Here is a 72,089-nt window from a genome sequence, read left to right as displayed (position 1 = left end):
AATGAGAAAACAAATCCAAAGTATTTGAGTTTCACATTTCTCCTGCCTGTTGCCCATTAATTCTGGTGGGTTCTCATGGCAACTCAAATTCGCTCTAAAATCCCATTTTTCCTATTATTTCATCCATGTCTGCTACATGGCAAGACACTTAAGGGAAGAGATTATGGCTTATTCATCTTTCCATCCATGGTGGTTTTAATTCAGTGCACAGTAGAGCTTTCATGAATATTTATTGAATAATAAGCCTCCCTTTCCTCCCAGGCTGCCAAATTCAGTTTATTATACTGTCAGTCCCTCGGATTTCCAAACCCAGTATAATTCGTGCCTTCTAAATGCAACTACCCTCAAACTACACAAATTCTGAATGACTTTCAAAGATGCCTTCTCTGTTTGTAGCATAGTTTACTAGTTGGAGAATTTTCTGTTCCCTGACATTAACACATCCACTTCTGGCTCTGTTTGAGTCTCTTCCCTTTCTGATTCCCCTCAAACTCCTCTGCCAGAGGGTGTGCACTAAAGACGTGCAGTAGTTGTAACATGTTCTAACTCTTTACATCTCTAGTCTTCTGTGGTGCGGGCCTGGGTCTGCTCCTTGGGGAGAAACGCGAGGACTCTCCTGCTCTTCCTTTTTTGCATTGAAAGTGTATAGTTTGGGGAATGGGATAATTAGTGTCTTAGACCTTAATGCTGACTTTGAACTCTTTTTCTAAATCATCTTCCATTAGTTCAGTATCACTAGACATCACACAGGTTCTGGCAATGTGTGCTCATTTTCCAAAAGAATTGTTTTTGTGAATTTGTTCACTTGTTCAAAGTCAAATTCATCAGGCATGAAAATGTTCCAGATCATATGTGTATGTTTGCCCCTGAGGTTGTGCTATTGACTGAACTATTGCTCAGAAGATGCTATCAGTACATACCAGTCACCATATCAGGAGAATAGCTACTGCAGCCAAAGTCTTCATTCTTAGTGATCTTGTCCTTTTGTGATTCACACATTTCTTGAAATACACACACACACACACACGCACACACACACACACACGCACACACACACACACACACGCACACACACACACACACACACACACACACACACACTTTGTCTCAGTACATCAAACTGTATGTCTTTTCATGATACTTCACCATGGTGTAAACTGTAAACTACATATCACATCTCCCTATATGTCATCTCCTTCAGTTCAAGTCCCATGTGTTCATAATTTCTAGTATTTTCTTGACAGGAAATTCACTATTTTCATCAGATGCCTCGCTTCTCCACAACTTCTCTGCTTTCTTTCTTTTCTTACCACCTCCCTGCTTCCCAACATCTCTCCCTCCTTCCTTGTTTCTTTTCCCCCTTTTCCATCTCCCTCTTTTGCCTTTTTCAGATCTGCAAATAGTTACAATATATCTGCTATACCACAGCTCATGACATCCTTCATATCATCAATCTACTGCACAGAGTTTTCTTACATTTTGCAAATACATCATCTCATACTTGAAAACATAGTGACTAGTTGAGAAATAACACTACTTTTTTTCAAAATTGTTAAACAGCATAAACAGTGTATGCAAATGTCATTATTGCTTTAAATAATTTTATAGCATGCAAATTATCTTTTGAACAAATTAGCCTCTTCATATGTTCATATAATGTTTTAGATTTTCTAATCTGTTTTAAAATATATTAATTGAATCTTTGAAACTATCATAAATCTTAGTTTGAACATTTTAATGTCCCCCTTTCCACTTCTGCCAGATCTGTCTCCCCGTTTGTACCCACCCAATTATTTGCCCTTGTGTTTTTGAAATGTATGAAGTTTAACTGTACTGTCAAGATGCTCTTTAAATGCTTTTTCCATCATGGATATGGTTTGGATGATGAGATGATCACAGTGAGAACTGGCAGTAATTAAGAGATCATTTAGTTATGATTGTTTCATCACACACGAGGATCCACGAGAACAGTATTTTTTCATTTCTTTTGGAATTTCTGAATAAAACCTAAAATGTTTACAGGCAAGCAATATTTTAGTAGAAAAAAGATGAAAAGTAAGATTACTAAAATGATATCATCATGCACACACACACACACACACACACACACACACACACACACACACACTTTGTCTAAGTACATCATACTGCATGACTTTTCAACATACTTTGCCATGGTATAAACTGTGTCCTACATATGACATTTCCCTAAATGCCATCTCTTTCTCTTCAAGTTCCATGTGTTCAAAGTTTTTTTGTTTTTTCTTGTCTATGTTATGTTATTTGCTGTGTTGTATTGCTTGGCTTCTTCACATTTGTGAAAGAATTCTTTTGCCTGAATTATTCTGGGTCCAATCATTCATCTACTCATTGAAAATATTACCAAGCTCCAAGAATATTCAATCCACCATTTACTGATAATAATGTTGGTCAACTTAAGTTGGCCATAGTTGAATTATCTAAACCACTGGGTTCAACAAATGTGAAGATTCAGAGATATCTTGTCAACCAGAGAGCTGGTTTACAAAGCACACTTAACTAAAAAATTACTCTACATCCATATGCATTGTGTAGATGATTGAAAGAGTGTATTAGTGAGTATGCTGCTAAGAATAAAATTGACACAGGATTTTGGGATGTGAGCTGATGGGTTTGAACTTTGTAGGAGACAGTAAATGAATGCCCTGTTGAACAGAGTAAAACTCTGTGGGCATGAGAAAGCCAACTGTGTCAGACATACTGATCAGAAGGAAATCCATACACAAGAAGTGAGACAGTAGCATTGTGGTTGGAAGAGAGAGGGAGGGATTGGAATATTTAGAAGAGTTTAGAGGTGTAAAAGTGTGTTTCAGGGTTGATTCATTCAAGATCTTGTGGGTCATAGTAATAGAACAAGGATTTCTCTCTTCAAAGAATGATGTAAGAAATGGGCATATAGTTTTGAGAAGAGTAACATACTCTGTCTGATCAGTCAGGAAAAGTTGGACATGGACAAATTATCAGGAAGACTTAGACACAACATGATGATGACTTGGACTAAGATGATCCATATGTAGATGTAACAAGGTATAACATGAGGGCCTGCTTCTTGGGGTTTCTGTCCTGCCTGGTTCTTGCAGCCAGTAGCCCCAAAGAAAATCACACAGAGGTCTTCATAAGTTATAAACTGATTGGCCCATTAGCTCAGGCTTTGTATTAGCTCTTTTAACTTATATTAACCCATTATTCTAGTATATGTTATCCACATGGCTCAGTACCTTTTTCATCAGGGCAGGTCACATCCTGCTTCTTCAGTGATCTGGGCAGGATTGTGGAAGAATGGGCTTCCTCCTTCCAAGAATTCTCCTATTCTCATCACCTTGCCTCTACTTCCTGTCTGGTTGACCTACCTATACCTCCTGCCTGGCCAATCAGTATTTATTTAAAACATGATTGACAAAAAACATACAATTCTCCTGCACCAACAAAGAGTCTATTTCTTATAACACACTTTGAGTGCCACTTACTAAAACTGTCTGTGGTTCAAACATAAAATTATAAATTTTAAAGATGTCTATAAAAGCTTGAGAAATTTAAAGAATGAGATGGAAAATTTTTTAACTAGTATGTTTAACAGAAAGGGTAGGGATATCAAGAGTATTGTGAGCTTAATTACGTGCATATTAAGTAATATGATGTGCCAAAGTCTGATGGGAGTGAGTTCAAAAAGAAATTGGAGAAAGAAAAGCCATAGCAGCAAGTATCAATTTTAAAAATGACATTAACGGATTCTCTTCTAGATCCTATGATTCCTTACTCACAGGTTTTGTCCATGTTTACAGCATTAGACATGAATTCTCTCCTATACAAAAGAGTCCAAGTCCAATCAAGAGAACATATAGTTGCTTCTATAAATAGGCTTGCTACAATGATACAAATTGTCACATCTTGTCTGCTGAGTTAGTTTTGTAATATACAGGGTCAGAACTGGAAAAAAGTCAACAATGCCCTTTATTTGCCTGTAGCCTTCATAGCACTATTAGCACTCTGAGATGTAGCCAGTAGGAGCATTTCCTGGGCCCTTCCAGTTTGATTTCTCTGTGTCCTGAAACAAACATTTGTTGTATCTTTAGAAATATGATCTTCCCTCTTGTTTTGTTGGCAGTCAAGAGCTATGCAACATCGTGTGTAGTTGAGTGTGCCCCTGAGGTATTTCCTACCAATAACTTGTAGGAAAAAAATCCCTCCCTGGCCCCGAGAGTATCATTTAATAATGTGTGTATTCTAGAAGCAGCAGTGCTCACTAATGTGTGAAACTTCTCTTCAAATTCCTTTTAAAGCACTACATTTTAAATTAACTTGCAAATGACTGGATTTTTTAATAAAGTTCCTTCATAGAGCCTTAGTTTTTGTTAACCTGTCCCCCACCAGTCCTTTCCTCCACCCTTCTGTCTCCATCCCCACTTTTAAATTTTTGTTCCTTCTTCTTTTATAGTTTTGATTGTGAGCCTAGCCTTTAATGGCTGAGCCATCTCTCTAGCCCCCTTTATTCTTTTATATTATACGTCTTCTACTATCTCCTCTTACCATATTTTTACTTGAATCACAAGATTATAAATTCCAGATAGCTTCTTTATGCACACTTCATTTTGGTCAAGTCTTCCCCTGGACCTTGATTTCTCATTTCCATAAGTCTATTGCCTACTTGAGCCCCTCCTTCACTTTAAACTCAACTATATTCTACAGTCTCTGCTTTATAAATACACATATTTTTATTACCCATCTGTCATTGATGGACAACGTGGCCCTAGGCTGGAACTGAAGTCACACATCATCCATCTCTGTGGGTGGATGCAGGAATGACTATGGTCCCAGCGCAAGGAGCTTTGTGAACGTTGCAGAATTTGAGGTTCCCATTTTCCATCAATGGTCATGTATATGAGAGCATTTCAGGAGGCAGAATGACTGATGTAAAGATGAACATGACGAGTAGAGCCTTCCTGAAATAGAATGTGAACTTTCTGCACACAATTAATTTCTAAAAAATAATGATTTTATGAATGATTTACACTCATTTTTATCCAGGGGATGTTCTAAAACATGTCGTTATCTGCTTCTGGATGGTAAGATATTTTTTCTCTCTATCTAGTTTTATCTCAGTTCATTATTATTTGCTTACATTTAATAAAACTAAACACAATTGAATAGTGTATTCTATCCCAATACTGTTATTATTCAGTGACAGTAATTTGTTCTTATAATTTCAAATTACATTCTATTGACACGGACTTACTCAAAATACTGTTTGCACAAGCAGAGTATTGTAACTTCAGGCCATGTTCCCTACAATTCAATAGAAAATTTGCATGTTTTATTTCACAAAAGCAAAATATGTATTTTTGGGACAGGATTTCCCTGGGCAACTTGGGTTGTCCTATAACTTACTCTGTAGAGGCTGGCTTTGAACTCAGAGGCTGCATCTGACTCCCAGGAGCTGGGATTAAAGTCATGTGCCACCACTACATGGCAGGATGCAGAATATTTTTAAATGCAAGTGTGACAATTTTAATCACAAGTGAATATGCCATGGGACTTTTTCCTCCTTTAAAGACATTATTGCTTTGTATTTTGCATTATTTAACACACAAAAATAACAATTCAAATTAGTTCAGTCAACAAGTGCTTTTAACTCGGCAATACGGGGGAAGTTTGATATGTAACCTTCCTTCTACCACATGAAAATACAGAACAGAATATGTAACCAATGCAACAGAGTGAGCTCTTCTTGCCTGACACCCATGATGGGACACCTACCTTTTTGCAGTTTCTGCTAACCCAGGACTATGTGTGATAAACTACTATTTTTTTTCTTTCTCATGGTTTATTATTTTTTTTTATATTTAAAAATTTCCATCTCCTTCCCTCCTCCTCCCCCTCCCTCCGCTCCTCCTCCCCCTTCCCGCCCCTCCTTCTCCCCCTTCCCTCCCCTTAAAAATGAAATGGAGGTATTGAAGAAAACACAATCTGAGGGACGACTGGAAATGGAAACTCTGAGTAAACGAACAGAAACTTCAGAGACAAGTATTTCCAACCGAATACAAGAGATGGGAGAAAGAATCTCGGACTCTGAAGATACTATAGAGGAAATAAACTCACAGATTAAAGATCTAAACAAATCTACTATTTTTTATAAATCCCTACAAAGCATTTTGTGTTGAAGGCAAAACAGACTCAAATACTCCTAGGATTTGAATCACCAAAAAATTTTCAGTCTGAAAATATTCTACTTTGTGATTTCTATACACTTATAGATTTATTTAAGAACTTACTCTCTTCAACTATCTGTGTTGTGGGGTGTAAAAATTAAGCTCTGCTCAAAATATATTAAAACTCAGTGGGATGTAACTAAGCTTCACATAACTCAGGGGAGTGAGTGGTGAGGAAGGAGTGAGAGCTGACTGTGCACTAAGTTTGGAAGTGGAATGCCTGAGCCAGTGAGGGAGGGTTTGTAGGAAATTCCATCACATAAGCATAATTCTGTTAGGACATCAGCCAAGTTCACTGGGTACATTGCATACAGTTAGTTCCAATACTTTATGTTCAGTATCAATTATTAATTAGCCTGTTTTGGCCCTATCTGGTTTTATTTTAGTAAACATTTACCAGAAGAAATAGTACTGGGATATGTAATCATGTCTAGGGAAGTCCACACTAATCCATGTGATTCTAGTTGACAGATATAAACTGGGAAACTCTCTGGAGATTTCAACCTTCCGGAATACTATTAAAAAAAATCCATGTTTCATATTGATGCAGTGTTCTGTAACTCTTCCTATTCTATATTAACCAAACCCAAATTCCACGACACCTTAGAGCAATTCAAGCTTGCAAAAATATCACCAAGGGATTATTTTTACTAGAAACACTCCATTTCTTGAATTCCTGGTCTCATTTCTCAGTCTCTTTTGAGGTACAGTATATCTTACTCTACTTCAGGCCAATTGCACACGACACCTCCCATCCATGACTTCACAATGTACTCTTGTTTTCTTACCCTTACCATACCACCATCACTATTGCGACTGCTGCTGTGGCCATTGGTGCACTTACACACACTCACAAACACGTACTTACAAACTCACACATAGATATGCACACACACACACACACACACACACCACAGATACTACATATACTACACATACCATGTGTTGAGCACACAAAAGGCATTCGCCATATTCATGCCACACACACACACACACACACACACACACCATATTCCCAAGCATCCCCCATGTATACATATTACTAACAGCTCATTTCATTGATATTTCAACATGGCCAATGTATCTTTATTTGGAGGAAAAAAACATGAAAGTGTGAAAGAAATTTGCTAAGAAGGGTGCAGAAGAAATGGGATGAGAGAGGACAATGTCGGGTGAAAAACGATAAAAGTACACGCTATGTCTGTGTGAATGGTCAAAGAGTAAAGAAATCAAAAAGGAATCAAAATCCACAGAGAAACAAAAAGAAAGAAACCCTTCCTGACCTCACGAATCTCTCTCATAGATTTTATTGTCTGCTCTTTTTTTCACTATACAGGAAATAGCATTTTAATCATTCATTTGCATTTCTTCCTTGTTTTCCTTGACTTGCAGTTAAAGTGGATTAAGAAAATGTCTAATTTGTGTTTCATGTTGAGCACTAGGGGAAGTCACAATAAAACAGTGATTTCGAAACATAATGTAGGATATGGGCAGGTCTAAAATTCTCTCTCATCTTCTCTTCTGCATCTCTGTCTGTCTGTCCATCTGTCTGTCTGCCTGCCTGCCTCTCTCTCCTTCTCTCCCTCCGTCTGTCCCTCCCTCTAAGGTCAAACAAAATCAAGCTTGGGCCCAATGACTTCATCAGCAGTCATTTTCCCTCTTTTTTATGTTAAAGTTTTCTTGTAAGCTTCAAGAATGACGATTATTAAATTACAGGCCTTCAATTCAATACAGCCTTTGCTCTGTCCTGAAAATGAATCTTAATCTGTGAGTCACATTCTCCTATTCCTTTCAGCCCATTAATCATTACATCATTCTATCATGTAATTACGTGTGCTGTCTTTATTTAGTTACTGGAAGGGGCATCACATAAAGTTAGTGAATTTCTCTTGGAAACGCTAATGTGGATAGCATCCATTTTAATGCAATTTATTGGCTATTTTTCTGTGTTATATGATTATAACCAAAGAAAACCAATGCAGTGACTATTTTAATCCATCACACGAAATAAACATCACCTTGATTGGCTTATTCACACAGCAGCTCTGGTTTGCCACTCACAATAATTTCAGATACGGTTTTATGTATGTACACATGTATGTACATATGTATGTATGTATGTATTTATCTTTCATGGTGTTTAGGATTAAATTGTGAGTCTTTTACTTTAGAATTAAATTTTAAATACAATTTATACAGTGATCATATTGCTACATTGAGAAATTGTTGTTTGTAAAAACTAATCTGAGTTTATAAACATTTTTCCATCAAACGTAAAATAGATGTATTGTAACTTGACATTCATAAAATCCATATAATCACCTTTGACTTGAGTTATGATTTGATAATACTCTGAGTGTATTTACTGCTTTAATTCAGGCTAACTTTTATAAAGTAGATAGTATCGACCTCTTCTGAAGTGATAGTCCTGTAGGTTTTAACCTGTTAATTACTGCATCTCCCTTGTTACTTGTCTTGGTTCTATTTCGATTTTTTTTAAAACCTCTATTTATATTTATTTTAATACTAATAAATAAAAGATAATTAGAAATAGAAATTTACTATCTTTGCCTGTAGTCATGTTAGTTAGCTTTTCTAGATGTACAGAGATATATTTCAGATGATTAGTTATTCTTCAAACCTTTAAAAGACTGACAGAATATAGCATTTAAAATATTTAAGAACTTAGGACTTTTCTCGATAATGAGACACATCTGCTCCTGGCAGCACCAATTTACTTCAGAGAGGTTGATGGGACTTGAAGAAACTCATTATGAAATTTGCCTTCAATGTGACAAGGATAGCCATTGAGCAAGAAACTGTTCTTGCCTGGACTGCTTGATTAGGTATGTTGTATAAACTGGACATGAAAGACCAACAGAAAAATGACCGCTGAAGTTGCCTAAGGAAAGTTAGACAGTCCTTCAGAGTTCCTGCTTCATGAAAGAGTCTGCCAGACATTCTTCAGGACAAAGAAGAAAAAGACTGACAAACTGCCAATATAGGTGGAACTATCTTTGAAATTTCCTGCTTCATTGGAAAGTTGGCAGGTATTATGAACCTGTAGGCTGAAGATGGATGCCCCAATGGTACAGAAAACTTTGGGTGACTGTCCAGGAAGTAAGATGTCTCTGTCAATTCTAGAGTTTTGGAAACTGTTTACAATGTACTTCCTATTTACTTAGGTAATATTATACCCTTCTGGAGTCTTTGATGAAGTTGAAGAAAGACTGTTTTATAAGTATAAAAAATAGATTAGATATACTTTAGACTCAGAAAAATAAGATAGATGATAGATTATTTTCCTTAATTTGCCAAACATAAAAAAAGTAAATATTGTAACTATAATTCTTGCTTGATAACTGTTTTGTTGTATGTAATCTTACTATGTTAAAGTTAAAACCTTTCTTTTGAATTAGACAGAAAGGGGAGGTGATGTGAGATTCCCTTCTGTATGCTGTGAATATTTTTTATTACCATTAGCTAATAAAAAAATCCGCTTTGACCTGTGTCAGGAAAGAACAGGTGAGAAAACTAAACTGCATGCTGAGATAAAAGGGCGGAGTCAGGAAATGCTATGTAGCCTCTGAAGGAAACAGATGCCAATTGGAACCTTGCTGGTAAACCACGAGCCTCATGGTAACAAATAGATTAATAGAAATGGGTTAGTTTAAAATGCAATAGATAAATAAATAAAATAAGAAGCCAAGCGGTGTTGGAATCGTTACAATTTCTGTGTGATTATCTGGGTATTCAGGAAACAAACAAGCAGTCTCTACCTACAAACACTGTAACTGGTTCTTTGATTTAGCTCTAAATGATCAAATTATACAGATGATAATATTTTCTAATTCAAATATTTATCATAAGAGTTAAACTGCCTCATTGTAAAAGGCCAAATTCAGTTCTGTATAATGTTATTGGTTTCTCTTTGATTGAAGTGTCCATTTCACAAGTATCTCAAAGAACACACTCTTGGCCACTGATTCTTCAGGAAAGAAGATAGGCTGCGAGCATTGTCTTTGTAGAGTAGAGGTTCATCTTTTTTGTTTTAGAACTCTCTGATTAAATTGGTTAATCAAAAGGAGCCTGATTTATCTACTTTGAGATAAGATAGTTTTCTTCAGAATACTAAGAATATGTCACAACCATAATTTTTTGTTTTTTCCAATTTTCTTTGCAAATTATCCTCCATATGAAACTTAATAATTCACAAGCTAGCACTGCCACTGTTCGTGAATTATGCTACTCAGTTAATTGGACTTCTTCAGAGGAATATTAATCTCCTTTCTCATGCCTGTTGTTTTGGACTGGAAATTTTATATATCTGTGTGACACAAAGCAATATCCCGGACAATCAGAAGATTAGCATTCTGGGAATGAAGGCATCTGCACACACTCATTAGAGCCAGTGAAATTTCAGTAGCTAAGTTTGTCTATTGCCTTGATAGTCCTTTTATGTAGCTGACAATCTCCTGCATAGTGCTACATTTTCCTCATAATGGTTTTATAGTTGAAAAAAGATATTCATTCCAGATAATGACATCTTTATAGGGAATAAATACCTCGTTTGGTATGACACAGAGGTTCCCCCTTGTTTAAGAAGCAGGGCTCAAGTGTAAAATTCTGTTCTGAAGCTTAGATTGAAGCCCTGTGGTCTCACTGGAAGTATTACTAAAATCACAAAACAAGTTGTTTCATCGGTCATCTTGTGTTGAGTCTAACTAGTTCTCTTTTCAGAAGGTGAGTTATTGTGATACCCTACATCGTTTAATTTAAATGTCTCTTGCTCTTAGGAACAGCTAAATTAGTTTTAATCCTTTTATTTTCTTGTTATCATAAAATAAATGCTCAAGTGTGACAGGCATTTCTTATAATAAGATGTCCTAGATGTAGGCAAGTTTATGCTAACAAACTATATGAGAAAACTTGATATTCTTTTTCCCCATGGAAAAATTAAGAAAGTAAATCACCTGGTGCTATGTTTTCACTCTAAGAGAGAAAAGTCGAGTAAAGGTCACAGAAAACAACACTTCCTGGGAAAGAGAGTCAGTGGATGCTGAAGGCAAGTCCAACCACTTATCTGAGTCTGTGACTCGCCATAATCACTCTGGCTCCAAGCAGAATACATGTAGTGCTAACCACATTGAGACTTTAGCTCAGATGAGGAACAGAGTGTGAACCTCAGAAATTCTCTCCAAACCAACCACCCAGGTCCTATCCATCCCTCATTTTCTACCCTTCCCTCTCTCCTCCTACCTTTCTTTGCCAACCCCCTGCAGTGGTGTCAGATCTCAGACCTTTACCATGCTGAAGTAATCAGAGATTTCACTAGAATTTTCCAGATTGGAGTGGGTGTCCTATAGCAACTAGTAAATAAGACCAAGAGAACAAAGCTGATTAGTTTACCAACAAGGACTATGGGTACCTAAACTCCCGGGCAGAATACCGCATAAGGTAGTATGATTAACTGGATTTCATCGCCTTAGGTACCTAGGCTAAGCACAGTTAAGGATGTCTCATGCAGGGGTTATGCTATGAACCCTTTTATTTATGAGCATAATCCGAGAGGGTCCATGGTTAGAAATTGAGAAAAATAAGAATAAAAGCAGTAATTTTCTCATTTTATATTCTTTCTGTAGGCATTTTTGGTAGATTTGTTATTTTGTAATTGTTATGAATATAAGGAATATCCAGACTGTAATCTAATGTTTGTTCTTATTCCAATAAGAACTACCTAATAGATCACCTTCAAGATACAGTATTGATTATTTTTTATTGGTAACACAGATCCTTTTTATTTTCTTTGTGTGTGTGTGTGTGTGTGTGTGTGTGTGTGTGTGGTGTTAGGGAAGAACTCAATTTGCTAGAACAATGTTTCACTGAACATCTGTTGGAATATGGTTTTCTACCCAATTTTGATTATATTCTGAGAAACAGATTTTGCAGGTTAAAAATACATGCAATATGACTTTTGAGAAATACTAATACATTTCTTCCCGAAAATGTGATTTTGACTCTTGAATGCCAATAGCAGCGAGTGTCTGGTATTTATTATTGCTTGCCAGCATTAATAGAACTTCTGATTGATTACTTATCTCAGTATTCACTTGAGTCTCTTACTATGGATCATGATGAATTTCCCTATTTGATGTCCTAGTACTTCATATAATTTGATTCTATTTCCTTTTTTATACTTTTACGTTCTTTCCATATTTCTTAGTTACTCATATTTTTATTATTGTCTGAAAGACATGCAATAATTTTCTCACAGGTTTATGTGTGACATATACATATAGTCCCACACACTTTCTCTTATCACCCATTTGAAAATATTTTTAATAATGCTGCTCCCTTTATATTTTCATTATATTTAACTTATTCGATCTTTTAAAATCCTTTCCCCATATTTTAACCCTTTCCTTCAGTAGTTTTTCTAAGTTTGCTAGACATTTGTATTTTGGGTAAGGAAATAAATTCTTTTTCTTTTAGGAAATAAAAACATTGCTTCAAACATGTATGGCAAAAAAAAAAGTCTGGCGTGCAGAACATCTTCAGGAAAAAGGGATTGATTTGAAAGTGAAGAATACTGTAGCCCACAAGAATCCTCTGATTGTCCAAACCTTACGGAATCCTCCTGTGTCTGGGCAACTGACCAAACTGATGCTCTAGGGATTCAGTAACATCTATGAACCAGGCAGAAATGATAATCAAGTCAGCCTGGCTTTGTGGCTACATTGAGATATGATGCTCAAGTTACGAACAGATATATTGTTGCTTGAGAAGGTGTGGTATCAAAATTGTATGCTCTCAGTATTTGGGAGGAAGAGGCAGGAGAATCCATCACCTGGTCAGCATCACCCTGGTCTACTTACAAGTTTCAGGTTCAGAGAACTACAGAGGCAAACTCTGTCAAAATAACCATAACAACAAACAAACAAACAAACAACAACAGGAAAGGAAAGAAACGTGTTTTCTCAAGGAATTAGTTAGATGTCCTATTTATATCAACTTCATGAAAGACAGACTGCTTTATTCCAAGCAGATAGATGACAGAGAGACACACAGAGAGGCAGGATAATGCACAAACCACTCAGAGTGGGATGCTTCAGCTATTTCTCACTCTACAATCCCCTAACCTCCACGATGACAAACACAGTCATCACATCTGCGAATGTCCTGTTTATTTCAGAAATTGAGACCCACTTTTGACAGTATATTGTATTTTCATCTAATATCTTCGCGACTGGAAATATTACTCCACTCATTGTCCTTTTATCCATTTGATCAGCCCTGAATTGTGTAGGCTCTATTGTTTTCCCTTATTAATGTCATAAAAGGATTAAAAGTTATTGAATTCTCCTTACTTTCTTCAAATAAAGTCCAACTGCTCGTGATATTTTATTAATAAAGTTAGATTTTCTTTGTAGATTACACTTTCATTTTATAGTGATATTTGCTTTGCTTTTTCATATAATATCAAATAATTATGTTTCGTGAAATAAAGTGATCTGTCATTCACTAATTTAACTGGTTTATATTGCAACTCTGAATGTGTTGGAATTTTATATATTCATAGGTTTGTTTTTAACTCAGTTTGTTTTCATGTATGGAATCATAGTTCTCCGTCTCTTTCATTGTCCTTTCCTCTCTCATTCTTTTTTTTCTATTTTAATTCTTTCCCGCTTGTATCTTGGTACTACAGCTGGAATGCAAGACCTCATGCTAGAGAAGCCCTCTACCACTGAGCTATATTCTAGACGAATGTTTTCTCTGGTGCTGAGAGAAGGGGCCCCTTGTGCACACTGAGCAAACACTTCTCCAGTGCTGTCCCGGCCCTCCACTTCCCTACATGTTTGTCAAAAGAGCTACTTTTACAAGGTGAGGCTTTTCTCTGTACTTATTCTACTATCGTTAAAATGCCATATTTGATCATCATTGCTATTACTTTCCACCATTTCAATTTTGAACTTATATTCTCCAACTTGAAATAATTAATAAAATTTAAACTGATGTTCAATTTAATTTTAAGTTAAGAGAATTTATGATTTCACCCTACTGATTATGAATTCATAATACCGCCATTCTTTACGTATGCAAATATTATTTCATCTTCTTAAGTTTGTGGGAAATTTGGAATGCTTCTTGTTGAGTTTATATCATATTTACCACTAAAAATTGTCTTTCAATAAAATTTCTTTATTGGCTTCACAGCTTAATTTTCTTGGTAAGAATTAGGGCACTTTTACTCTTCTTAAAAATCCTCTTAGAATTTTCATACATCTCTCTGTGTGCATGTATTTGTATATCTAACAATAATTATCAAAGGAAAAGAATCTATCAATGTGTGAAAATGGCCAGGGTCAGGGAAGGAGAGACAACCTGCGAGGAGAAGGAAAAGAGAAAATAAACTGGGATCAAAGGAGGGAAAGGAAGGGGTAGGTGATCAAATAATACTTTATTAAAATGTAATAATAAAGAATGAAAACATTACTTCAAAAAGTTACCTTAGTAAGATTTTTCAAAAAATTCTTAAATATTCTTGATAATGATTGTAAATAAATTATTTCTTACTTCATTTTCAATACTTTTAAAGTCATTATCATTCCTCATTTTTTATTTGTAAGTTATTTATGCTAAAATTTTAATAAATTAAACAATTTAAGGTTATAGTACATGCAAACAAAACTAATGTTACTTCTCCTCTCTGATTCTGTCATATTGCTTATCCGCTTTGACTAGAAACAAACATCTTTATCAGTTCTCTGGTATTAGAGCAAATGACTCCACAGTTTTATCTCTAGGTACCTGGTCATGGAGTTATATCATATTACCTTTAGTATTTTAAAATAAATGTACCCCTATGCCTAACTCATTGAAAGATTTTTGTGATCTAAAATGTCAAAATTTATCAAATGTCCTTCGTATATCTCTGGATATAATTGGTATAGATTTATGAGCCTTCTTGAATCCCATGGTTTTAAATCTTATTTTTGTTTTCAATATTAGTCCATCTCTGTGTTAAATATGTTTGGGAATATTTTATTGAAGACTCTTTAATCTGAGTTCGTTAGAAATATTGACTCATAATTGTCTGCTTCTTCTAATATCCTATCTAATCATTTTGGGATCTGAATAATGTTAGTTTGTAAAATGAATTTGGAAATATTTACCTCATGTGTAATTTTCTGAAGCTCCAGAATGACTCTCTGTAAGTCTCCAAGTTGTTGACAGAATTCAGCAGAGAGACATCAGACCCTGTGCTTTGATTTGATATAAGACTTCGTGGCTGATGTTAAATGGTGTGTAGAGGTTGTTAGCTTGTGAAGACACTTTCTCCACATGGAGTGCAAAGTTGGTCTTGAGCTTGAGATATTCCACATCCACATCCTGACCACTGGGATTGCAAGTGTGTAACTTATTCAGTTTTTCTTCCTAATTTGTAAATTGTTTTGTGATGTTAGTCTCAGATGGTTACAGGTTTACAGAAATTAGTTCTTTTTATCTAACTTACTCATTTTATTGACCTGAAGGTTTATAATATTAACTTGTGATATTTGAATTTTGATATACTCTTTCTTACTTCATCTATGATTTTATTTATTTGAGTTTTACTTCTTTTGTTGGTCTGATTAAATGTTGTCTGATTTCATCTCTTAAAAAGAAACTCTTAGCTTATAAATCACATAAATACAAATAAAACCAAATGATATGAACAGATTGTATTTATTATCTATCTATCTATCTATCTATCTATCTATCTATCTGTCTGTCTGTCTATCATCTGTCTGTCTGTCTGTTTATCTATCTATTATATGCCATTATATATGTGTGTGTATGTGTGTGTGTGTGTATATGTGTGTAAAATAATAGTAATTTTTAAAAGAAGGACCTGATTTTTAGAGGGAGTAAGGGGATGTACAGGAGGAATTTGAAGGAAGAGACAGATATGGTCATCCTCATATGGCCTGCACTACGCCATACTCACTGTCATGATGATAATGGACTGAACCTCTGAAAGTTAGGTGAGCCATCCCAATTAAATGTTTTCTTTACAAGAAACATAGTGTCTCTTCACAGCAATAAAAACCCTAAGACAAAAGTTAGTACCAGGTACAACCTTAGGGGCAGTTGAAGGTTCAGTAATGAAGGGGCCATACAAAGAAGCTGAGGCAGGACACCATGCAGAGAGCCTTTGAGAGGCTATTGGTGAAAGTGTAGCTCAGTTGTAGCAGGAAGACCCTAGTATTTTGGAGACCCCAGTACAATGGGGTGACCACCAAAAACAGTAGTAGCAGTGAACTCGAGCCACCTGGAGTCTGGAAGACAAGCACTGTGTGCTACAGAGGGTGGAGCTATAGAAGTGACCAAGCACCCTGGGGGAATCCAGAAGATTTTGAGTTGACCCCAGACATTGGACAATTGAAATTTTGCTTGGTTTTGATTTGATTGTGACTGTGCCCTGATTCTTTCCTCATGAAGTAAGAACAGACGTAATTTACCTGAATCCACAGTTGGGAGATTTTGAATTTTAAAGGACTTTGTGCATTTTTAAAAATAAGTAGTTATTTTAAAGAGCCTGAAATTTTAAAGACTGAACTTGTAAAGACTTTGGGACATTTAAAATTATTCATCATTTTAATGTGACATTTTGGGAAGGAATAAGAGAGAGGAAGGGATGTTACTTAATAGTGATATGCTTGGGTGTCAAGTTGGCATGGACTCAGTTGTACTGGCTGGTTTTGTGTGTCAACTTGATACAAGCTAGAGTCATCAGAGGAAGGAGACTCAGTTGGCATTTTCTCATTAAGCAATTAATGGGGGATCCCATTGTGTGTGGTGTCAGCACACACAATCTGTGGGTCCTGGATTCTTTTAGAAGGAGGGCTGAACAAGCTTTGGGATGCAGATCAATAAGCAGCTCCCCTCCATGGCCTTTGCTTATACTCCTGCTTCCCAGATGCTGCCCTGTTTGAGTTCCTGCCCTGACTTCCTTCAGTGATGAACAGCAGTGCTGAAGTGTAAACCAAATAAACCTTCTCCTCCACAACTTGCTCTTTGCTTGGTGTTTCATTGCAGAAATAGAGACCCGAACTAAGACAATAGTGAATGTGAGGTCAGCTAAACTGTGTTGTAAGATTCTACCTGTCAGCAAGTAGGGGAGAGACCAGACTGCCAGCTGGACTTCTATCATTGTCACCCACTGAATTTTGTTCCCCTGAGAACCCACTTTGCTACCAATCCCATGTATGCCATCATCCTCCATGTGGCCAGCCCCCTTGTGCAAATCTGGCAGACTCCATAGGGACAGGCCTCCAGGTTGAACTGCCTCAATCTTCAGACTTTAAGCCCCGGAACACATTATGTGCCCCCTCCCTCTCCCATCTTAGCACCAGCAAGGGAGTTAGGCCCTGCCCCCAATTCAGATCAAAGGCAATCCAGGTGGAATTGCACTGCTCCAGTGCAGCCCCATGGTCCAGCAAGCAGGTGAAAGACCTACCTGCTACTTGCATTGCTGCCACCCACTGGATTCTGTTCCCCCAAGAATCACTCTACCACCCAGACCCACCCACTTCATCATTCTTCCTGCAGTTAGACATTTCACACAACTCCAGCAGACTTCATGGGCCCATGAGTCCAGGTTGGAGATAGACACTCAAATCCCCACAAACCTCAGCTGAGACAAGCTATTATACATGAAGAATTGCCAGACACCCGAACCCTTGGCCATTTAGCCCAGAAGACATTAAAGGATACAGAAAACAAAGGAACAAAACACCCATCCAACAAAGACTCAACATCCAGACCTATAATCATCCTAAATCCAGATGCCTAAACACCAGTGTAGTAAAACATTCAGCAACGGAGAGGGTAATATGGTATCATTAGAAACAGCAATCTTACAAGACATGAACTTTCCAATGCAGCCAAAGCACAAGGAAATAATCACAAAAATAACTTTATGAAGATGATGAAAGCACTTAAAGAGAAAATTAAAAATTTTCTTAAAGAAATTAAACTGACGACAACAAAAAATTGGAAGAAATCAATAAATCTCTTAAAGAATACCAACAAAGTTAAGAAAAAATATAAAACAAATGAAGGAAATAGTAAAAGATTAAAATAGAAGCAATAAAGAAAACACAAACTGAGGGACCCTAGCAATGAAAAAAACTTGGGTAAGCAAACAAGAACTATAGATGTGAGCAGCAACAACAGAATACAAGAGGCATAAGAGAGAATCTCAAGTGTTGAAGATATAATGGAGGAAATAGATTCATCAAAAGAAAACATTAAATCTAAAAGAATGTTAACAGAAAGCATCCAGGAAATTTGAGATACCATCTAAAGATCAAACCTAAGAATAATAGGATAGAAGGAGGAGAAGAAAGACAGCTCAAAGGCAAAGAAAACGTATTCAACAAAATCATAGAAAAAAAAGATGTCCCAAAGAAAGACATGCCTTTAAAGGTCCAGAAAGCTATAAAAAACAAAATAGAACGGATCAAAAGAACAAAACAAAACCCAACTTGCCACATAACAATCAAAACACTAAACATACAGAATAAAGAAAGAATATTAAGAACAGCAAAGGAAGGCCAAATAATGTATAAAGGTAGACCTATCAGAATTACACCTGACTTCTCAATGGAGACAATGAAAGGCAGAAGGTCGCGGTCAAGCGTTATGAAGACATTAAAAGGCCATGGATGGCAGCCCAGACTATCATATTCAGCAAAATTTTCAATCACCATAGACAGAGAAAACAAGATATTTCATGAAAAATAAAACAAGTTTAACAAACTTGTTATCCACAAACCTAGGCCTACAGAAAGTACTAGAAGGAAAATTCCAGTCCAGGGAATGTAGCTGCACCCATGAAAACACATAGATAATCTTACACCAACAAAACCCCAAACAAGACATCATACACACCCACATACACACACACACACACACACACACACACACACACACACACATACACACACACAAACACCACCACCACCACCATTACTAACAAATAATAACAGAAATTAAATCTGGATTAAAGGCCTGCACCACCACCACCCTGTTTAATTTCTATTTTTCAGTCTTAACACAATTTGATATGCCATGCTTTTTTGACAGCTTTGGAAGGCTTACCTCTTTCTGAATAGAAACAAAGAAGGACTGGATTTGGGCAGGGGGTGGGGCAAGAGGGGGTTCATGGGGAAGGAATGGGAAGAAAGGAGGGAGGGGAAGCTGCAACTGGGTTAGAAAACAAATGAATAAAGTGAATTAATAATAATAATAAGTGAAACCTTAAGATAATAATGAACTTGAGGCCAGCTAAAGTGTGTAAGAAGACCTCACGTGCACACAATTGTGTACGGGTCATGTTACTCTAAAACAATTACAATAGGCCAAGTGCTTTATACACTTACTATATTCTAATTTATCATATTTTAAATTGTTCTTCAAATCTGTAGACCAAAATCATCCCTGGACCAAATGGGAGCTCACCACCACGGCCTTCCATGGTCCTACCCCCAGTATGTCCACCACAGATCATGCTGCCTACAGAAATCTGTCAAGTACAATGAAATCACGAAGGTTATGAGCAGGAATTGGCTGGCCCACTAAAGAATATCCTTTGCAACTCTGAGAACCAGGCTGACTCCTGTGATTTTTACGCTGAGTCTGGCATTGCTCTCAATGACAAGTTTGCCAAGCTCATTTTCTGGTATGGATACAAATATAGCTACAGCAACAGGGGGATAGATCTCATACCCTGCACAGCCTCCAAGGAGTAAGAAGTCCTGGGCCACTCACCCCAGCAAGAATACGAGAGGAAGAGAGGCCCTCAGCTTCTGAGAAGTCCCTGTCCCAGCTGAGTCTCCAATGCTGAGCATCTCCCTCACAGTTTGTATTCCAGATCCCCAGAAGAAAAAGAGAGGCCTAGGTTTGAATACTTGAATACTTAGTCAACAGGTAGTGGTACTATTTGAAAAGATTAGTAAAGTATTTGTAATTATGAGCCTTACTCTCTGGAATGACAACAATAGAGTTCACTGTATAACCCAAATAAATATTGTTAAACGTGTTCATGGTATGCAGACAGGAACCTATATCTTCCTTGTTTACTGTGTCTATATATCGCGTAACCAACTAGGTCAAGTGTTTTACCTAACCATAAAGATATGCTAATGTTCACAGAATGAAGAAATGGCTTAATGACATGTTTTAGGCTTCTCTTTTTTAATATCTTCTGGTCGTAGTTGCTACATTCACTTTTTCTTTGGGAGAGATAAACAAACATCCATTCACCCCAGATAAGGTGCTTACTTTAGAAGACCAAAGTGGGAATTCCACCCAAGCGAAGTTGGTATACAAATATTGGATTTACCGAGAAGAGCATGGAAGAGGGAGTAATAGAAACTTGGGTGCCCTGAACCAGCTGTGTTTCTGTGAAGTCCCATCCATTCACGGATGACATGGTGGCTTGAACAAGAATGGTCCCAAGAGGTTTATGTATTTGAATACTTATAGTCAACACTGTTTAAAACAATGAGAAAAACATTAGTAGATGTGGGTTTTGGGGATAAAATGTGTCACTGGCAGTAGGGTTTGATGTTTCAAACGCCCCTGTCAGGTACAATGTTTTCTCTCTATTTGCTTGAGGGATCAGAATATCTCTCTCTCTCAGCTGCTTTTCCAGCAACCTGCCTGCTGCCTTGCTCTTTGCCATGATGGTTATGAACTAAGCTTCTGAATCTGTAAGGAAGACCCCAATTAAATACTTTCTTTCATGAGAGCTGTCTTAGCCATAGAAAACATAGAAACAGCAAGAGAACAGTGGCTAAAACAAAAAAAAAAAATTATACCAGGGAGCAGGCTGTTGCTGTGACAGACCTGACTATGGTGCTTGTGGCAGGATATGGACTTTGTGACTTTGGACTTAAAAATGTTTGAGCACTTTTAGTGGAATTTAATAGGCCATTAGAGTAGGAGCTTGAAAGACAGTAGAACAGAGTGATGGAAATTACGATGACCCTTGTTAAGAGGTTTCAGAGTAGAAGAACGTTAGTAAGTAGCTTAGAGAAAATTCTTGTGATAATTTGGCAAACAATGGGACTTCCTTTTGCCCTTGTCCTAAAAATCTGCATGAGGCTAAATCGAGCTTTGTATTAATGGCGTTGACCCAGGAGAGCCCTAGACGGCTTAGTCTGCACTGTGTCCTGTGATTATTTGTAATGACTCCTATGCTTTTCTATAATGAAACGAAGCAAGCTTGACAAAAAGAAGCGAAAAATGTGTAATTCGAGGAGATAAAAACCACCTGGAAATGTAACGTTAGAATTAAGTTCTGTGCTCAGAGAGACAAAAAGTTTGAAGAGAAGCCGGATGATAATGGAACCAAGGAGTAGTGCCCTCGTGGCAAGACCCGCCCAGCTAAACTTCCAACTTGTGAAAAGGAAAAAGGACTCAAAGGAGAGATTAAGCAGTGAAGGAAACCATGAACAACAGAAAATTGGTGCAAATGTAATGTAAAGAGGGGATCAAGTTCTAGCCCCACCAGGCAGCAAAATTTGGTGGTTTGGACAATGTGCTTCTGGCTTTAGAGTCACGAATACAAGCAAAGGGGTTGTGAAATCTCCCTCTGTGGCTAAGGAAAGCCATTGAGGTTAGCCATGTCTAAAAGTTGTTCGTGCACAGAATCTCGGAGAAGCCATTGAGTATGTCTGGATTGGGTTTGGAGACTCCCAAGGTGTGGGAGATGACATGGACATAGGATACCTGCCAAGAAATCTGCAGACTAGATGTGGAATGAGTCCAAGAGAGAGAAGTATGTTACAGCCAACAAAGCTGAAAGGAGTTAGAAACCTGGAGAGCACTTTGACATCAGACATGGAGGTGCACAATTTAGAATTTGCCCAGCCGTGTTTAACCCTTCTTTTGCTCTAGTATTTCCTCATTATGCTCCCTTACATGCTTTTTTTGAGTGATGATGTATATTCTCTCCATTATATATTGGAAGTTTGTGATCTGACTTTTGATTTTGTTCTTAATGAAGGATTTATGGCACAGGTGACCCTAAAGGTCCCACTGTGGGTGGGTGAGGCCATAGCAGGTGGGAGACAGACAGATATGTCATGCAGAGAGAACTTGGGTATGGAGAGTTTATTTGTTAGGTATTGGGAGGATAAGGGAGGGTGGAGGGTATGGAGGAGAGAGAGAAAGAGAGATAGAAGGACAGAGAGCGAGAGGAAAGAGGAGGGGAAAGGTGGGAGGCTGAGGCTGCCTCTTGGGAAGAATGGACAGAGAGAAAGAAAAAGGGAAGAGAAGTGATATCAGCATTCCTGGGGGAGTGGAGGGGAGATTGGGAGTCAGCAGAGCTTGTCTCTTAAAGGGACAGGGTATCCAGGTGACAGGGCAGGCCAGCGTAATTAATATTATAACATTCCTATCTTTTTCTTATAATAAGAAGGTGAGGAGGTTAGGCACTGTAGGTTAAAGGAATGAGAGTGTCAAGTTCCAAGACTACTTCTTGCTGATTTATGGCTGTTGATGTCTTGGGGTACCTAAGAAAGCTGGGATGCTGGTCACATCCTGGGGTACTGGTTGCTTCACTCCTGTTCATGATTTGTGGTGTGGAACTGTCTGGCATCTCTTAGACCTGGTGAGGTGTTAGCAGAGCAGAGGACAAAGTTAAGTTTAGGAAGAAAAAAAAATTCTTTAGGTCCTTGTAACTGAGGAGGAGGATGTCGGGACCAAGGAATTGAGAGAGGGGTGTATCTGACCAGCTTACAGTGAATCCTTCAATGAGGCTCCCTGAAACTCACAAGAATTTTTTGAGTTTGTAAAAACCTAAGTTTTAGACATATGCATTGTATAACAGACAGTTGTAGTGGTTGTCCTGTGCCAGAGCTAGAGTAATAGTTCATCAGCAATTATTGATAATGTTAAGACTATGGTTGGCAGCATAGTGAGAGAGAAATTTGATAACTTGCATTTGTCCACAGACCTTTATAACTTGAAGGTACACACCTTAACAACTTCCATTTATATACCTTAAAACACCTTCTTCGTTTGAGCTTTGTATCTTAACACACCTTTTATTACAATATGGTAAGACGTTATGCTAAAATTTGTTATGAGAGGTTTTCCTTTTTAAACTGGAAAAACCTCCCAGCCATTCAAATAATATCAAAGATCTTTGAGAAGGATAAAATTTTTACTTGAGTTATTTATTTTAAAAAGGACAGAGAACTTACTCGATTGGCTAACTAGAGCCACCCCTTAGGGTCCTCTATGGTCATCGAGGGCAGGAGCTTTCCGGGCTGCAGTTGCCTATTGCTGTTAGCATAGGACCTGCCTGGCTTTAGAAGATGCTGAGGGTTAGGAGTCTGTAGAAAGACAAACCTTGCATTGAGCAGCAAGGCAGTCGATTCTACTTCTCCTTCATCCACTAGAGCACTGTAGCAGTTTGGATAAAAGGCAGTTTCACCCAGTGGTTAACGTTTTTACTTTAAGAAAATTGCAGATGGACATTGTTCTGTGCCCATCTGTCTTCTGTCTTCTTTGGAGAAAATGGGGTGGTACTGCTAGGAGCTAACCTGTCTCTCTGTTACAAAAGGCCTTTTAATAATTCAATATTTAAATGTCATATATCCCAGATCTCTAAGCACTTGAGGGCTGTTTATCAGCTAAATCTAGTTATGACCACTGTATAGGATTTGCCTGGAGAGATAGGTCCAAGCTTGACTATACTGGTTTTGTAACTTAACAGGTGAGATTTATACTTGAAGGACAAAGAAGAAAAACTGTTTGCAATAGAAGCTTAACAGTAAAACCGAAAATAGTGAAGAATAGCTTACAGGAAAGGCTGTAGGTTAGCTTTTTGTTAATCTGAAATAGATCTTTATAACCTTAATTTTTTATCATTATATAGAAAGAAGCATTGAATCACATATACTGTGTATTGTAACAGATTTAAAAGTACCTACCAATTTAAAATATTTGAGACATTGCTTTTTTAGTCTGGTCTGAGATATCAGGACTGCTTAAAACATTTAACAGTAAGTATGTATACACATACACAATTGAATTTAAGTTGCGCATAAGGTTAAATATAAAAAGAGTGAGAGAAAGCTGACTTTTTAAATCTCTGACTGACACTTTGTAACAATACAGACATGCTCAGGTCTTTAGAGCAAGGAAAACATTTGAAAATTAATGCTTCCAAGGAAATGGGAAAGTAAAGTCGTTGTAGGTAGGGGAGAAATGCACTGCAGAAGTGGGTCTCTGTGTGCAATGGATGGATGCCTCAGCGGCCCCTGCTAAGGTAGACTGTCATACAAACACACCATTTGTAACAGAGCATAAAAGTAATTTTTACAAGCATAGCTATTGGCTTGAAGCAGGTCATGTGGGGAAACTTCCTCCACTGCCGTTTGACTAGGGGTGGCTCCTCCCTTTCTTAAGCTCAAACAAAATGGCACTTTTTGTGTCTTTGCCTACTTGCGTTAACTCTACATTAAACCATCCCCTGGTAGATGTTAGAAATCTATATGGTCTTTTTAGCCTGTCTCCCACAGATGAGGCCAAAAATAAATAAATAAATGACTGGATCAGGCCATTATCTGTTCATCTACAAGATAATGGTGGCCGAGAAAGGCCAGTTGTGTGAGAGCTAAGGCTGAGTGAGAACTATGTCCAAAGAAAGAAGGATGGAAGAGAAACAGAGTCCGCCCACAGACGGGTGGGCGGCACCCGTGAGACACAGTTTAGCATGGCTGTGATTACATCCAGGAATGAAAAACAAACAAACATAGAGAAGGGAGAAGAATGTAGGTTACATTTCCAACTATCGACGATGGCCAGAATGTTAGCTAAGGATAGGCAGGTATGTGGCTTGATATCTGAGGAGCGAGGTGCAGTTTCCATGAACGAGGAAAGAAGGTCCAAGAGACTGAGTTCCAGTGTCCCAGAAGTTCAGTATGGATGCAGCTCAGGCTGTCCTTAGTTTGTCTCTTCCAAGTCCAGAGGCCATGAGAATGGGTAGGCACAAACCAAACCCCTTTGTCGTCGCATGGAGTCAGGGCACCGAGGGAGGGGATTTAAGCCCCATTAATGGTTGACCAGTACTGGGACTTTTCACATGGGGAACCACCACCGCCAAGGTAATTCCACACTCACGGAGGCAGGGCCAGAGGTGGCGGGGTACCTACAGTTAGTGTCAATGTTGGGCACAGAACTACAGCAGTTTTGAGTTGGAAAAGCAACCGTATGGAAGGTTTAAAGGTTACAGGATTCCTAGAAGTCTTTGGCTGGAAGAAAGAGCCTGTCAGTTCATGCCACCAGTGAAAGATTTAAGGGGGGAGGTGACCCTGGCAGGTCAGCGAATGGGAGCCAGACAGTCTAAGCCATGCAGAGAAAGCTTGGGTATAGAGTTTATTTAATGGGTATTGGGAGGGTAGAAGGGTATGGGGGAAGAGAGAGAGGGGTACATAGAGAGAGGGAAGAAGGGAGGGTTAAGGGGAAGGCAGAGGCTGTAACGTCAGAAGAACGGACAGAGAGAGAAAAGGAAGTGAAGAGGCATGAGATCAGGTTGCCTTTGAGGGAAGTGGGGGTTGGGAGTGGTCGGAGCTTGTCTCTTAAGGAAGGGACAGGGTACCCAGGTGATGGGCAGACCAGCGTAATTATAACACTGTCAGTGGATTAGAGTTGAGGCATGAGTCTCAGATGATACTGAACACTGAACTCTTAAACACTGTTGAGATTGTGATAGACTACGGGTTTCAGAACACTGCAAAAAAGGAGTCATGTGAGAATTCTGAGTGCTTGGGACACAACTCCAAGATCACAAGATAAGAGTTTTCTGACATCAGTTTCTTCAAAATACAGAACTGTTTCTGGAATGCGTTCTTGTACTCCTCCCAGGTGCAATGGACAGGAAAGAGTTTCCTTTAGATTATTGATTACCCTGTCTATTATCTGTTTATATGCCTCTAGCTAAAAACCATGATTTTTCTCTGTGTGGCTTCTTCTTGTGATTGTATACTTTATTCAACTATCTCTTCTTAGCCCTCAGAGTACGATTTTTCTGATGCTCTAAATAAAGCTGGCTATTGCATGAAACTTTAGTACCCCTCATTTTTAGGCCCTGCTCCCTGGGTTCATGCCACCAAGTAGCGTGGTAAACATATGGGGACCTTTTAAGCTGAACAAAATGCATTTTGCATGATGATATAATCAAATGCCAACAGGGGCCTGAGAAAGGAAAGTATTGGTTTGAATAAAAATGACCCCCATATGTTCATGTATTTAAACGCTAAATCACCAGGGAGTATCACAATTTGAAAGGATTAGAAAAATGAGAAGGCCTGGCCTTGCTGGAGTAGTTGTGGCTTTGTTGGAGGAATTGTGTTGTAGTTGGCAATTTCTTTGGACCCTCAATCAGCTTCCAAATAAAGAATGGAGATATATTAATTATGAATGCTCAGCCTCAGTTTAGGCTTGTTCCGTAACTCTTTTAACTTAACCTGTTTCTATTCATCTATGTTTTGCTTCAAGGCTTTTTACCTTTCTTTTATTCTGTATGTCATACTTTCTTGCTTTCTCTATGTCTGTTGTGCTGACCCCTGGCATCTCCCTGGTGTCTCTTTCTTGCCCAGAGCCTAAATCCCTCCTCCTTAATCTCCCTACCTGGAAGTTCCACCTACACTCTTCCCTTGCAATTGGCTATACAGCTTCTTATTAGACCAATCTTAGGCAGGTAAGGTAAAACAGCAATGCAACAATTAAACAAATGTTACACATCTTTATATAGTTAAATATTATGCAACATAAACAAACGGGTACCTCTTTATATCACTAAACAAAGGCAAGGGTAGTGTTTTAGGGTTTTGAGGTTTCAAAAGCCAGTGACATGCCTATCCCCACCCCCTTCTCTCTCTGCTTTGGGATCAGGAAATAACTGTCAGCTACTCTTCAGCACCATGCTTGTCTGTCACCATGTTCTCTGCTATGATGACAATGGACTAAGACTCTTAAGCAAGACCCCAGACAAATACTTGATTTTGTGTTTCCTTGGTCATGATGTCTCTCCACAGAAGTAGAACAGTAACTAAGGCAGATGACAATCTCATGGAAGTAGCATCATTGAATACCAACTGGAATTAATACCCTACCTCTTAAATAATGTGGTATCTCCCAAGATCACTTGCAGTTTAGGAAGGCAGGCATCAAAGGGGAAAGTAGCAGAATAGAAAGGCTGCAATCCAAAGTGTGGGTCTGTGAGCCTTGTTTCTCTTAGGGATTTTAATGGTCCTACCACTATTACCAGAGACACAGCTTTCACTGTGTTTTATTTTCCTGCACATCCATTTTCTGTGGCTAAAAGGCTAAGGTGTCTTTACTTAAAGATATGAAGAGATGAAGACTTTATGTCTAGAGCAAAGATCCATACTGTGATATTAAGTGATATGTGACTGATGGCCATTCGTATGTGCTTTTCTTTTCTATTTGTCTGTTATATTTCCTTTCTGTCACTTACTTCTAGTCTGTATCTATACTGGTAAAACAAGTCTCTTATAGACTGAATATATTAATACTTAGGTCTTATTATTTTATCTAAACATTTTTATACATTATATTTTAAACATGTTTTCCAAGTCCCCAACTATTCCCTGATCCTCACCACCTCCATCCCCACCCAACATTCTTTCCTCATCATCTTTCTAAAAACAAACACACAGACAGGCAAAAAGACAAACATGAACATATCACCCCCACCCCTCACACAAATAAATGGAATCTGATTTGTATGAAGTAACTACTTCTGAACTAAAACCTTGCTAACTACAATGGTGACCTGCCTTTAAGATACTGATACAATAGTGACTCAAATATAATGGAACTAATAATTATTTTTGCTGGGTTTAAGGATCACTGCATAAACTAGAACCCAACCCTGATAACACTAAAGTGTTCAAGAATCTGAGTTACATGTTAGTATTAAACAATATGCTGTATGCAGAATGTTTAGTATCATTTTGGCTGTGATCAATATATTTTTGTAACTGTCTTATCATGTTTGACAGTAAATTCAAAATCTGTTCAGCCAGTATCTGATATTCCCATGATTAGACTTATTCTAAAGGACACACAACTAGAAAAATATTTATCAATCTATCTATCTGTATGTCTATGTGTATCTATCTATCTATCTATCTATCTATCTATCTATCTATCTACCTACCTACCTACCTACTTATGTGAGACAGTATTTCTTTGTGTAACAGGCTATGCTGGAACTCACATTGTAGACCAGGATGGCCATGAACTCACAGACTGACAGAGATTCTCCACCCTCTGCTTCCTGAGTACTGGGATTTAAGGCATGCACCATTATGCCTGGCTAACATATTTATTTTTGTACTTACAGAATTGAATATAAGATATCTATGCTCAATAACTTAAATATGTAACTGAGAAAATGAGAAAAGCCAAAATCATATACTTTGCGTTTCTTTGTTATGCAAAAGTCCATAGGGAGGGTTTTATGGAAGGATAGGGGGGAAACGGTGAGATTCTATTATAATCTCAAAAAAGATTATAAAAATAAAGCAAAATTATTATGATAAAAGATCAGTCAATGTTTAAGAACAGGTTATTGACCTTGGTGAGCTCCCATTAGATCAGCCCCACCATCTCAGTGGGTGGGTGCACCCCTCGCAGTCCTGACTTCCTTGCTCATGTTCTCCCTCCTTCTGCTCCTCATTTGGACCTTGGGAGCTCAGTCCAGTGCTCCAATATGGGGCTCTGTCTCTATCTCCATCCATCACCAGATGAAGGTTCTATGGTGATATGCAAGATATTCATCAGTATGGCTATTGGATCAGGCTATTTCAGGCTCCCTCTCGTCAGCTGCCCAAGGAACTAGCTGGGGACATCTCCCTGGACACCTGGGAAACCCTCTAGAGTCAAGTCTCTTGCCAACCCTAAAATGTCTCCCTTAATTAAGATATATACTTCCCTGCTCCCATACTCACCCTTCCTTTATCCCAAACATCCCATTCCCCCAAGCTCTCCCCATCCTCCCCTTCACACTTTTCTCTCCCCATCTCCCCTTACCCCCATTCCACCCCACCCCCAAGTTCCCAATTTTTGCCTGGCAATCTTGTCTCCTTCCAATATCCAGGAGGATAACTATATGGACTATATGGACTGGGACTGAAAAAGCATGGGATAAAACCCGACTCCCTGAACATGGCAGACAATGAGGTCTGCTGAGAAGCCAAGGACAATGGCACTGGGTTTTGATCCTACTGCATGTACTGGCTTTGAGGGAGCCTAGTCTGTTTGGATGCTCACCTTCCTAGACCTGGATGGAGCGGGGAGGACCTTGGACTTCCCACAGGGCAGGGAACCCTTACTGCTCTTCTGACTGGAGAGGGAGGAGGAGAGAAGTGGGGGGGAGGGGAGTGGGGGGGGAAGAGAGTGGGGGGAGGGGGAGGGAAATGGGAGGTGGAGAGGAGGCAGAAATTTTTAATAAAAAATAATAATAAAAACAGTTATTCCAAAAAAGAACAGGTTATTGAGAGAAACAACTAGTTTATTAATAGTTTAGTATTTTTTTTAATTTCAACCTTAAACCTTCATATGACATACATGTCCCTAATATTAACTCATCTTTGGAATCTAAAAAGTACTGTTTCAATAACAAGAAAAACTGTGATCAATAGAAACATTAAAATATGAGGTGATATTAGCTTCTAATATAATAAGCCAAGAATGCATCACAAATATTTGAAATAACTTTGCTGTAAGAAAAAGCAGTTTTAGGTTTAACTGACTTAATTAAAATGTAGTATGAAAAGCTTTATATAAAATGATGTTTAATTTCAATATTTTATATATAAATTATGAACTAATTTATTGAAAAATGATTAGATGCTGGTGCAGTTATTAATTTCTGCATATTAATTAAAATGACTAATTCTCCTTTAGGATATATATGTGTGTGATGTGCCTGTGCCTGTGATTGCATCCTTTTAGGTCTACCTGCATGCATGTGACATGTCGGTCTTTGCATGAGCATGTGGAGGCCAGAAGTTGACATCAAATGTCTCCCTTGAATGTTCTCTAGCTTGTGTATAGCCTGTGAAGCAGGCATGAGACACACTATTTTTTGCTAGTGTGACTAGTCACCTTTTACCAGAGTGTCTGTATCTGCCTCCTGCATTTCAGGATTATAGGTGGTCTACCATGCACATTGGCGTAGACAAAGATTCTGTGAATCTAAACTCTACTTTTCAGACTTGAGTGTCAAGTGCTTTCCCTGCTGTGCTAGCTTCCTACCCACCTACATATAATTTTAAAAACAAGTGTTCCTTATTTGTCTTCTTATGGTTATTATGATCATGTATCAGAAACTATAATGTAACTATATGTAAATGAAAGACTTGATAGACAGTAAGTGTGACTTCAAATTTATATATCAAAATCTATACTAAAAGTTTCTTCAAAGCAAATTCATAGAACTTTGGAATAGAAAAGGATACAATTACATTGAAAGTTTTATCTTATTTTACAGTATATGACATTAACGTACAGAAATGTAATTCCTCAAGATTAAAAAATGAGAGTTTGATTCGTAAACACCAGTTTTATAAACTCAACACTAAGGAGATTCCTATCTCTTTATGTTAAAGATATAAGTTTCATATATACATAATTTCCACATATAATATATATGTATATATAGAGAGAAATTGGGAAAGTCTAGATTTGAATAATACAGTTTATATTACTTCTCAGTGAAAAATTAATTTCTCTATTGAGTGTCCAGTTTCATTATGCATACATAAATGCTTGCTATGAAAGTGAACCAATTCTTGACTTCAAACAAATCCGTAAAACCAAGGCCTATTGTCTTTACTAAAGACGATAAATGGACACTCTTTCAAGTGCTAGACAAGGAGCTGAACTGAGGGAATTTCACCTTTTCTTCTTTAATTTTTCTTTTTACCATGTAACTTTGAACTAATTTGAAGTCTAGTGGTGTGCCAACTTCCACGAAAGGCCTGATAAGGATAAACTTCCAAGTTTAATAGAATCATAAACTGCTCTGCTTCTTCTCTTTTCGTGGGATCTCTAAGCTAGATCTTCTCACACCCCTGTGGCCCTGGTGTATCTGTGACACCATCATTTGTTAGGTTGTTAGGCTTCCCTCTAGTACCACACTCCAAAGCAGTAAGTTTATAAGGAAATACAGAAAACACAAAGAAGTCGTTTGAAAAGGCAGGAAGGAGAATTTTATTTTATTTTTGAGATAGAGTATCAGGTCAGTCAGTCTAGCCTCAAATTTTTTATAGCTTTGAACTTCTGATCCTCCTGCCTCACCTGAATTTATGCAGCCCTGAGGATCCATCTCAGGGCTCTGTATATTTCAGTCAAGCGTTCTATACATTCAGTCTCAAATTTTGTTGTTAGGCTAGCTCTTATGAAGATGATTTTATAGGTGCCTTATATCCTCTTATTTGTTAGTGTCAGTCTCCTTGTGGAGACCTACAGACCAAACTTGAGGACTTCCATCTTTATAAACCACATCAATTTAGCCCTCTTCTGAGTGAAATTTACAATATTTGTATTTTAAAAATGACAAATAGAGCATGAAAAAGAGAAGGCCAATAAAATTATCACCATGTAAGTAAGAAATTTTTGCTTAAGAAAATAGTATAATGATATATTAGTCTAAGGCTAGAAAATTCATTAGTGACAAAGAGGAAAAGGAGGTAAAAGATTTGAAAGAAGCTTTGATGCCTTATAAATTGTTTATAAAAATAAGCTGCTGTCTTGTTTAATTCAGATATGTGTAGATTAAACTGGAAAAGATGGGCTATGGGGTGTTAGCAGGAGTTAAAGGGGACCTATAGTGAAAAGATGTAGTCAGAATACATTGTATAAATATGCAAGAGATTAATAGATAAACATCGATGTAAAGTGATCTTCCCCATAATAAAGGTTAATAAAGGTAAATTTCGAACAGGTGTGTGTGCAGGGCTGTAATTATGGCAGCTGGGAGGAGAGAAAATGCCCTGTTTGATGACAGGCTGGACTTCAATGCATACTTTACACCAGTCTGGCTTACATGGTGAAACTCTCAGAAGTCAAAATAAGTAGAATTTCATAGACATTTTTAGAAAATAACATCTCAGTCTCCAAAAAGTATATACTTCAGCTTTCAAGGTAGAACTTAGAACTTGCAGCTGATGGGAAGGCGCACAAAGAAGCAACTTCAAAAGAACAAGGGAGAGCCAGGTTTCATGGATATTTAATGTTCCTGGGTTGGAGGTTGTGAGTGTTTTTGTTCCCTTATGGTACAGTTTTATTAAGGTACAGGAGAATAAATAAGGGAAAATGAAAAAAGAACAGAAAATAAGCTTAAAATCCCTAATCCTACTAGATAGTCATGCTTCTCCTAAAGTCCTTCTCAGCTTCATTCTCATGGACTACTCTGTTTTTATTCCCCCATTCTTCCTTTCATATCCCTATTTACCTGTATCCTGAGATATAGCATAACATCACCATTCTCAAAGAGTTCAGTACTCACCTGTTAAGCCCCTACATCTCTTCATCTTCCTCCTCTAAGTTAATTCTGTCTTTCATTATCTCTAAGCAGATTCTTTCTCCCCTGCCACCTCAGTTTCCATATGGGATTTGCACATTAAGTATCTGCCCACACATCCACGCCTTATAATTTTTTCTTCTTCAAATATTTCCCCTGAGTAAACAAACATGTTGACGTTTCACGCTACTTGGGTTTTCCTTCCCCATGATTTTTTTTATGCACACAATCTGTTTACTCTATCACTTCCTACTCAGTTTTTCTTCCTTTAAATATTACCTTCTCTCACTTGTTCACACTTTTCAAAAACATTTATTGATTCTTTGAGGATTTCACATAATGCATCTCGATCCCATCAATCTCCCTGTGCCCCCCAAATCTGCCCTCTGCCCTTGCAACTCTGTCAAAAAATACCCCAAAATTTAAAAAAATAACCCCCCCATAAAACCCAAAGCAAACAAATCAAATTAAAAGAAAAGAAACAAGACAATGAGAGCAATATCATCCTAGAGGCTGTGGTGTGACTTGGTGAGTCACACAGTTCTCCCCCTGTTCCTTTCACCTTCTGTAAATGTCCAAGGCTGTGAGTCATCAGTTTGGTTTCAGGCCTCTGACCTCCACTATACCATCAATAATGGGTTCTCATTTGGGCTCCTCTTGGATATCCTGTTGTTGTCCTGTGTCGTGGAGATCTTGCACTTTTGGATGTTCCATCAATTAATAGATGAGGTGGATGTCAGGGTGGGTCAACTCATATCCCTTATTCTGGGCTGAGTGGTAGCTGGATTGGTCAGCTTGCTAATTCTTCCTCACTGTCACTACCTGGTAGAACGTCCCAGCACCACGTCGTCTAGGTCACCCAATGCAGCCTACAGCAAGGAGCATGGCCATTTCTGCTCTCAGCCCTAAGATATCGGCTCCCCTCACTCATTTCGCCAAGACTACCCCTAATGTTTGCCCAAGAGAGGTGCGGGGGGTGGGGAGGGGCATCTCTCCCAAATGCTGTAGAGAGGCTATAGGGCAGGGGGGAGCAGAGTCAACCCTCCCACTGTCACACCCTCAGGAATTCCTAATGCGCATCCCTCAGTGACAACAGGGTCACCTTGGCCCAGACATCACCTTCAGCATGACAGCACAGGTCACAGAACAGCATGGCCCTGGCAGTGGCATGGCCCTTGTATACTGTTCTGAATAGTCTTAAGACGAGCCTCTCTGCCAACGCAAATAATTCCAATCAGACCAAATTAGACCGAATAAAGATGCCCACGTTTAATAAATGCAGCGCTCCTGGGTGGCAGGGAAAGCATGAAAAGAAAGAGAAGCAGGGGAGACCTTGCAAAACCCAAAACCATGTTTTTTGTTGTTGTTGTTGTTTGTTTGTTTGTATGTTTCCTCTGCAGCAGCCTAGATAGCCTGTGGGAGTGGTCCTGACCCTCATTCTTTTCCAGAGATGGAGTCTGGACCAAGGCAACTCCCAGCGGGAGGGGACTTGAGATGGAGCTTTCTGCTCCATTGGCGCCCCAAGGATGAATGTCAGGGCCTGGGGTGATGATTCAAACACAAACACTCCAGAGTCCTGAGATATAGGGGTGTCAGGGGGCTAGAATCTCACTTTTCACCAAACATCCCAGAGTTCTTGGATATAGGGGTGTTGGCTCAAGTCTGGCTACTTCCTGCAGGCCTGGGGCAATGTGGGAGAGGAAAGAACTGGGAGGTGAGCTCATGCTCAGTGAGAGGTGGGCTGGAGTGACATCCCATTTACTGTCAGCCTGGAGTTCTCAGGCAGCTGCTTTTTGAGGGAGATGAGAAGGCAGGTGGCTAGGGAAAAATAGTGTTATTATTGGCCCTAGAAAATGGGGATAGCCATGGGAAGTCATTAACTGCCACAAAGAATGGGACAGGGAAGTGCCCTGGTTTTACAGGTAAGGCTCAGGTGAATAATTGGGACACAATAGCAGATAAAACCAGATTTTAGTTGGTAGGTGCCCTTGGTCCAGGAGAGTTGGTACCAATGGTGAAGTCCCAAGAGCTGGTGTAGGTGTTGGTATTGTCTGGAGAGGGCTTTGTCTTGGTCCAGACAACAGAGTGATCTATAAAATACACAGCTTAACCCGGATATCTCCATGGCCCCAGGTCAGCCAGATCAGTAGGTCCATGACAACAGCATGGCTCTCAGACCTCAATGTGGTCTGAGGTGACTGAGGAGACCCCAGCATCTGTACAACCCTTAGTGGTAGTTGTAGCCAAGATATCAATTCAGACCCTGTTGCTGTAGGACCACATACACAGACATGGCCCTTAACAGCAGCTCTGTGACACCAAGGCCCTAACACAAACCACCCAGTACAGCGAGACACTGGTGGCAGCATGATTCTTAGGCAGTCACATGGTCACAAGTTGTGACCTAGATCCCCGGCATCCATGTGACCTTTTGTTCCAGTATGGGCCACAGGTATCAATACAGACTCCAGCTGTGATACAATCATAGATGAATACATGGTCCTAGACAGCAATCCATGCTTGGGTGTCACCATGGCAGCATAGCCACCCTGATTGGCATGGCCTCAGACATCAGCATGACTTCCCATCTGATCAGGAGCCTCAGTTCTGAACACAGACCATGCTATGGTAGGGTCATAGAGCCAGACAAGGCCCTCAACAGCAACCCTGGCCTTGATGACATCATGGATGTAAGTAACAATGCCGGTCACTCGAAAGGGCATGGTCTCAGCAGCAGCATAGTCTTTGATATCGACATGGTTGAGGAAATCATTCAGCCCCCTTGCCTTCTTCCATAGGTGGCGGGCTTGGAGCTAGGTAGTGTCTTGCCCTGCCGTTGCCATCCCTTTATTCCGTTTATCACCTGGCTGTTTTTAAACTTTTCCTATCCTTGTACACAACTCTTGGTCCCAGCATCACATTTCCCCGTGTTCCTTTTCCTCTCATACTGTGCACTTTGTCCTCTTGTTGCCCCCTTGCTCAGTTAAATCGTAATCTGTGTGAGAGTGAAGACTAATAACCATGTGACACAGTCAGTCTTAGGTTGTCTTGAAATTTCCTGTGTCAATTGTAGTTCAAAACTCTTCAATTTAGCCTCAAACATATATTTTTTTGGAAAAGTGAAGAAAATACTCATAATCTTCTCCAAAATATCACAAGAATGGCCTCCACCCCATTTACCGCTAGTCCTGTTCGCAACCTCTTGAGCCAGGCCTGCATAGCACACATTTCTCTCCACACTACTCTCCTCCAAGCCTCTACCAAAAGAAGCCATTAAGTCCCACTTACAGAGTTCAATTACTTCTCCAGTCCAAAGCACCTAAATTATTTATATTTTCCCAAACAATGGCATGATCAAGCCTTTAAGGGCAATACCCAAGTCTAGCTCCCAACTTTTGTCTAAGATACTTACTGTTCTGTTGCTGTGAGTAGATCTCATGACTGAGACAACTTAAAAAAGAAGCATTTAATGGGGAGCTTTCTCACAGTTTCAGAGGTTAGGTTCATGATGGGGACCAAGGTAGCAGTCAGGCAAATATAGGGCTGGAATGGTAGCTGCGAGCTCACATCTCAACTCCAAGTTGCACTGGTGCCCGGCATATGTTTTTGACACATTAATGCCCACCTCAGTGGCACAAGTCCTCCAATAAGGTCATACTTCCTAATCATTCCAAAACTGTTCCAATGACTGGGTGCAAAGCAGCTTATGGGAGCCATTCTCATTCAAACCACCACACATAGTTTCAAAATTAAGTAAAAATAGTTCTTTGGACTCAATAATAAAGGCACACATGAGTCAACCTTTATAATAGGTAAATAAATTGGCAATGCCTTTCTCAAAAGAATATATGTGGATAGGCAATAAACACTTCAGCAGATTTTAATAGAATCATAAGAAAGGTATGAAAAACCCACAAAGATACCATTTCATGCCTTACGATGGCTGTCCATGATGTAAAGAATAGTTTTATCAAGCATTTCTGCATATATGGGGAAATCACAGTGATGATCATTGATTGTCGATTGGAGTACAAAATGATGTGATTACCTGGAGAACAGTCAGATGAGTCTTTAAAATTTACCATATTAATTGTCCATTGATGATGAGTAGACGAGAATGTGTGAATATGTAATGGAGCATGCTTTAGCCTGAAGCAAAAGAGGAAGTGTCATCATTGTCTTCAATATGGATAGATGTGGAGAACACTATACCAAATGTATAATATGCCAAGCACAGAGAGACAAAAATTGTATAACCTCATATAGATAAAATAAAATAATTAAACTCCTACAATATTGGCTGCCAGAGATGGGCATGGAGGGAATTATAAATACAAGATGTTGATTAAAGGGTACAAAGAGTCGACAAAACAAATGAATTTCAAAATTTGTATACAATAATGTAATATAATAATAGCAAACCGTGTACTTAAAAACCTATAAAGATTGTATTTTAAAAGACTTAATGGGTATGTATGTTAGTTTGATATACTCATTGGATATACTCATTGGATATATGAATATATGAATAGGTTACCATACAATATATACCCCAGTCAGCTCCAGTATACTTATATAAACTTGAGAGAAAATATACTGCTAAAATAATAGATGAATAGAAACATTCTTTCTGGTTGTCTGTTCACAAAAAAAAATTGGTACTGACTATCCAAGAAAAAAATTTCAAACATGTGACAACATCTTGGTGTTATAAGTAGCATTACTCATAATCACAACAATGCTAAAGCAACCCAAATATCCCTTAACTGATAAACAGATAAACAAAACATGGTATATCTATAAAACTACTCTACAGTAAAAGGGTTCATTGATGTGTGCTGTAACATGGGTGAATCTTGGAAACATCACACATGCTTCTTACAAAAGACCACACATTACATGTATCTATGCATATGAATGTCCAGAAAGGGCATTTGTAACTGTAGAAAGAAAACTGGCAATTATGTGCAGGGAGGTGAGGGTGTAAAGTTAATTTTGGGTTGACGCAAATGTTCTCAGTTAAATCATAGTCATAGTTGAAAACTACACATACTCCACCACTCTGCTAAACTGTGTAATTTAAAGGATAAATTCTATGTTGTGCAGAATATATCAAAATAAAGACTTTTAAGTAAGAAGTCACCTAAGGAAAGATATGTAAATTGGTAACTGTGCCAATTACCCAGTCAGTTCCATGCTGCCAGGTGTCCTGTCACAGTGCTATAGATGCTGCCTCTGCCCCTGGAAACTCAATGTTACAGGTAGCAGGTGGACCCGGTTCTCCTGTGATTTTGTGGTATTCCCTTCACATTCAGATCCAAGTGTGAATATCTGGTTATTTAAATTTAAGATCGGTCTCTGAGATTTAGGGTCAGGAAATCTGGATGATACTCAGTTTTTTTCCTCATAAAAACCATGTCTCATTGCTTAACTATTAGCAGTTTAAATACCAGTCAGTAATGAAAAGGAAGATGTTATACATAGTCATTCCAGAACTTTTTCTTCCTTTTTCTTTTTTCAATATAAGTCTTTTATTGTCCCAAAAGACACCCCAAATCATACTTAAAATTTAGGATCTTGTTTCTGGAGCTGGGTAACTTAGGTCTTACTCATCAGCCTGCTGCACTGTTTCCTTTTCAGACACATAGATACCATCCAAAAACTTTCTGATATCCTTGTTTTTAACTGTTGTAGCTTGCTGTATCAGAGCTGCTGAGTTTGGAACGAGTTCAATAACATTTCTGTCAAGAATTAATTCATCCTTCTGGGCTTGAGAGACAGAACCAAGCAACGCCTGTCCTCATCCGAACCCTGTGCACGTATTTTTCACCCAAGAAATTCCCGTCCCAATTTCAACCAAAGACCCTTTCTTCTGAATAACAACGTTGATGGGGAAGTGAGCATACACAGATCTCATCTTGTAGCAGAAGCCCAGTGTAACAACTTTGATAATGTTCTGAACGTGACTGCAGATGGTTCTGACCATGGTCAGTTCTTACCTATTGCCCCACCATTTGTCAACCCAGAGCCTCTTCTTCTTTCCAAGAAGGATCAGCTCTACATTGATGTGATTGAAGTCCCTCCAGAGGGTTCCTCTGGGCCCCTTCACAATGACTGTGTGCCCCTTCAGAGTGATGCCCACATTTTCTGCAATGTCAACTGTCTGATTGCTGAGAATGGTCTTCATTTTTGTAAGTAGATGGGGCGGAAAGAGCCCTTCCAGAACTTTCTCTGTGTCTCTCTTTGAACATATACAAGGCACCAGGTTATGTTGCTTCCCAAGACCCTGTCCCTAAAGGTCTAATCAGCAACAGAATCCAAAACACAAACAGAAAGCATTCTCATGTCAATCACCTGACAAATTTTGATTCCTTGACACTGTTTGATTTTGTTTAGAGCTACAAATTCCCTTGTATTTGCTTCTATATTTCTTCCAAAGTATCAGCTGATGGGTTGTTTCTTGGGGACTCACATACTCATGCAAGAAGCAGAACTGTCTCTGTTTATGACCTGCAGATCCTGCAGCAATAAGCTTATTAGTGTGGCTCTTTATTGAAAAGGCTTACCCATTTCACTTCCCTACCTAGATAGATTGCTTTATCTAAGCCAGTCACGTAGATAGATCCAAGAGATGAAGTCTTTACTTTTCATGTGAGAAAAATTAATAGGAGTTTCTAACCCATATGCCTCTGTTATGTTGAGCTATTCACAGAATATTTTTGTTCTCTGTTGTAGCATGTACTTCTTGGCCATCGTGACTGAGAGGCTTCTGGTTTCAGCTATGTGTCAGCTGACACTAGGGTTTTGCTTTTATTTCTGAAGGTGTTTACCTTTGTTGAGTCTTGTTGTATATTTGGTTTACATATTTTGTATTCTACCTGCCGTCACCTTAGAGCATAAACCTACAAAGCCATCTTGACATGAAAGATTGAATTGAATTTTGACACCATAGGATTACAGCCAGGGCCTAACATTACGTGTGAGTGCGCACAAACATGTGCGCGAGCACACACACACATACACACACAAATACACACACTAAACAAACAAACAAACAAAAGCCTTGTTTATTGAAGTATCAGTAAAAGAATTCTCCATAAATTTAAAATTTATTAAAAATGAAAAAGAAAAAACAAAAAATGAGACTTTATGAATATACCTCCTTTGACATTTTTAAGCTACAAAACCTCACAGCAAGCTTCTGTATACAACAATTAAAGACGTAGAGGTCAAATATAATAATCATCACCCTAAAATAGGACTTGGTAAAAATGTCAATGTCAGATTGGAGCCTAGCCCAATTGTCTTCATAGAGGCATCCTTCCTCTGGCAACTGATGAAAGCAGATTCGGAAGCTCACAGCCAAATATTAGGCAGAGCTCAGGGAACCCTGCAAAAGAGGGTGTGGAAGGATTGTAGAAGCCAGAAGGTTGAGGACACTAGGAGAGCAGCTTTGATATGACTTGTTTATGACTTGTCTTATTGTAACTTGTTATTGGGAGTTCAGTTAATATCCCTGGAGATCTGCTGTATTCTGAAGGGAAACTGGAGCAGTGGCTCTGGGGGACATGGAATGTGGGAAGAAAGAGTAATTGGGATGAGTGGAGGGAGAGAAAACTGCATTCAAAATATATTGTATATTAGAAGAATATTTTTTTTTAAAAAAGGAGGTCATTAATTTGAAAGTAAGCAAGAGGTTTGTGAATAGTAAGAGTTTGGGGGTAGAAAGGAAAAGAAAATGATGGAATTATATTTCAATTTCAAAAGGAAAAATACATAGAAAATAGAAATTTAAAAAGGCAACAAAAAGAAATAATTCTGATTAGAAATAGCTCCTTTTGGGTTCAGAGTATAAAAGCCTTATGGTAGCTTAATAAATGTTTGCCTCCCATGCAGGAGGTCCTGGGTCCAATCTCTGGGATGAAAACCGTGTTTCTTGGCTTTCCTTGACCCAAAGAGTTCTAATTTGAATTAAAAATTCCTTAAGAACAATTCAAATAGGATTCAACTTGTGTGGCGGCCGCACTTACATTTCGCCATTACAAGATGGCTCCGAGGGCTAAAGTAAACAAGTATGTGGCGCGAACTTTTCGCGCCACATCTGCCTAGCAACAGGTTTCCACCAATCCTTTTCTGCCACATCACCTAATCAGTAGACACGCCCCGTCCTCCTGTATATAAGCCGCCACCCAGCCCGGCTCGGGGGCCCCCTGCTTCCAGCTCTCCCTCAACCAAGCAGCGCTTCATTAAAGTGTGATCAGAGAAGAATCCTGTGTCGGTGGTGATCTTTCCCTGCTGGTCAGGGCTCGCTCGCCGCAGCTGGTGCCGAAACCCGGGAACTTCGGCGGACACACATGGGGGCCCGAAGAGGATTCAGAACTCTACACACGAAGCGGTCGGCGCCGGTAAGTATCCTCAGGTATGCTTCTTGGAGGAATTAGTCCTTTGTGGTTTGCATTAGCAGTGGTTGTTTTTGCTGTAGTGGTTTATGCCTTTTGCATTTTTATCCGTTGTCATAGACCAGGAGAGGAGTGTCGCTGCTGTAACATCTAAAGCGAAAGTAAGTCCGTGGCAGATAATGCGATTTTTCTGCCCTTTTGTAAGCCTCTTGTAGAAAAGTAAGCAAAGATGGGCAACGATCAGTCTGTCTCCAGTGCATGCAATTTTGTAGATCCCATACAGCGGTTACTACAGGAGAGAGGATTGAAAATCTCGAAATCCACCATAAAGGTGATTGTCGGGGATATTGATAGCATGGCGCCGTGGTTTGCGGTGTCTGGGGATCTAAATCTGCATTGCTGGAGAAAGCTAGGCAAAGATTTGGAGGCAGCAAAGGAACAGGGGCAATTAAAGAAGGGAACTTATCCTTTTTGGAGATTAGTACACTCCTGTTTGAAAGACGGAAAAAATGTAGAGGAGTTAAGAGAAGGAAGGAAAATGTTGGCAAGACACCAAGACAGCCTTTCAGAAGCAGGTTCAAAGACAGAGGAGGATACTGAAGAAAAGTGCACGGTAATAAGGAACAAAAAAGGGGAAAAGAAAGATATAAAAGAAAAAGAGGATCCTAAGATAAATAAACCTTCAGCACCTCCCCTGTATCCGGTGCTGGATGAATTCGCAGCCTTGCGGCTGGCTGAAGAGGAGCTGGTAGAGGCAGAGGAGGAGAGCTTAGAGGAGGAAGATGCACGTTATGAGGAGGAGAGATATGGGCCAGCTCTAAAAGTGCCCACTAGAGAGTTTCCCCCTCCTTACGTGCAGCCCAGGAGTAGCTGCCATTTCATCGACAGGGGCACTCTTGCGCAGTTAGCTGTGCATTATCCACCTTCAGTGGTGGTATTTCCTGTTTTTGAGGATCAAAATCAACAAAGATATCATGAGCCAGTCCCTTATAAAGAGTTAAAAGATTTAGTGGAAGCGGCAAAGACTTATGGAGCTAATGCGCAGTATACCCGCACATTACTGACTCGGTTGACCACCAGAGCTATGACACCAACAGATTGGTGGGAAATTGCTAGAGCATGCCTTTCTACAGGTCAATATCTAGATTATAGATCTATAGTGGTAGAAGCTGCTCACACTCAGGCTCGAGTAAATGCGCAAATGCCAAATCGAGCTCCCTGGAATGCAGACATGTTATTAGGGCAAGGGCAATGGACGGCTAATCAAACAGCCTATCCAGTGGAGGTTTATCAACAAATTAATGAAATCTATACAAGAGCATGGAAAATGATACCAAAAAGAGGTGAAGTGACGGGCAACCTTACTAAAATTATTCAAGGCCCTACTGAACCATTTTCGGAGTTTGTAGCTCGCATGATGGAAGCCGCAGGGAAGGTGTTTGGTGAAGCCGAAGAAGCCATGCCTTTGGTTCAGCAGCTAGTGTTTGAACAGGCTACTAAAGAATGTAAGAGAGCCATCATGCCGTGGAAAAATAAAGGACTGGATGCTTGGCTTAAGGCCTGCCGAGAGATAGGCGGCCCTCTAACTAATGCTGGTCTAGCGGCTGCTATGCTAGCAGTCTCCAGGGGGCAGGGAAGATCAGGTACCTGCTTTAATTGCAGGAAGCCGGGGCATATACGAAAAAATTGCCCCCAAGGCACACATAAAAAGAGCCAAGGTCAGAGACAGCCGGGCACATGCCCGCGGTGCAAAAAGGGAAAACACTGGGCGAATGAGTGTCGATCCGTAAAGGATATCAATGGACAGCCCATACCTAATGCAACATCAGCCATGTCAAAAAACGGGCAGAAGGGCCCACTACCCCAGGGCCCGAGAATTTATGGGGCAATTCAGGAGCCAAACATGAGACCACCTCAGTCATCAGAAGGGCCACCACAGGCTCCGCAGGGTTGGACCTCCGTGCCACCACCGGATTGGTACTGACTCAGAGTATGGGTGTTCAAGCTATAGACACAGATATGTCAGGACCTCTGGAGGAAGGAACAGTGGGACTAGTCTTAGGAAGATCCTCCAGTACTCTTAGAGGGTTATTAGTGCTACCTGGAGTGATCGACCCTGACTACAAAGGCATTATTAAGGTAATGTGTCATTCTCCGTTTGGCATCATTTCGATTGCACCCGGAGATCGTATTGCACAATTGTTAATTCTTCGATCAGACCATGAAAAATTTCCCTCTTATGAGAAAGAGAGGGGCAAGCGAGGGTTCGGCTCCTCTGGGGTTGAGCTAGCATGCTTGTCTATAGGACTTGATGATCGCCCCATGTGTACCCTAGAAATAGAAGGAAAGCTCTTTACGGGCCTATTGGATACCGGAGCGGACAGAAGTGTGATGCGTAAACAGGATTGGCCGAAGAGGTGGCCGTTACAGACGGCTGCACAAACCTTACAGGGTCTAGGATATCAAAATACTCCAGATATGAGTGCTAAGCAATTGCATTGGAGGATGGAACACAGTCAAGGCATTTTTCAGCCTTTTGTCATAGACCTCCCTTTAAATTTATGGGGAAGGGATGTACAACAACAATTAAAATTGATAATTACCAATGATTATTCTCAAGTGAGTAAAGATGTCATGAAGGCACAAGGCTTTGTACCAGGAAAAGGGCTGGGGGCTCGCCTTCAAGGACGAAGTGACCCTGTGTTGCCCACTCCCAAATCTGATCGGAAGGACTTGGGTTTTTCCTAGGGGCCACTGATGATGCGTTACGCATCCCCTGGGGTACAGATACACCCGTTTGGGTGCCTCAGTGGCCCCTGTCTATGGAAAAGCTCCAGGCCGCACACATATTAGTTAAAGAACAACTTCAGCTTGGTCATATTGAACCTTCTGTGTCTCCTTGGAATTCCCCTATTTTCATCATAAAAAAGAAGTCAGGAAAATGGAGGCTGCTGCATGACCTTAGAGCAGTTAATGCACAGATGCAACTCATGGGATCTGTCCAAAGAGGGTTGCCTCTTTTAAGTGCTTTACCAAGAGATTGGCCTGTTTTTGCCATAGATGTTAAGGATTGCTTCTTTTCTATACCCTTGCATGTTTTAGATAAACATCGTTTTGCATTTACTGTTCCCTCTATAAATCATGAACAGCCTGATGAACGCTATCAATGGAAGGTCTTACCACAGGGTATGGCCAACAGTCCCACCATGTGCCAGCTATACGTGGATCAGGCGTTACAACCAGTGAGACGTAGTTTTCCCAAAGTTAGGCTGATCCATTACATGGATGATATCCTATTGGCAGCAAAACAAGAGCATATGCTAGAACGGGCATTAGTTGCCCTGGAGGCATCCTTAAAACAAAAGGGGCTGATTATTGCCGCCGATAAGATTCAAAAGACAAGTATTATAGAGTTTTTAGGAGCCCGTGTTACTCCAAAACAGATTTTTCCATAAAAAATTTGCATTCGCACATCACATTTACGCACTTTAAATGATTTTCAAAAGTTGCTCAGAGATATAAATTGGCTGAGAGGATATCTCCCCATTACCCGTGAAGCTTTGCAGCCGTTGTTCTCAATATTAGAAGGAAATCCTGATGTAACGTCACCTAGAGAGCTTACACCCAAAGGAAAAGAAGCATTAAAGATAGTGGAAAAGGCCATAGAACAAGCGCAGGTTCTTCGGTTTGATCCAGAACAACCATTATTGCTTTGCATTCTGCGCACTGTTGGTCATCCTACTGGAGTATTGTGGCAGACAGGCCCGATTTGGTGGATACATGGTCATACACTTGGTTCGCGCACGTTAAGCTATTATCCTGATTTAGTGGCACAACAGGCATTATTGGGAGTGAGGTTCAGCTTGACCTCCTTTGGAAAAATGCCAGAGAAGTTAATATTGCCCTATACCAAAGATCAAATTGAGGTTTTGACAGGGACTACTGATGATTGGGCCGTATTGATTTCCTCATATTCAGGCGTTATTGATAATCATTATCCGTCTGATAAATTGCTGTCCTTTATGGCACAGAATGTTGTATATTTTCCAAAGATTACCAGTGCTTCTCCTTTGAATAATGGCTTGACTATTTTTACTGATGGGTCCAAAACTGGAATTGGAGCCTATATGGTATATGGCTCCCCGCCTGTTACTCTGAAATTTCGCTCTGGAGCACCCCAAGTCGTGGAGTGTCAAGTAGTGTTGGAGGTCTTTAAGGCCTTTCCCCATCAGCCTTTTAATTTGTATTCTGATTCATGCTATGTAGTTAATGCTGTAAAACATCTGGAAGTGGCTGCATATGTTAAACCTAGTAGCATGGTTGCATCTTTGTTATTACAAATTCAGAGTTGTATAGTTCAACGTGCTAAACCATTTTTTATCGGTCATATTAGAGCTCATTCCGGTCTTCCTGGACCTATGACTGAAGCTAATGATATGGTTGATAGGGCTACCAGGGAAATGGCTTTAGTTGCCCTGGATCCTATGCAATCGGCTGAACAATTTCATAGAAAGTTTCATGTGCCTGCAAATACCCTTCGCCTTAAGTTTAATATTACTCGCGACCAAGCACGTGAGATAGTTAAACAATGTTCCTCCTGTGTGGTTTTTCATCATCCGCCTCATATTGGGGTTAATCCACGTGGGTTAAAGCCACTTACCCTTTGGCAGATGGATGTTACTCATGTTTCAGAATTTGGTAAACAAAAATATTTGCATGTTTCCGTGGACACTTGTTCAGGTGTTATACATGCCACCCCGTTATGTGGTGAAAAGGTCCTTAACGTAAAGACCCATTGCCTAGAAGCCTGGGCTGCTTGGGGCAAGCCTTATTCTTTAAAAACTGATAATGGCCCAGCATATGCCTCTAAAAGTTTTCAACAGTTCTGCTCTATTTTTGAAATTAATCATATTACTGGTTTGCCCTATAATCCACAAGGACAAGGCATCGTGGAAAGGGCTAACCGCACCATTAAGGAATTGCTTCAAAAACAAAAAGGGGGAATAGCCGAGGGCGCATCCCCGCGAGATAGAATATCTCTCGCTCTCTTTACATTTAATTTTCTGACCTTGGATTCCAATGGCTGTTCAGCCGCGGAAAGACATATGGACCACAGACACAGAAATACAGAATTAGTAAAATGGAAGGATGTAATTGATAACAAATGGTATGGACCGGACCCTGTGATACAGAGGTCCAGGGGAGCTGTTTGTGTCTTTCCTCAGAATCGGCCAGATCCGGTGTGGATCCCTACCAGACTGACAAGAATCGTGACAACACTGGAACAGCCTGACGAAGAGCAAGGAGATGTTGCTGCTCCTGATCCTGTTGGTGAACCTGCCGGTTCCAGTTGAATCTGAAGAATCTTATTTCTGGGCTGTGGCCCGTACATGGCCCATTCCAATTCCTGTTCACAATGAGTCCACAATATTGCCACAATTTTTTGTTGATAGTTGCCAATTGAATTTAGTTTGCAAAAAGGTGGATGCACAGGAACAAAAATTTAATCAAACTGTAGTGCCCCTAGCAGGAACTTTATGTTTTACCACAAATCAGAGCACTTCTATCTCAGACTGCATCTTGCTAGATGCCATGAATCTTACTGTAGCTAGAGATCCATTTTTAGAAGATACCCCCAATTTTTTGAGAAAGGCCATTAGCGTAGCCCTGCCTCAGGTTAGATCTGGAGCTAAATCTGGATCTGGCTCCTATTCCGGTTCCAATGATACTGTTAATGTTACCACTTATGGGATCAGTTGCAACCTTACAACGCCCAATTGGGTACAGGTTAGCAAGGTTAATAATAGTGATTCACAGGTTGGCAATAGTAATCATACTAGTAATAATATTTTTTCTTGGTCTGTCCCTAGATGCTCTGGTAATGATTTGAGCTATCCCCCTGAATTTGTGGATTGCAGAGGACGATATGATAAGTTTTACAATAATTCTGGATGGGTTCTTAGGAATCTTAACCATTTTAAGGTTAAAAGAAAACTTATGATAAAGGTTGGATCACCCTTTACTCCGTGGATACTTATGAATTCCAGAGGAGCTATAACTGAGTTGTCTCCATTTGCTACATTTGTTCGCTCTGGAATAATTACGTTAAATAATTATACAGGGATTATGAATCACACTTCTAAAGAAATTAATATAACTAGTGTAGAGAAAAAACATAATACTACTCTACGGCAAACCAGAGTTTGCCTGGATCCTCCCTTTGTCTGGCTTTTATTTAATACTACAGGGAGTTCAAATAATACTGCAGTTGATTGCAAGAAGGATAATTGCTCTCTGTCACAATGTTGGAATTTCTACCATTCAGGTGCGATTGTTATGCGCATCCCTACCTTTGTGTTTTTGCCTGTAAAAGCCAATCCTAAGAACTTCCCATTAGCCACCCTGGTTCGCTGGAAAAGGGATTTTGGCATTACAGCAACTATTGTGACGGCTATTGCAGTGTCTGCTGCTGCGGCTGTTACTGCAGGAGTAGCTATGGCCAATCAAGTTCAGACAGTTACTATTATCAATTCCGTGGTACAAAAAACCTCGGACGCTATGTATATACAAGAAAAGATTAACCATCAATTAATGTCAGGTATTTTATTGTTAAATAAGAGAGTTGATTTGGTGGAAAGAAATATGTTAGAAATGTTTGATATAGTTACCTTTGGTTGTGTGGATCGTACTAAGCACTTGTGTGTTACCCCCTATACTGCTACCCTTAATGAATCCCGAGCGATTTCTCAATATCTAAATGGCAATTGGACAAGGGAATTGGAACAATTGCAAGCCAATTTTAGTTTGAAGATTTTGGCTTTGAATCAAACCCAGGCGACTATGGTTTCGCTGGGGGAATTTACAGATTGGCTGGTAGATACCTTTTCATATATTAAGGAATGGGCAGGGGTTGGCGTGCTAGGATTAATATTAACTTCGGGAGTGATATTGGCGTTGTTTCTGATTCTAAGGCTGATTCGGGTAAGGAAACGGGAAAAGGTGGCCATTGCACGTGCCCTCGCAGCCTTGGAGGCCGGTAACTCCCCCCAAGCTTGGATCAGCATCTTACAGGACTCCTGACCCTGATCCCTGCTTTTGCACCCGAAGGCCATTGAGCCATTGCACTCGGAAAGAGGGATCGATGAGGTTCCCCTGAATCTGGGGATGTGTTGTCCTGGACAGGAGGTTTTGCACCTAAGAGTGCACTGAGTAGATCCACTCAGGAGATCATGACCTTATGCATATGGGTAGTCCCGCTTATTTTTCCCATCCCTGAGAAAAACGGGACATGTCTACATTTTCAGGGTAAGGTCCTCTGACCTCAGCCTTGACTGTCTTTTAAATGTCATAAAATTAAAAGGGGGAACTGTGGCGGCCGCACTTACATTTCGCCATTACAAGATGGCGCCGAGGGCTAAAGTAAACAAGTATGTGGCGCGAACTTCTCGCGCCACATCTGCCTAGCAACAGGTTTCCACCAATCCTTTTCTGCCTCGTCACCTGATCAGTAGACACGCCCCGTCCTCCTGTATATAAGCCGCCACCCAGCCCGGCTCGGGGGGGGGGCCCCCTGCTTCCAGCTCTCCCTCAACCAAGCAGCGCTTCAATAAAGTGTGATCAGAGAAGAATCCTGTGTCAGTGGTGATCTTTCCCCGCTGGTCGGGGCTCGCTCGCCGCAAACTTGGATAGCTTTTATTTACTGACAACTTTGCAAAGTGAAATGTATCATCACTCCCACAGGCTCTGACATTTTACTTCATGAGTGTCAAGCAAAAAAAATGACTTTAACTTGGCAGGTCAGAGCTAGAAGACCCAGAATGTTCCTTCCAAAGAAAACGGGTACCTCTGAGTCATTGCGCCAGTTCACTTTGCTCTCCTCTGATATGTGCTGATCCTTGGTCTTTCCACACTTAGCTGACCTTCTTAAAACCATAAAACTTATTAGACACTACAGTTAACATTCATCCCATTCCCTGTCTCTCATTTGGCCCCTTTTCCTGAAGCTGTCGCCTTTGTGGAAGCCTGAGGTGTAGAGGTTAAAGGAATTCTCAGAACCTTAGTCCCTTGCCAAGATCTCTCTCCCAATTTCCTTTCCTTTTTTCTACTATTTCTCCATTTTCCAGCAATCTGGCAAAGATTTTTTCTTTAATTATTCAGAAACATGTGAATGAGAAGAATGGAGCTCATTTATGTTTTTGATTCTATTCAGCACGGTAGCTGATATTATTTGCCCCTATTAATGCTCGCTGGAGTTAGTTTTTAGACAGTGAACTAACTTTTCTTCCTCTCAATGACCAAGGCCAGGCTTGTTCCCTGCTGCTTCACAATTGGCTTGTTTAGCTCTCACCTCCTTCTAATGCCCATGAGCTGTTACATCACAATAACCTCAGTAGACCCTCAAGGATTGGTTACTGCTGTGGTTGGCCATTGTTAATACTGTGAGGTCAAAACCTGAAGAAATCATCATCAGTGATATCAATTTTAGAAGACTGAGATTTCCTTAAAAGCAAGAACTCTTTAACTTTATTTCATGGGATCTAAGCATTGCAATAACAAAAAACATTTTTTCATGTAATTAAGTCAAATAAATTGCTAATAAGAATAAGAAAGAAGTTTAAATGAATGAGTAAATATATATTACATCTTTGTACTTGTTTAATTTCTATTTTGAAAAACTATTAGATTTTTAAATATAACCAGTCAGAGATGGTTCAGTGAATAAATTGATCTCCCAAATAAATAAGTAAATACACAAATGTAAAATATTAAATATTATATTTAATATTAAGTATTAAATCTTATTGAATACTGAATGTCATTACCCATCTTCCTGATCCTATTGCTTCCAGTTTAAAAACAATTTTCACTATCAATTACTTCCCTTTTCAGGTTTTATTCAGGTAAAATTTCTCTTTCCATACAACTGTCTTTAGAATTCAGTAATTATTCTGCATTTCTTCTGTACATTTTACTCACTATTATTATTTGGTAGTGGGCGAGAGAGTCATTTATTTATTTACGCGTTTATTTTTCTAAAGGGCATAAGACCCTCAACTAAACTCAGGTTTGCTACTTTGGCATGCCAGCCAGGATAGCTACCTTTGTCATTTTCCACGCTTGAGTTGCATGTTGTGATTCTCCGTGCTCTTCTGTAAAGTGAAGATTAAACAAATAGCTCCAGATGCACCAATTGCTGTTTTACTATGAGAAGGAAATGAGCTAATAGAGGTAATTTACATGAACCACTGCCGGGCGCCATTAAATGCAGAACTGAGTGTTAATACGATTTCTCTATTTAGTGCATCTCAAGATTCTTATTTCTAGCTCTTTCAGTTTCAATTACCTTATCTTAAAGTTAGGATGAAAAATTCTTACTTTATGAAGTAATAATAAGGCTGCAATAGCCAGAGCCAAGAGAAATAGTGCTGGCTAAGACCACAATTGCAGGAGCCAGCTTGCCCGAGTCCAGAGGCCAGCTCTGACTCTTATGGGCACTGCCACTTTATGGCAGGCTGCTTAACAACACTTCACCTCTATGCCCTCGGTTTCCAACTCTGTAAACTGTTCATAGCACAGTATCCGTGTAATTGGGCTTTGCTGAGAATAACACTATATATAGACCGGCTGTAAAAGTGGTGACTGGCACACAGGACTACTCTAATATAATAGTTATTTTTACTATTAAATGTTCAGCTTAAAAATCTTCATGTGTTTCAAAATATTACCTTTAGAGTATATTCTGATTATCTTCTAGATTACAAACTCTTAGAAAATTTGAGAGTTTCTTTTGTTAAATATCAGAATGTTTATTTCTTTATATAAATTTATAGTCATTACCAAAATTTCATTGTACTCACCACTAACTAACACTCAGTGTCTCTGGATTACTTATTAGCTAAATTTGTTTGTAAAAACAACACTATTGTACTGAAGTGAGGTGTAAATACAGTGTTATCACGTTTTCTTTCTATACTCCATGATGGTGCAAAGTAATGTCATAGTTTTAATTAATCTTTTAAGAATAAGTTTATTTTCATATTGCCACTTTATATCAACTATGTGTTTATCTCTAAGATCATAAGAAACGATTTCTACTTGTAAGTATTTTCACTCAGTAACATGATACAGGAAAATACTTTGTAACTGAGAATCACAAATTCCTTTTTCTGTGATGTAGTGAGGAACGGCGGGGCTGCTTCCCGCCACCCGGCCGCCGGCTAGCTTTACACCCGAAATAATTACACGGAAACTGTATTCTTTAAAACACTGCCTGGCCCCTGGCCCGTTATCTGTAGCTTCTTATTGGTTGATTCTCATATCTTGCTTTAACCCATATTTAGTAATTTATATAGCACCACGAGGTGTGGCTTACCAGGAGAGATCTTAGCCTGCGTCCATCTCGGAGAGGAGAAGCATGGAGACCCACTATGGCGACTGCCTCAAGCATCTCCCCAACTCTACTTCCTTGTTCCCACAATTCTGTTCTGTCTACTCCACCTACCTAATTTTCTGTCTCTTAAAGGGCCAAGGCAGTTTTCTTTATTAATTAACCAATGAAAGAAACATAGACAGATAACTCTCCTCCATCACTGTGAGAGGAATGCCACTCTCAACTTTGTTTAGCTTAACAGTGAAGTTGGGCATGGCGGGATGGAAACAAGTGGTAGAGTACTTGTCAAATACAAGGACATAGGCTTGATTCTCAGGACGAACTACATGCACACACACATATGTATACATGTGTATGCATATACATATACACACATACATATAAGTGTATGTAAACATTTATAAAAGAGATCACAAGTGGTTATTATTTAATAACTATGTCAAGAGTTTTTATTCCAACTGTGGCCTAACGCAGGTACACAGTGTAATTTCAATCTCAGAATTGTTCTTATTGCTTGATTGAAATGTCCCAAACTTGGCTTCGAGAAGAAAAGTGGGGCCTCCATGGGAGGCAAAAGACTTCTTTGGTAGGATAATGTTGCCTATCTTGCATCCTATCTTGGTTTATATTTCCACCTTTTTACAACAGTACAAGTTTTGTTCTATTTGAAATGATGGCTGGGTGAGTTTGCCTTTTTTTGGACTTTACTGTAAATACTTTACATTTGACCATTAGAATAGGTATTATTAGGATTAAGGGGATATTTGCTAATGAGAAAATAAAATGTGATTATCAATTTGGCTTTGTGCTGTAACAAGAACGATAATGAAGTTCATGATAGAAACAAACTAACATTTCTGGGAAAATATTCCCTCAAAAAAGGACTGGTAAGGAAATGGCCCAGGAGAACTGAGAGGGTGGGCCTGTCAATCAGCCATGCTCCTCACAGGGAATGCATTACTTTCCAAGTGATTAAATTTATGGTTCCAAGTAAATAAACAATTTAAGATGAATGGGCGTGGTTTGGGGAAAGCACACTTAAAGGAATGAAGTCAAAAGAGTATTCAAACAAAGAGTGATTTGTAAACTGTGCAGTTCAGAACCAGCAAGGTTCACAGAGGTCTGTGGTTACAAAGACAGTGGCTGAGCTTTCAGACAGAAGAAAGATGAAGAAAACAAATTCGACATAGTTCAAGGTAACGTGCTTATTTCTGGTTAATAAAACCCCCAAATTCTAGTCAAATATAAGCTATAAACACACACACACACACACACACACACAGTCACTGCCCCATGTTAGCGTTTTTACAGTTTCTAATTTTACTATGTACTTCAGCTATTATGCCCTGGTATCTATCTCAGTCAAATATAAGCACTTGTTTGTCTTAGTCTAAAAGGCTTCCTTTCCTATTAGGATTTTGTTTCTATTTTAAGGAATAACAGAACACTTCCAAGTAAGTAACAAAGAAAGTGTGTGTGTGCACATCTGTGTGTGTGCATGTCTGTTTGCACATATCTGTGTGTAAATGTCTGTATGTGTGTCTCTGTGTGTGTTCATGTCTGTATCTGTGTGCACATGTGTGTATGTGTGTGTATGTGTTTGTGTGTGCCTGTGTGCATGTCTGTGTGTGTATGTGTAAGGCAGTGTTTCTGTGTGGGCATGTCTGTGTGTGTTGTGTGTCATTTGCTGTATTGTGAAGAATCAAGATGAGAGCAAATATTCAGCAATTAGAATGGAGACAGACATCACGATGTTTACACATATTTTTGTAGAATGTTCAAGGAGTGTCACCGTGTGTTCACACCATCAGACTTTCATGTCAGGAGCACTTATCATTAGCCATTATGGGCCGTGATGCAATTACAGCTTATAGCAATTGATAATTCAGGTGTCAACCAACCAGAGAAGTTATACTCAGATGGAGAAAGCCTGCCAGGTAGGGTCTGTAGGGTCACTGATTTAGAAAACTGTTTTTTCATCTGTAATTACACTTGTGCAGTGACACCAATGATATTGCCCCATTACTATACATTTTAATGAAATGTGTACATGTAATTCATAATTGTATCTCAATCATATGGGCACATATGTTTGTGGATGGTCTGAAAGGTGAGTTCTCTCTACACTATATTTTGCACATTATCATGAGAAACTTAGAAGCCTCGTCTCTATACTTGGCTTACAAATAAAGCAATTATGCCAGACATGTGTCCTTAGGGACAGATTACAAATGGAGCTTTCACAGATTTTGCTTATGAAATTGCAGGTGTCTGTCATTATTATTTCATAGTCCTTCAAGAAATCAATAACAGCTATGTTGCCCTAAACAACACCCCCTGCTCTGACTCAAAATAGCAATTAAAACTTGATACCAGGTTTTGATGCATGATTTTAGATTCAGTAGATAATTGTTTTGTTTAGGTCCTGAGATTAGGTATTAAGGAAGTTTTGTCAACTGGCTAACCATGTCTAGATATTATTATATTGTTTTTATTGGGGTACATTTTTTTCTAAGTTTCTTTCTGATGTAGGAGGGTCTTCTATCTGTTGTTTCATTGGTTAATTAATAAAGAAAACTGCTTGACCTGATAGGTCAGAGCATAGGTAGGTGGGGAAGACAGAACAGAATGCTGGGGAGAAAGAAAGCAGAGTCAGGCAACTGCCATGAAGCTCCAGCCTGAGACGGACGTGGGTTAGAATCTTCCCGGTAAGCCACAACCTCGTGGTGATACACAGATTACTAGATATGGGTTAAAGCAAGATATGAGAGTTAACCAGGAAGAGGCTAGATATAATGGGCCAGGCAATGTTTAAATGAATACAGTTTGTGTGTTGTTATTTCCGGGGCTAAGCTAGCCATGCAGGAGCTGGGCACGATGAAAAGCAGGCCTGCTCGCCTCATCACAACATCCCTCTCTTCCTTCCCCCTCCCTTCTTCCCTCTCCCATGCTCCCAAGTTACTCAGGAGATCGTGTCTTTTTCTACTTCCCATGTAGATTAGATCCATGTATGTCTCTCTTGAGGTCCTCTTTGTTGTCTAGGTTCTCTAGGATTGTGAATTATAGGCTGTTTTTTTTTTCTTTATGCCTAAAATTCACTTATGAATGAGCACATATTATATTTGTCTTTCTGGGTCTGTGTTACCACATTCAATATTATGTTTTCTAGATCCATCAATTTGCCTGCAAATTTAAAGATGTCATTTTTTTTCCTCTATGTACTACTCCATTGTGGATATGTACCGCATTTTCTATTCTTTCGTTGAGGGGCATTTCGGTTTTTTTCTGGGTTCTGGCTATTACTATAATGCTGCTATGAACGTAGTTGAACTGATGTCCTTGTGGTATGATTGAGCATCCTTTGAGTATATACCCAAACATGGTATTACTGGATCTTGAGGTAGGTTGTTTCCCAATTTTCTGAGAAATTACCTTCCTGATTTACAGAGTTACTATACCAATTTGCACTCCCACCAGCAATAGAGGAGTGTTCCCTTTACCCCACATCCTCTCCAACATAAGCTGTCATCAGTGTTTTGAATTTTGGCCATTCTAACAGGTGTAAGATGGAATCTCAAAGTTGTTTTGATTTGCACTTCTCTGATGGCTAAGGATATTGAACATTTTCTTAAGTGTCTTTCAGCCATTTTAGATTCATCTGTTAATAGTTCCCTGTTTAGGTCTTTACTCCATTTTTTATTAAATTATTTGTTCTTTTGATAATCAATTTCTTGAGTTTTGTATATTTTAGAGATCAGGCCTCTGTTGGACGTGGGGTTGGTGAAAATGTTTTCCTAGCTGCCATTTTGTCTTGTTGACCATGTCCTTTGCTTTACAGAAGCTTCTCAGTTTCAGGAGGTCCCATTTATTAATTATTTCTCTCAGTGTCTGTGCTACTGGGGTTATATTTAGGAAGTGGTCTCCTGTACCGATGCATTCAAGTGTACTTCTCAGTTTCTCTTCTTTGAGGTTCATTGTGCTTGGTTTCATGTTGAGGCCTTTGATTCATTTGGACTTGAGTTGTATGCATGGCAATAGATATGGATCTATTTTTATTTATCCACATGTTGATATCCAGTTATGCTAGCACCATTTGTTTGATATGCTTTCTTTTTTTACATTTTATATTTTTTTGCTTCTTTGTCTGTTGGGGTCCAATGCGTGGAGGAGCGGGAATAATTGAGACACACTTCACACAACAATATCGGAAGAGAGTCTCAGGGAATCCTGAAGATCACCCGCATTTATTCTCAAAACAGCTTTTATCCCCAAAAATAAACTGAGGGGGAAGTCCATTAGCATTCTGTTTTGGGGGTAGCAGGATTAAAGTCATGTCACTAAAGCTCCACCACTAGCTTGGATTAACACCTCTTCCTAGGCAATCTTCATAATTACAAAGAAGGAAGCAGAACAATCTTAGCATATCCTAATCCAGGTGACAGTCAGTCTGTAAGTGCCATGTAACCATTTCAGGTTCAAACAGTGGCTTGAGAGCTTGGCCAATACAATGCAGAAATATATATCCTGTATAATATTGCTCCACATTTGTCAAAATATTTTTATTTGTAGGTGTGTAGATTGATATCTGGGACTTCGATTCGATTTTATTGGTCCTCCTGTCTGTTTTTATGCAAATACCAGGCTGTTTTCAGTACTGTAGCTCTGTAATAGAGTTTGAAGTCAGGGACTATGATGCCTCCAAAAGTTCCTTTATTATACAGGATTGTTTTGGCTATCCTGGATTTTCTGTTTTTCCACATGAAGTCATGTATTGTTCTTTTGAGATCTGTAAAGAATTTTGCTGGGATTTTGAAGGGCATTGCATTGAATCTGTAGATTGCTTTTTGTAAGACTGCCATTTTTACTATTAGTTAATTCTACTTATCCAAGAGTGTGGGCAATCTTTCCCATTTTTTGATGTCTTTTTCAATTTTATTCTTCAAAAACTTTAAAGTTCTTGTCATACAGTTCGTCCACTTGTTTGTTTAGTGTTATTCCAAGAAATTTTGTTATTTGTGGCTATTGTGAAGGGTAATGTTTCTCTGATTTCTTTCTCAACTCATTTATCATCTGTATAAAGGAGGGTTACTGATTATTTTTGAGTTAATCTTGTATCCTGCTACATTACTTAAGGTATTAATGAGTTGTAGGAATTCCTTAGTAGAATTTTTGGAGTCACTTATGTAATCTATCATATCATCAGCAAATAGTGAGAGTTTGATTTATTCAATTCAGATTTGTATCCCCTTGATTGTCTTTGTTATTTTATTACTCCAGCTAGAATTTCAAGTATATTTCGAGTAGCTATGGAGAGAGTGAACAACCTTGTTTTGTTCCTGATTCCAGTAGGGTCATTTTGAGTTTCTCTCTATTTAGTTTGATGGTGGCTGTTGGCTTGCTTTATATTGACTTTATTAGGTTTAGGTATATTTCTTGTATCCTTGCTCTCTCTATGACTTATATCATGAAGGGTTACTATATTTTGTCAAAAGCTTTTTCAGTATCTAATGCAATGATCATGTGGTTTTTATTTACCAGTTTGTTTATAAGTTTGTTTACATTGACAGGTTTTCATATGTTGAACCATTCTTGCATCTCTGGGATAAATGTACTGGGTCATGGTTGGTGATTTTTCTGATGTGTTTTGGATTTGGTTTGTCAGGATTTTATTGTGTATTTTTGTACCAATGTTCATGTGTGAGAATGGTATGTAATTCTCTTTCTTTATAATTTTCTCTGTGATCTGGTTATCAGGGTAATTGTAGCCTTGTAAAAAAATTAACAATGTTTCTTCTGTTACTATTGTGTGAAAAAAATTAAAGAGTTTTGATATTAGTTCTTCTTTGAAAATCGTGTAGAATTCTTTGCTGAATCCATCTGATCCTGGGTATCTTTTGGTTGGGAGACTTTTGATGATGGTTTCTATTTCTTTAACTTAACAGTTATATTTCTATTTAGTTTGTTTATCTGGTCTTGACTTAATTTTGGTAAGTAATATTTATCCAGAAAATTGTCCATTTCCTTTAAGTTTTCCAATTTTGAAGACTATAAGTTGTTTTAAGTATGACCTGATGATTCTCTATATTTCCTCCATGTCTGTTTTTATATCCTCCTTTTCATTTCTGATTTTATTAATTTAGATTTTCTTTTTCTGTAATTTGGTAAGTTTAGATAAAGGCTTATCTATTTTGTTGATTTTTCTCAAAAAAAAAAAAAAACCCCAACTGATTTCCGATTTTTTTGTATTGCTATTTTTTGTTTGTTTATTTCTATATTGTTAATTTCAGCTCTCGGTTTGATCATTTCCTGCCATCTGGACCTCTTGGATGAGTTTACTTGTTTTTGTTCTAGAGATTTCAGGTGTTCTGGTAACTCACTAGAGTGGGATTTTTCCAGCTTCTTTATGTAGGCATTTAGTGCTATGAACTTTACTCTTAACATTGCTTTCATTGTTTCCCATGAATTTGGGTATGCTCTGTATCATTTTCATTGAGTTTTAGAAAGTCTTTAATTTCTTCCTTGGCCCATTGATGATTCATGTGAACATTGTTTGTGGGCTCTGGGAATTCATGTTGCTGTTGAATTCTATTTTTAATCCGTGGTGATCAAAAAGATACATGGGGGTTATCCCTATCCTTTCTTTTTATATCTGTTGAGGTTTGCCTTGTTACCTAGTATGTAGTAAATTTTTGAGAAGGTTCCATGAGGTACTGAGAAGAAGGTATATTCTTTTATGTTTGAAAGAAATGTTCTATAGATGTCTGTTAAGTCCATTTGAGTCAGGACATCTGTTATTTCCATTATTTCCCTGTTAAGTTCCTGTCCGGCACTACTGTCCATCAGTGAGAGTGAGATGTTAAAAGTCTTCCATTACTAGTGCATGGGATTTAATGTGTGATTTAAGCTTTAGTAATGTTTCTTTTACGCATGACGGTTCCCTTGTATTTGGGGATAAGTGTTCAGTGATGGAGAGCCTCCTTCAGCCAATGGCCTTTGAGAGCCTGGACCAGATTGGGCATGGCCTTGGTACCAAAAAGTTGTATGCCCACCTACTCTCTCTTTCTTTATCCCCAGCATCTCACTTGGATGCTGGATTCTGTTCCTGCTCCCTATTCTCCCAGAGGACAACTTAGATGCTCACCATATTGAAGAATCAACCAACCTTCAGATTTTTCCTGTATTTGTTGTTAAAAAAAAGCATAGAAAATAGAGAATAGTGACAAATCTAAGAGCTGTCAACAAGGTAATACAACCTATGGTCCTTCTACAATCTAAAATTCCTTTGCCTTCCCTATTACCTAAAGAATGGTCTCTTATACTCATGGATTTTTTTCACTATATGTTTACAATAAAAGGACATTGCCTACTTATACCAATTCTCAGCCTACTAGGAGATATCAATGGACAATTTTCCCACAGGAAATGCTCAGTAGCCCCATCCTGCATTAATACTTCATAAGTCAACCATTGGAAATTATACATAAACAATTTCCTAAGTCTATAATTTACCATTACATGAATGACATTTGTTTTCCGAGTCAAATGCAGATACTTTAGAAAGACTGTTTGAAGAAGTAAAGAAAGTTTTGCCAAAATAGGTATTGCAAATTTCTATTGAAAAAGGGAAACACAAAGAGGAGATTCTGTCAATTACCTAGGCTATAAAAGAGGTTGACAGAAAATTAGAACACAAAAGGCGCAAATTAGGAGAGACTGAATGCAAACTCTTAATGACTTTCAAGATTGCTAGGAGATATTTCTAGTCTATGACTGGATGTTGGGATAACACATGATCTAATAATTTATTTAAACAAAATCTTAGGTGGTGACAAAGACTTCAATAGTCCCAGGGAATTAACAGCTCAAGCTGAGAAAGAATTAAGTGTGGTTGAAAATCAATTACAGGAGGCACATGTGCATAAGGTAGATCAAACTTTAAATTGCATTCTAGTTATATTGCCTTCCAAAATTTCCCCTACAACAATTTTAATACAGAGGGAAGATATTATCTTAGAATGGGTCCTTTTACCACAAAACAAGTAAAACATTAAAAACTTATGTGGAAAATGTCTCTGAATTAATCACAAAAGGAAAATTGAGACTTCGTCAACTAGCAGGAATGGCCCCAGCAGAAATTATAGTGTCTTTTACTGCTGATAAAATTAAAAAAAATATGTGAAGACAAACCCTGGAAATAAGTTTGTGCTAATATTTTAGGAGAGATTAATACCAATTGTTCCAAAAGTGATAGAATTAACCTTATAGAGAGAACTACTTGGATCCTTCCCCACATTGGACACACCAAGAACTGAAGCCTGTACATTCTATACTGAAGCAAATAAATCAGGAAAAACAGGTTATAAATAAAAAGATTTAAGTAAGGTGGAACAAAGAGGCAAATCCCTCTTTCCAAAAGTCAGAGTTATATGCTTTTCTCATGGTAATAAGGGATTTTAAAGAACCTCTCAGTAGAGTTACTGATTTGCAATATGCAGAAAAGAGTTTTCTTGCATATCAAAACTGTTGTATTTATACCAGATGATACAGAATTGACTTCATTATTCATTCAGGTTCAAGATATAATTAGCAAAAGGCTTTGTCCCACATATAGGACACCAGGTCCTCTAATACAAGGTAATGCAGAAATTGTGCTGAAGGCCTCAGAATTTCATAAAATATGTCATGACAATAGCAAAGGTTTAAAGAAAGAGTTCTCTATTACATAGTAACAAGCTAAGGAGATTATAAAAGAAAGTCCTACTTGTTCTACCTATAACCAAAAACCACTACCTGCAGGGAGTAATCCAAAGGATACTCAAAGGAATAAAATCTGGCAGATGGATGTGCTACACATCACAGTATTGGAAAATTAATATATGTACACCACACCAATGACATTTATTCAGGTTTTAAAAGGGCATGTTTTGAGTTTTAAAAAGGCTGATTTAGTAATTATGCATTTATTGGACGTTATGGTCATCATGGGTATACCTGTACAAATAAAGATAGATAATGGTCCAGCATACATCTTTAAGAAAATGAAACAATTTCTGGCTTATTATAATATAAAGTATATTACAGGTATACCAAACAATCCTACATGACAGGCAGTTATAAAAAGATCCAATCAAACTATAAAGGTTATGTTAAACAAGCAGAAAGAGATGGAAAATACTTCCAGAAATAGATTGTATAATGCTTTATTAACCTTGAATTTTTTAATGCTAATGAGAAAGGAACAATGGCAGCAGAGAGATATTGGATAATAATAATAATAAATCTCTTCTAAATTAAATCAGCTGGTATATTTCAAGGGTGTGTTGACCACAGAATGGAAACCAGGAGATGTATTGGGGAAGGGGTTTCATTCTTGTTTCCACAGGAGATGAAAAGCTACAGATACCATCAAAATTAATAAATATTCAATTTGAAAGGGAGAAACCTCTTGAGAAAAAGGAATTACAGTTCATCCACAGAGGTGATAATCATACAGGTGGTAAGAAAACCTCCTAAGGGTTGAAGAAGGGTTCTGTTCTTGTCTTTGAAGGAAAGTTCTAATCTTCAAAAAGATACAGAAAGGATCACCAAGCAAAGAGGAATATTACTTGTGAGACAAGTTCATCTGCAGAGTACAATCTCTGAACAATATATATATATATATATATATATATATATATATATATATATATATATGTCTCTACTACCCAGTAGAATAATAGACTCATAGACTCACACCTGGGATGTGGTAGCTCATGCCTTTAATCCCAGCACTCAGGAGGTAGAGGCAGGTGAATCTCTGTGAGTTCGAGGCCTGCCTGGGCTACAAGAGCTAGTTTCAGGACATGCTCCAAAGTTACAGAGAAACTCTGTCTCAAAAAAACCAAATAAATAAATTAATTAAAGAAAAAAGAAAAAGAATAATAGACGCACTTAAAAATCAAGGCTGGCTTTGGAATTGGACAATGACTATCCTCTAAATCCAAGCATGTTGTTAAAAGAAAAATTCAAAATTTCTGTCTCATGTCAGGAACCATCTGTCATAGGACAGAAAAAAGACATTTGTCTCTATTTCAGTTTTCAAATCTTGAATCATTTCTTTCACATGTTTGATTGATTTTTCTTGGTTTTCTTTAAGGGATTTGTTGACTTATTTCAATATTTTGTTTGTCTTTTCTTCCATTTCTTTGAGAGAATTTTTCATTTCCCCTTTAATGGCCTCAAACATTTTCTTAAAGTTATTATTTCGGTCATTTTCTTCTGCTTCATCCGTATTGGGCTATTCCAACCTTGTTGTAGAGATGCTAGTTTTTTGATGGTAGTGTGTTGCTGTTTGTGGTGTTAAGTGTGTTCTTATCTTGTCTACCCATGTTTAACTCTGATTCTTATATTTGAGTCCATTTGTCTGAAGATCAGTCTTCCAGGTGCCAGTGGATCCCAGGCTCAGATGGTTGGTTTTCATCATGGAGTTGGGGCCACAGCTCCAGTCACCCCAGAGGTCACTTTGTAATCCCAGAGGTCATCCAGTGATGCTCCCACAGAGGTCACTTGCTTGGGCCTGCTCCTGAGGAGGTCGATGACTTGGGCCTATTCCAGCCGAGGTTTGCTTGTACCTGCTCCCACAGAGGTTTCTCTCTCAGACCTGCTCCTGTGTAGCTTGTTTGCTCGGACCTTGTTCTAGGGAGATCACTGGCTCAGGCCTGCTCTGGCTGAAGTCTCTGGCCCAGGCCTACACATGTCTAGATATTATTAATCACACTTAAGAAATGTAAAGTGGTATTTGTATTCTTTGCCTCTTCCTTAGATCTCTCATTGTTTCAGTTTCTTCCTTTTTATATGTTGTAGCTGTCCTGTTAAGAGGAAAGCCAAATTATTATACTCTGCAGCCGTTGTCAGTCACCAATTCAGCTGAACAAATCATTGCCTTTAGGTTGATTTTTTTATTACTAACAAGTCGTTAATGAATGGAGGTATATGTGCTTGGCATATATTTGGTAATGGCAGAATAAAAAGAATGTAGAATGTGGAGGAACAAAAATAAACATGATGAGAAAAAAAGAATATTAGGATTGGGGATGAAAATTAGAACTGAGAAATTATAGACAATTAGGAAAAGAGAATTAGAATTAAAGAAGAAATAAAGAAATTGACCCTCAGGTACTATGTGGTGTTATTACAGAAATCTTTCAATCCCTGCTCCTGTGAAGCATTCTGTGTTACCCTGGGTAGTCGTTAGGGAGCTGGACTTCCAGAACACTAAACTTTTGAACCTTGAAATACAGTCTTTAAAAGAAAAACACTTATTCTCTAAAAGAGAGCATATTTGGCTCCGTCCAATTTGAAACCAGTCTGAAATATTTGGGTTTAGTGGGCTTTAGAGTTAGAAAGTAACCTTTCATCTACAAGCTGGGGATGTAAATAGGGACTTGTGCTTGATATGCAAGCTTTCAACTCCTGAAATAAATGATGAATACTTGAAATCACTTCCAAAGAATAAAGGTGTAATGTTAATTCAGGACAACTTCCATGCCGCAGTGACTGACTTATTCTCAATTGAAAATATAGGTATCCAATGACATGCATTACAGCACTGAGCACTTACCATAAGATTGCTGCCAGTATGACTCTGGTGGCCCTGTGGTGTGCTAATGATAGCCCAGGGAATTGGGGACCATCTCCTGCGTGTTGGCTATGGGCTACATGGCCTTCCTGGAGTACAGACTCAGTTATGCAACTATGTGTATTAGATTCATATGATTACTGTTGCCAACTGAAGACTCTTAGACGCTCCTCAATTTTCAACCAATAGAACGTTTTGACCCTAAAAAAAATTATGGGATTAGTGAGAGAGGAAATGGCACGGAGCGAATCAGAACAAGTCTGGAGAACTCTCTCTCTCTCTCTCTTTCTCTCTCTCTCTCTCTTTCTCTCTCCTCTTTACCCACCTCTTTCTCCCTCTCTCTCCTCTTTACTTCTCTCTTTCTCTCTCTCTCTCCATGTCACTCTCTTTCTCTCCCTCTTTCAGCTTCTTCGTTTTGCCCAGACTGTCCTGGAGCTCACTATGTAAACCAAGGGGGACTAGAACTCAGAGATTCACCTTCCTCTGCATCCAGAGTGCTGGAAAATATGTTTGACATAAATACACATTAGGATTTCTTGCAAATGAATAGGTCTCTTAGATGCTTTCTCAAACTGAAAATTCCTCCAAGGAATGTTTATAAAAATGCAGAGGTTAAGCTGGGCAGTGGTGGCGCTCACCTTTAATCCCAGTACAGGGAGGCAGATCCCTGTGAGATTGAGGCCAGCCTTATCTACAAGATCTAGTTCCAGGATAGGTTTCAAAGCTACAGCAAAACCCTGCCATAAAAAAACAAAAAAAGAAGAAAAAGAAAGAAAGAAAGGAAGGAAGGAAGGAAGGAAGGAAGGAAGGAAGAAAGAAAGAAAGAAAGAAAGAAAGAAAGAAAGAAAGAAAGAAAGAAAGAAAGAGAGAGAGAGAGAGAGAAAGGCAGAGGCTAAAGTTAAAATGAGTCAGGAGTCATGCTTTTTTCACTTTCATGTTGGAAAACACAAAATACAATTCAGTGTTGTTACTTTGAAGAACAGAAGAGTTTCAACAATAAAACAAATATCTATGTAAATCACGGCAAACTATCTCTGGTCTCTCTCTAATATATATATATATATTGTATACATATATAAATTTTAAAACAATATGCTATAAATGATTGTAGACATATATATTTTATAGTAGGTTACAATGTAGCAGGCTTCTTTATGTTGTAGCTTTCTTACAGGCTTTGTCTGACTCTCCCATCTCCTCCACAACTCTGTCTAAACACTTACGCCCTGACATTTCCCTCTGGGATGTCCTATCCTGAGTTTCGTCACCCTGCCCACCCTTCTCCTTTATAAAGTATCCTTTTCGTTCTCTCCTGACTACTTTCCAGTTTTAGTTTTCTGAGATATACACACTCCAAATAGACAGATGTGCATTAGGAACTAAGACTTGCTTTGGGCAGAAATGCCTTTACACAGCGTTGATGCTTTTAATCCATGAATATTAACTATCTTTCCTTTTCCTAGAGTCTTGCTAAATTTCTCTAGTAATATACAGATCATTGATTTCTTTGAATAGGTTTATTCCAAAGTATTTTATTTTATTTGGAACAATTGTGAATGGGATTTTTTTGATTTAATTTCTTCCTCGACATGTTTACTGTTGGTCTATAGGGCAGCTACTGATGTCTGAATGCTAGTTTCTGTCCAGCAGCTCCTTTAAATACCCTGGAAGATTAACATGTCAATATCATGTGTGGAGCTACTTAGGGTATACAACCAGATAATATATGACACAGTAGTCAGAGAGCTATTTAATCATTATGTCATTTTCTCCCAGATTTTGTGTTTGTGGAACTGAACTCATTTTCACTAAGTTTTATAAACATGCTTTATTTTTTAAATATAATTAAATATATATTTATTTTCCTGTGTTTATATTTTTTTTTATTTTCTTAAAAAGACCACAAATCTTGGAACTAACTTTGAACGGACTGAAGCTGTTTTCTGAATATACATCTTCTGCAGCAAAGGATGCAAAGGACACATTGTAGGCATCCATGGTGTTTCTAGCTTCCTTAGTCCTTAACTCTCCCTTCTAAAACAGTGGCATGACTGGTACTGGAATGATACAATTTGCTTTATTATTACAAGATGCCCACCATCCACCATGATCAATTACACCCACTAGTTCTAAGGAATTAAGATGCACAAGTGTGTGAGAGAACTTTGACTCTCTTACAAAAAATACTCTGTGATATCATGTAATTATATAATAGCTCATTCTGAAGTTTTTTGAATGAAAACACTACAGATAAAAGGTACAAGATTTATAGTATATGCAAGGATAATTTCCTTGCACATTTTCCTAACTATAATTCAGAAAAATAATAGGATAATACAATTTCCTAAATCAAATCCAACTCTTAAGTATGAAAATATCAGTCTTCAAATTTGAGAGTTCATTTCAATTATTTATAAATGTCATAATATTAAATACCAGTAATTATTAATATGAACAAATCAATGTATTTGAATTGTTATTTTGGCTTCACTTTGGTATTACATCTAAATGTATCATTTGTCTCTTAAGCTAAATTTTTAAAATAATATATCTAAAAATGTGAAAAGGAATTTCAGCCTATCCTTCAATAACTTGGAATATATCAAAAAATATGTGTAAGAGTGAAGCTCACACAAAAAGTCAGTGTTACACACCACCCAAACATTTATAGATCTTTCTGTAAATCAGGGATATCTTCACAGAAGCCAGAGCAATGGTTTTGAGCTTGAAAACTTCTCTGTCTCTCACATACTAAAATTCTGTAATTTCTTGTCAAAGGTTCTAGTATAAAAACTATGCTCCTGACTCTTTCTTGAGTAGGTCTGAGCTCCTACCTCATCCCTGTTCTCTGAGTGTATTTTCTTCAAATGGCCAGAACGCATATATATATATATATATATATATATATATATATATATATATATATATATATATATACACACACACACATAAGCATTCCCAGGTGGCTGCCTACTGGCCAAGGAATCATCTGTGAGTCAAGCTAGACATACAGATGAATGCCAGAAATGAGGAATATCAAAGCTGGAAACATTCAATTTCTAACTTTGTTTGTTTGCTTGCTTGCTTCTTTCTTTCTTTTGTTATTCTTTCTGTGTTATACTAGAGATAGAGCCTAGAGTCACACACATTCTGGAGAAAGATTCTATCATTGAGCTATATATACAGCTTACATTTTACTGTTTTAGTTCAAGATGGGGTTCCACAAGCCACCAAACTGACTAGAATACCTTTATGTCAGTATTACCTTAGATAGCACCTATGTAGTTGGGGTGCTAGTCTATCTTACCAGACCTGGATGAATTGGAATATTTCGATTTTAGCTATTGTTTCCATTGAAGATCTTTAAAATGTCACCATCAAAAACTATTATTAGGAAAGTCATTTCTTCTGATCGTATAACTCCTATTTTAAAAAGAAGTAAAGAACTTGAAAATATCCGAGTAATGTCAGAGCTGGAGAAATGTCTCAGTGTGTAATAGCACTTGCTACTTATGGAGACAGTCAGGGTTGTTTCTGAGCAGCCATATCAGGTCTGAAAATCTGAAAATCAATTGTAACTCCATATCAGGGTATCTGTACCCCACTTCTGGCTTCTGTGGGTGCCTTCATACATGTTCTCATACAAGTCAGCATACACTCCAAAATAAAGAGGTCTTGGTGACATAGGAAATGAGAACAGTCATACAGGGTTTCTCTATGATTCTTTACTTGTGAACTATTATTCAAACTTTTCAATTAGCTTGATTGTCAGAAGGCTTTCTGAATGAAAAGGAGAAATGAAGGCAAAAAACATGCACACTTTTTTCCTTTGCTTCATAGGACATTCTTTCTGAAGAAATAATTTAAAAACAGATGTGTTATTTTTATTTCCTTAGAGATATTTTAAATATGGTACTAATTTAAGGAAAATGAAATACTGATATGTGTAAAAATTATACTTTTTAATCTCAATAATAAATGGTTTAATCTGTAACTAACAGAATTAGAAATTGTACCTATTGAGTATGGCTTGATTTAAGTGATTAGATTATTTTTCTTCAGCAAACCTTCTCCTAAGCTGAGCTGGCATGATATAATTGCACCTCATTCCATTCTCTTACACTGGACTTGTCATTTGTAAAGAGACTGAGGGAGATCATGAAGGTCTAAAACTCCATTTGCTCCTACAGTTTCTAGTCCACTGGTCAATAACCAGTTCGGTATTTTCCTGAGGGGCATTTTGTCCCATTGTTCCCTTGACTGAATGAAATCTATGTGGCGCGATTAAATTCTCCCTCTACATGCTGCTTATTGAGATTGAGGTCATTGCCAGATAGCATCAGCCTGATTAGGATGTTAAGTTTCAGACACATTTTGAATAAAAATGAAAGTTAATACTTTATTTCTTGTTCAGCTCTTAGTACTGACTTCAGAGGAATTCTCTCACTACATAATAGAGATTCATAAATTATGTTCATAATAATGCATCTATATCATGTTTGCCAAACATCTTCCCATTGTTGGTGAGAATAAATGTGCTTACAAATTTGGGGACACTTTGCTTGTCTAAGACAATGTGATTTCAATCATTTTGAAGTACTCCTTGTTTATGCAAGCAGGCAATTGGAAGTCACTGTTTACAAAGCAAGTTATTATCTTACTTTGTACCCCATTTTGTTTCAAAGCATTTTGTGTTGAGTTGAATTTCTGGGTGTCAGAAATAATCTTTCTCATTTATTTGGTGGAAAAATGGAATGGTGCAATAAAGTGTAAGAAGCAAATATTTAATGGTCTGTTCTTATTTTCATATCAAACTCACTCATGACATATATATATATATATATATATATATATATATATATATATGAATATTTATGGTCCTTAGGATTATGCTTTTTTGTTTTCCTGTGTGTTATGAAATATGGGTTTTCACTATTTTTGTAAGTATCTATCATCTTTATTGTCTTTATTTCTTCAGTTTTTTTATATCTATTTATTTTTTAATTTCATTTTTATATTCCAACCACAATTCTCCCTTCTATCCTTCCTCCTGCCTCCCCACCTCCCATCAGCCCACTGTTTTCTTATAAAAAAAACTGAGCAAAAAGACACCTCTAGAATCTTGTTCAGATGGCTTCTTTCATCTCCTTGCCGTCGGTAGAGTTTTCTTTCTGCTTCTGAACAATAGCTAACAACATCACGCTGTCACATTTTCTTTCTGATGGTGCCAAACCTTTAGCAAATATAAAGTCATCTTGCAGGAAGAGTCTTCTGGTTCCCTGACATCCTCATCTGGTACCCTCCTGTAAGCTCATTCCGAGCGCTCATCCCACACCGTGTGCTTTCATCTGTCCATAGATCTGCGTGTTTATTGAAGGGACAAGGAAGAAAGTGGTGCTTCCAGCTCTCAGATTTCACAGGAGAACGTCCTTCCCTTCAGCTCAGACAGGAAGGTTGCCCTTACTGCGTGGGGAAGTGTCAAATTTTAACACCTGGACACCTTGGAAGCATTGAAGCAACGCGTGCACAATTATTTGAAGAGTTCCAGATGACTGCACCTGATTCTCTGTTTACCAGGGTAGAATTACAGCAAACTAGAGTGTTTGAGCTTCTTCTTCAAGACCCAAAGGTCAGTATAATCAGGACACATAGTGCTGGAGATTATGAAAAGACTTTGCTTAAAATTCAGTGACAGCCTACAGGGTAACAATGGATGCCTATGAGGTATAGTAACAGCCTATAGGGTAATAATTGTTGCCTGTAGGGTAGAGTGACAGCCTAGGGTAATAATGACTGCCTATAGGTAGGGTAATAACAGATGCCTATGCCTATAGGGTATAGTGACAGCCTAAAGGTGATAATAGCTGCCTATAGGGTAGAGTGACAGCCTACAAGGTAGTAATGGATACCTATAGAATATATTGACAGCTTATAGGGTGATACAGATGCCTATAGGGAATAGTGACTGCTTATAAGGAATAACGGCTGCCTATAGGATATAGTGACAGCCCCTAGGATAATAATGGGTACCTGAGCCAAAATTCATCTAGATCAATGAGGAAAGTAAACAAACCACCCACAATAACCATCTCCTTCAGTTTAATACCATATTGGAAGACAGAGAAAAATTTTGTTGTGTGTAGTCAGGAAAATAAGCAGCGTTTACTCTAGAGTTGTGTGAGCAGCTGCACAACACAAAAGAGAACACAACTAGCTTCCATCAGTGCCAGCACACAGGAAACACCAAACCACTTGAGTGCCACCAGTAAGTAGGAGGCTTCCTTCAGCAGGTAAATACTGCCAGTGAGTCCGTGGCCAGTGAATCCCACGTGGCTGCTGAGACATCAAAGATGGAGGATCGGGAGAGACTGGAGGAGGCCGTCTTGGAAAACACCCTCTGAAACCGAAGTGAGGATAATCGACGGATGTTTCTGTATCCCACATGCATGGAAATTCAGAAAGAATGTAGTGGAAATGAAGGGTCCTAGAAACACAAGGGACATCAGAGACTGAGGAGAAGAAATGTTGTCTAACAGGTGGGAAGAACATCAATTATTGAAGCCGAACTTGTCATTACACTAATTGAAGGGAACACTGATAAGCTGGAAAAGATTCTTGTTCACCTAATCTGTCATTCCTGTCTGAGCATCAGTTGCTATTGCTGGACGTAGGAAACTCTAAAACTCTAAAAGATTAGGAAGGTCAGGGATTATATGCACAAAGGTATTTTTAAAAAGATAAAATATGATGATTAAAACTTCAGCTTGTGAAACCACATTGACCTTTCACAAACAAACTTTCAGGAATGATAAAACACCAAAATAATACATAGACTAAAGATGATTAGCAGATCTGGTAAAATGTGAAAGTGTAGCATCTATCTGATAACCAGAACAATAAAACAAAGACAGGAATGAGAAAATGAGAGTTGACTAAATTCGAGAACTATGAAAAGGAAAACAAATCATTTCTAAAGCAAAAAGTAAAGTATTCAGTATTTGGTGTAAAATTTATATAAATAAAAATATATGATAAAGTGGAGGTTATGAGGAGAAAGGACACAATGTAAAAGCTACAGAGCTAATTATAAAATAATAACCCTTGGGCTGGAGAGATGGCTTTTCCAAAGGTCCTGAGTTCAATTCCCAGCAACCACATGGTGGTTCACAACCACCTGTCATGAGGTCTGGTGCTGTAGGCATATATGTAGACAGAATATTGTATTCATAATAAATAAATAAATATTAAAAAATAAAAAAATAAAATAATAACCCAAAGGACACAAACCTTCAGGTTCAAATAAAACAGAAGCAGGTCATATATGTTAGAAAGTTTATACAGAATGATGAACTCTAAAATGAAATTTGTTATAGCACCAATTTACAATGTATATTTAATATTCCACTATTATTTCTTGATTTTAGCAAATATTTTAAAATAATTATGTGATAATATAAGTTAATTCATTTAGTATGTCTCTTTCCATGAAGTCTTTCCACTTCCTGGTTACATTTTGAAATATTACATTTATTTCTCTATTATGTAAGTTTCAGAACATATTTCGAGCTAGTTGAGTCTTAGGTGATGAAATTGGCACAGCTATTCTCATATTTTAAAAGATGTCAAGATAAATATTTCAATGGTGTTTACTGAGCAAACCTGTGTGCTTCATAAATTCTAAGTTCTGCATTCATTATTAAGAAAGTCTGGTATGTTAACAATATTGATGCAGAGTTACCCATTTATTTTCTGATGAATGAAAGCAGAATTACTAATTTATTTCTGTCATTTACTTACAATATTTGATATTTTAAATCACCAGTACTTTTTTTTTTTTTTGGAAACCAGTATGGGCCTGAATTTTTATGTTCTGCAGAATACGTAGAGAGAAATCTTCCAAATTTCCCCAGACCTTTATTGAAACAATAACGCTAAAGCTCGTTCTGTGTGTCTCAGTGTGTCTGTGTGATTTAATGTGGTACACATGTGGAGGTCAGAAGGTATCTTTAGGGTGGCTGATTTCCTATGTCCACCCTGTGGGTGCTGGGTATTGCTATTGTTTTCCTTTTATATTTTCAATGTCTCATTAGTTGCTAGGAGCAGAGGTGAATACTGACCCTACGTTGAACTTCCAACTTCCACTAGAGATGATCTTTGTTTGCTTACGTAGTACTTAAGAAGCATTTGAAGTGATCTCTGTGGGATCTTCAGTAGACAATTACCAGAAAATGAACCCAAGGACTTCTTGAGGCACCTAACTCATAATGTCATGTCAGGACTGTTTTTTTTTTTTTTTTGCGGGGGGGGGTGGTTATTTTTAGTGCTATCTTTTTAAATTTTTACTTTTTAGTTTTTTATTTTTTTCTCTCATTATTTTACCCTACAGATCCTTTGGATGTCTGTGTAGGGGGTACAATACACACACACACACACACACATATTGTCTTCATGTTTTGTGCTTTTATGGTATTCCTGAATGTGTGAATGAGCAGGTTTCTGTTTCTATATTTGCTTCTTGTGCCTTTTCTTGGGCTTTTCTCCTTCTGTTTGTTTTGTTCTCTTCTGATATATATATATAGTTTTATCTTTTATTTTAATTTACTTTATTTCCTCTTTCTTTATTTTATCATTATCCCTTAGGACCATGTTTGTTTTATAATGAGAGACAGAAAAGATTTTTGACCTGGATTGGAACAGAGATGGAAAGGAACTTGGAGGAGTAGGGGGACGTAAAACTGTAATCAAAATAAAGTATATAATTTAAATCAAAGAAAACAATAAAATAAAGTGATCTATGAAGTTGTCACCATTGGTTTCTTTT

At 38.4% G+C, this 72,089-nt stretch overlaps 1 pseudogene; it reads right to left on the bottom strand.

Annotated features, from left to right (window-relative positions):
• Positions 1-38,467: 38,467 nt before the first annotated feature.
• On the bottom strand, positions 38,468-39,049 carry LOC119804036 (annotated as a pseudogene).
• Positions 39,050-72,089: the final 33,040 nt, after the last annotated feature.

This window comes from Arvicola amphibius, chromosome 18 (assembly GCF_903992535.2).
Source record: "Arvicola amphibius chromosome 18, mArvAmp1.2, whole genome shotgun sequence".
Taxonomy (NCBI): domain Eukaryota; kingdom Metazoa; phylum Chordata; class Mammalia; order Rodentia; family Cricetidae; genus Arvicola; species Arvicola amphibius.
The sequence above is the reverse complement of the archived record's forward strand: the minus strand, read 5'-3'. Positions and strand labels throughout refer to the sequence as shown.